The sequence below is a fragment of the Lactuca virosa genome, chromosome 2 (assembly GCF_052849685.1).
Source record: "Lactuca virosa cultivar CGN04683 chromosome 2, Lactuca_virosa_CGN04683_v6, whole genome shotgun sequence".
Lineage (NCBI taxonomy): Eukaryota > Viridiplantae > Streptophyta > Magnoliopsida > Asterales > Asteraceae > Lactuca > Lactuca virosa.
In genome coordinates this window covers 309,427,284-309,499,372 of record NC_136427.1, presented here as the reverse complement: position 1 = coordinate 309,499,372, position 72,089 = coordinate 309,427,284, and the positions used below count along the sequence as shown (strand labels likewise).

The 72,089-nt window shown below is 35.9% G+C and overlaps 2 protein-coding genes, 3 long non-coding RNA genes and 1 pseudogene across 8 annotated transcripts; 3 read left to right on the top strand and 3 right to left on the bottom strand.

The window, feature by feature from the left end:
- Positions 1 to 16,474: 16,474 nt before the first annotated feature.
- LOC145161639 (Pectinacetylesterase family protein) lies at positions 16,475 to 30,648 on the bottom strand. The gene is made up of 12 exons (XM_079081206.1): positions 30,164 to 30,648; positions 29,843 to 29,925; positions 21,196 to 21,325; positions 18,389 to 18,468; positions 18,179 to 18,265; positions 17,937 to 18,061; positions 17,711 to 17,771; positions 17,558 to 17,614; positions 17,391 to 17,468; positions 17,158 to 17,263; positions 16,930 to 17,081; positions 16,475 to 16,851 (listed from the first exon to the last, which is right to left on the bottom strand). The coding sequence occupies exons 1-12, from the start codon at positions 30,291 to 30,293 to the stop codon at positions 16,720 to 16,722; spliced, it is 1,221 nt and encodes a 406-aa protein (XP_078937332.1). The 5' UTR covers positions 30,294 to 30,648; the 3' UTR covers positions 16,475 to 16,719.
- Positions 16,953 to 17,943, top strand: LOC145161640 (uncharacterized). Of its 2 annotated transcripts, none has more exons than XR_013738577.1 (4): positions 16,953 to 17,059; positions 17,134 to 17,257; positions 17,407 to 17,599; positions 17,717 to 17,943. It is a non-coding gene; the product is annotated as an uncharacterized LOC145161640 (long non-coding RNA). The 2 variants fall into 2 exon arrangements; XR_013738578.1 differs by having other exon boundaries at positions 17,134 to 17,279.
- Positions 30,649 to 38,157: 7,509 nt separating the features above from the next.
- Positions 38,158 to 39,680, bottom strand: LOC145161638 (uncharacterized). 2 transcript variants are annotated; one of them, XR_013738576.1, is made up of 3 exons: positions 38,539 to 39,674; positions 38,342 to 38,471; positions 38,158 to 38,259 (listed from the first exon to the last, which is right to left on the bottom strand). It is a non-coding gene; the product is annotated as an uncharacterized LOC145161638 (long non-coding RNA). The 2 variants fall into 2 exon arrangements; XR_013738575.1 differs by having other exon boundaries at positions 38,342 to 39,680.
- A 7,641-nt stretch (positions 39,681 to 47,321) lies between these two features.
- CPSF100 (cleavage and polyadenylation specificity factor 100) lies at positions 47,322 to 51,827 on the top strand. Its single transcript, XM_079081204.1, has 17 exons — positions 47,322 to 47,659; positions 47,824 to 47,992; positions 48,115 to 48,211; positions 48,295 to 48,421; positions 48,495 to 48,610; positions 48,710 to 48,804; positions 48,885 to 49,036; positions 49,112 to 49,169; positions 49,267 to 49,374; positions 49,470 to 49,719; positions 49,797 to 49,969; positions 50,032 to 50,124; positions 50,220 to 50,318; positions 50,434 to 50,565; positions 50,663 to 50,707; positions 51,102 to 51,353; positions 51,472 to 51,827. The coding sequence occupies exons 1-17, from the start codon at positions 47,511 to 47,513 to the stop codon at positions 51,571 to 51,573; spliced, it is 2,217 nt and encodes a 738-aa protein (XP_078937330.1). The 5' UTR covers positions 47,322 to 47,510; the 3' UTR covers positions 51,574 to 51,827.
- Positions 51,828 to 53,410: 1,583 nt separating this feature from the next.
- On the bottom strand, positions 53,411 to 54,571 carry LOC145157188 (uncharacterized). Its single transcript, XR_013737152.1, has 3 exons — positions 54,438 to 54,571; positions 54,284 to 54,325; positions 53,411 to 53,635 (listed from the first exon to the last, which is right to left on the bottom strand). It is a non-coding gene; the product is annotated as an uncharacterized LOC145157188 (long non-coding RNA).
- Positions 54,572 to 57,303: 2,732 nt separating this feature from the next.
- On the top strand, positions 57,304 to 60,007 carry LOC145157187 (uncharacterized; annotated as a pseudogene). Its single transcript, XR_013737151.1, has 10 exons — positions 57,304 to 57,682; positions 58,036 to 58,106; positions 58,335 to 58,388; positions 58,470 to 58,548; positions 58,613 to 58,731; positions 58,800 to 58,883; positions 58,967 to 59,050; positions 59,126 to 59,278; positions 59,383 to 59,533; positions 59,628 to 60,007. The product of XR_013737151.1 is annotated as an uncharacterized LOC145157187 (transcript).
- Positions 60,008 to 72,089: the final 12,082 nt, after the last annotated feature.

The window sequence follows — 72,089 nt, the reverse complement described above, 5'->3', positions numbered from 1 at the left end:
GCATGCAGTGATCAATCATGTTGGCAACTACCTCGCTTGATCCATCAAATTTTCTAAAATCAAAATTTGCAGTTTCAAATTGACTTTTTAATGTATCAAGCTCGGTAATTAGCTCATCATTCTGTCTTTTAACATAATCATAAAGCTCACATTTTTCACTATATTCTGTTTGAATTCTCTTAAAGTCCTTTATTTTTGTCTCTAACTGGGCCTTAAGGGGTTTCTGTCCTTTCCTAAGCTGACAACCCTCATATCTAAGGTCCTCTACTTCTCTACGTAGTAATTGAATTTCATCATGAAGAAGTTTAACATATTCATTACAAGCCTGAGAGCAAGATGGTAGATTTACCTCACTTTTCCTGGGCTCGGAAGTAGAAGACACCATCAGCGCAAACAGCAGCTCCATCATTTCTGCTTCGGGATCAGCTGTATCATTCTTCAAGGAAGCATCATCAATCTGAGCTAGGTGAGCATTTTCTGGCCCTGAAATGTTCAAAGCTTGAATTTGGTCCTCCCAGTCAAAAGATTGAGCGACCATAGCAGTTTCACCATTAACCGCACCACCTGCACAGTTGTTTCCCACTGCAACCATCGTCCTGTTGTTGTTCGTCCTACGATCTGGCTTTAAACACTCACGAGCAAAATGACCCGGCTCGTGGCAGTTGAAACATCGCAGCATGCCCTTGTTGAATCCCACCTTCTTGTCAGCATTCATGCCCCAGTTGCTCTTCCCTGTCTTCTTAGCAAACTGCTTGGCCCTGAAAACAGCCATAACAATCTGCCATGTGATTTCCATCTCTTCCACGTCTTCAGGATGAATCTGATCCAGGTTAGCAAATGACAGCTGAGGTGGAAGCTCTCCAGCCACAAAGGCATTGTAGCAGTTAACAAGCCCAGTGGCTAGAGCCAGATTTTCATCAGTGTCTTTCGTGTTTGAGGAAGAGGCTACAACTGGCACATTTGGATGTGGAACAGCTTGTGGAGTGACAAATGGCTGGCTTTGAGAATGAGGAATGGATGATGCAGCAGCAAAGGTCTGAATCTGAGGTTGTTGAGCAGCAAACACTTGACCTGAGCAAGTCATGATTGATGAGAGAGCGTTGTTGGATGAGATTCCAAGATTTGCAGTAGAGTACGAGTTCACATGGTTTATTTCTCTCTGTTTGTCATCAATATCACAAGCTTTGATGATCGCCATGATTTCAGCAAGAGTGAGGCGATTTAGATCCTTGGTCTTCTTAATCACAGCAACATTCATATCCCATGATCTGGGAAGAGCATTCAGAAGCTTCTTGTTAATCTCTGACTTGGTCAAGAAAATCCCAGATATGTTCATGTCAGTGGTGAGAGTTGTGAACCGCTGCAGCTGAGCCTCAAGACTCTCTCCGGGAATGTAGTTGAACATATTGAACTTTTGTCTCAACATGTCCTGGCGACTCTCCTTCATATCTTCATTGCCCTCATATACCTCAATTAGGGCTTCCCACAAATCCTTAGCTGAAGTATACTCTCGGAAACCTTGAGCAATATCAGGAGATAATGCCATGGTTAGAGTGGCTAAAGCCCTTTCCTGCTCTTCAACTTTCTCAAACTCCTCATCAGTGCAGTTTTCAACAGCCTTGTCAATCACTTGGCCTCCGACTGTCATAGTGATTCTAACAGGGCCTCTAAGAATGCTTCTCCAGACTTTGAAATCCTTCATTTTAATGTATTTTTCAATTCTGTACTTCCACTCAGGAAAACCATCTGCAGACATTAATCTTGGAATACGTGTAGTAGTGCCCATGACAGTATCAAGTTCGTGAAAATGATTTTGACTTTGAGATTCCATTTGAAATTAAAGCAAATTAAAGTCACAAAAGTGTTTACGGTTGATGTTGATGAGATTACGACCGTAAACTGTGTTTACGGTTGAAGAGTTTACGACCGTAAACTTGGTTTACGGTTGGGCTGTTTACGACCGTAAACTGGGTTTACGGTTGAGCTGTTTACGACCGTAAACTGAGTTTACGGTTGAGCAGTTTACGGTTTGTATGTTTATGGTTTAAGCGTTTACGGTTAATGAAGCTTAGTTTACGGTTGTTGAAGATTCACAGTTTACGGTTCTTCAAGATCTTGAGTTTACAACCGTAAACAGGGTTTACGGTAGGCAGTAAACTCCCAGAAGGTCTTCAAAAACACGTTTTTGCAGAAGATTCAGTTCCTTTAACCACGAAAATACTAAAACCAATCTCAAACGATAAGAATATCAGTTTAAGTAGCCCAAATCTCGATTGAATGAAGCTTTGACACCGGTTTTTGCTCTGATACCAATTGTAAGGTCCTGAAAAGGATCTTTACCAATGATCAAGCAACAAACAATCACAATAGAAGAAGAAGAAGAAGAAAAGAAATCGAGCTTGCACACGTTTATATTCAGAAAAACGTCAGGTACAACTCGATGGAACACTCTGTAAACGCAATGGTATCAACAACCACACATAGACCAACACCTCCACTATTTATACTAGACAAGACCGCAAACTGGGTTTACGACCGCAAACTGGGTTTACGGTCACAAACACACTTTCTAACCATAAACACCTAAACAACTCACAAAATGTATTACAGACTCATACTGAACTATTACATTGAAAGCCTAGACCAAACCATTAACTGGACCCTTCAGATAATAATTATTATGCTAGTGGGAGCATAATTATTATGGTAGGTGTAGCAAGTTAGCAATGCTAATTATAGAAAACAAAAGTTTCAATTCGCAAAGTTACAGGTTTTGAAAAGTTGTTTTGCTATAATTAAGCGAGAGGAATTCATACTTCATTTCAAATCTAAAAGCTGAGAATGAGATTTTAATCGAATTTAGTCATGGACATATGTGAATGTTATGTTGAAATGATTCAACATAAGGAAATTCTATATGTGGAAATATTATAGCAAGAGACTGGTAAAGTATCACGTTTTTATGTAAGACATTATGAATCGTATCCCATATGCTTCGGGTATAGGATCGATTGCATATGCTATAATATTAATTTGTTCTAATTTTCTAAATTCCTAGGGCATTAAGAGGGAAAAGGGACTAGAACGAGATATGACTAAAATGGTTAAACAATTGTCGAGGACAATCTGAGGTTTACCAAAGATTGGTTGCTTATGGACAGTTGGATGTATAGTATAAGTTTTGGAAGGTCCATATTGACAAGTTCTGAGAAGTGGTAACTCTTGTTCAGAAGTGCTAGTCATATGGAATTATGGAAATGTTACATAAGTGGAAGTTAATCATAAAATTTGTGTAAGAAAACTTAAATGCAAGAAGGATGTTCAAAGGAATGTACTTTGAATATGAGACTTCGTTTCCATGGAATTGCTCTCCATTGGAATACTTTGTAATGTCTATTGCCAAGTCTCTATGACTTTTGTGCACAGTCATTACAAGAGGATCATTGCATATAAGTTTAGAATCTAACATATTTTAGTAAATGGCAAGAATTTGGTATTCTTACATTTACGATAAGGATTTGGCATTGTTAAATGAGCATCATTGAAATGTTGTCCATTGATCTATTTCACAAAGAGAGGACCATAGACAAACGTAGTGTGCATGCTTGGAGCATGGCATAACTATTGTTTTAATTCAAGTATTAAGTTGATTAATCGAAACATTATACAATGAATAATGTGTAATCAATATGGTGATTAAATAAAAGGTGTTTTATTTATATTCATAAGTTCTGAGACCATATTGGATTCAATTATTCTTGTGTTTCACTTTGCATGTTTTGATTTCCCGAATAACTAGGTTATTCAAACTATCCACAGTCGATCATACTTTGGAAGTAGGTATTGAGACAAGACTGTCATGAATCTGACTGTAGATTGTCTAGGTGTTTTAGACATAGCATAAGTTTGCTGCAGTGTTCATGATTACTCCTGGAATAAGATTCGAGTATTGGATTAAACCCACACTCATTTGTATCACTTCATGGATTTTATCACGAGTGATCATGAGATGATAATATCTTATATTCTTAAAATAGAGACGTGTGAGTTGTAGCTTACAAATCGGTTGCACATTGATGATGCGTAAACGCACCAGTAACTTGGTGTTATAAAACGCATTGTTGTGTGTGATTTGATGAGTAAATATAGCAAGCATATGAGTCGAAGTTTATCCATTCCTTTTACCCTTAGAGGGATAAAAGCGATATATGTGGGCCTCTCGATGATTTAGTGATGACACCCTAAGTGCTTGGCCAAGCCTGGACTGATTTGATTTGTTCAATTAGTCGGTCGTCATAAATCGAAAATCGGGAAACAACAGATGGACAGAGAGAATGATTATAATTCGTGTCTCAGTTTATATGATATCTTGTAGAATGGAGGAATATATGATCCCTTATCTAATGGACGCGTCATTGACTAGGTCAGAGTTCGACATCAGCTTTTAAGAGCTACGATTGCTAGTCGGGTTGTGGAGTCGTACTTGCAATAATAGTTATTAGACTTATCCAAGTAAGAGACTGTTGGATTAGGTGTCTAAGCCCATAACTATAATTGGTATGTACTTGACCCGAGAGTAGCATGGTCCATTTGGGTTGCCTTCACCAGAGCAATTTGATAGGATGCATTTTTTGAGAAGAGGTTATTTGTGATTTATTAATATATTATAAGTTCTAATATATTAATATGAAATCATATTATTTAATTAGTATAGATCAAGAATTAATTTGGAATTAATTTAGTGATCAAAGGAGACTAATTAAACTAATTGGGACTAATTGTGTAAATAAGTTATATATATTGTTTGGGCTTATGATACATGATGGACTAAGTTTATGAAAGAATCCATAAATAGTTAGTCCATATGGATCATGGATCATGGATAATAAGCCCAAGGGTATGGATTAGGGTTTAACCATGACTCTTAGAATCCTACTATATATATATGTCACCCTATAGCTAAAATCGGACACCACACATGTTCTAAGAGTTTATTTGAGCCGATTTTATGCAAGGATATTCTCTCTCAAGTCCTCCTTTGTTCATGGTGTTTGTAAACCATGTGAGGCATCACATTTGAGGTGCTAAGTTCTTAAAGGCCAAAACTACAAGCTACAACAAAGAGGTAATTCCATAACTCAATTCTATGTTGTTTATGTCAATTGTATGTTAGTTGTAGGCTTAATGCTTTGGAAACAATATTGCATGTATAATTAGAGAAAACATAGATCCAAAGCATATTAGGGTTGTATGTGCACCATAGGATGTTGTAGTATACTAAAACCCAACAGTTTATCACGTAAAGTCGGCAACTTTACGTGCATGCATGGCTTAATGGGGTTCTATAGCTCAAAAAAACTTAATAAAGGGGCTTAACACATGCATGAGTCCATAAACACCTCCAAGCTTGCATTTTTATAGACAAAGGGACCAAAAGGTCCTAGATCTACCATCAATCACTTCTGGAGCGAATCAAGAGGCTCAACAATCAAACCATGGACTTTAAAAGCACAAAATGACACCAAACTATATCTAACATCATGGATTAGCAAGATGGAAGCTTTTTACCTCACACGGAAAGCAAATGATGAACAAATCTCAGATCTTCAAACTCCAAGCACAACTCCAAATGGTTCACTTCTTCTTCTCCTTCACAAAGCACCAGCAATCACACTTTAAGGCTCAAACTCTCAAGATCTCACTTAGGGTTCGATTTTCTGGACAAGAGGGGATGGAGGTTGTCTAAACATGACCTAGTGAGGCTATCACAAGGTTTAAATAGGATGCAACACCATACAAATTAGGGTTTCACTTAATCAAACGTACGCCATGTGTACACAAGCATACGTCCCACGTACGTGGTCTGGAGGCGCGATCCAAACCGGGCTAGTATGCTAAGCGTACCAACTTGTCTGCCCTACGTACTAACTTAAGGACTAAAACGCAAAACTTTTAAATTAGAAGGTTAAAAACGAAACATACAAAATCCAAGTGTTACCATTCTCCCCCACTTGATTCATACTTCGTCCTTGAAGTCCGTTGCACCGAATAACTCCGGATAGTGCTTCTTCATCTCATCTTCCGACTCCCAAGTCCACTCTAAACCCTTGTAGTGCTGCCATTGCACCTTCACCAACTCCAAAACCTTGTTCCTCAAGGTTTTCGTCTTCCGATCAAGAATCTCCACCGGTCTTTCGATATAATTCAGGCGGTCATCCACCTGAATATCCTCCATCGGTACCACTGCGGAATCATCTACTAAGCACTTCCGCAGTTGAGAGACATGGAATGTGCTATGCATCTGACTGAGCTCATCTAGAAGATCCAAGCGATATGCAACCTGGCCCATCTGAGCCAAAACCCTGAAAGGACCAATATACATGGGGCCCAGCTTTCCCCTCTTCCTTAATCGGATGACACCTTTCCAAGGTGACACCTTCAGGAGAACCATATCCCCCACTTGGAACTCTAAGTCTAATCGGCGTCTATCGGCATAACTCTTATACCGACTCCGAGCTGTCTGGAGCCTACTCCGAACCTGCTGAATCACCTCAGTGGTCTTGAGTACCACCTCGGTACTCCCGATAACCCGTTGACCGACCTCGCCCCAACAAATTGGGGTCTTGCATTTCCTCTCGTAGATCATCTCAAAAGGAGGTCGATCAATGTTGGTGTGATAACTGTTGTTATACGAAAATTCTGCTAACAGAATATACGTATCCCAACTCCCACAAAAGTCCAAAACACATGCCCGCAACATATCCTCTAGGGACTGAATAGTCCACTCGCTCTGACCATCGGTCTGCGGATGGAATGTTGTGTTGAAAAGGAGACGATTACCCAACTCGTCATGGAACCTCTTCTAAAACCTGGAAGTAAACCGGACATCTCTGTCAGAAACCACCGAAACCGGCACCCCATGACTTGCCACAACCTCCCTGATATAAATCTCAGCCAATTTCTTTGCAGAGAGGACGAGTGATAGCCTATGCATCGCAGCAGTTGAAGCCGCATGATACGAGATACCCTACTCATGATCTGGAGTTGGGAGTGGAGGTATTCGCTCTCAAGATTTGGAGACATTACCTCTATGGGGTCCGCTGTACCATCTACACAGACCACAAGAGCCTAAGACACATCATGGATCAGCCGAACCTGAACATGAGACAGCGTAGATGGTTAGATGTAGTCAATGACTACGATTGTGAGATCCTTTACCACGCAGGTAAAGCGAATGTGGTTGCGGACGCTCAGAGCCGCAAGTCAGCTGGATCTTCTATTCCAGTGACATGCATGAGGATTTCAGTAGATTCTCCACTTATGGGCTTGATCAGGGAATCCCAGACTGTGGGTATGCGTCAGGAGAACTGGAAACTCGGGAGGATCAGGGGTGAGAACAACCGGTTTGTGCAGGATAGCCAGGGATTATTGACCCGTTGCGGTCGGGTCTGGGTTCCGATGTCTGGTGGGGTCAGACAGACTATATTGGAGGAGGCTCATAAGTCTCGCTTCTCTATTCACCCGGGGGCCACCAAAACGTACCGGGACTTGCGATTGAGTTACTGGTGGCCGTGCATGAAGCGAGACGGACGGCCAAAGCGAGCGGACTATACAGACTGCACTTCAGTACAGCCTATCATCCGCAGACGGACGGCCAAAGCGAGCGGACTATACAGACTCTTGAGGACATGTTGAGAGCATGTGTTATTGACTTCGGTGGGAGCTGTGACTCCTACCTACCCCTTACAGAGTTCTCCTACAACAACAGCTTTCACTCCAGCATTGGTGCTCCACCATATTAGCTGTTGTATGGGCGGAGATGTCGCACCCCATTCAGTTGGGGTGAGGTGGGTCACATGGTGATGGGTCGGACCGAGGTAGTCCTGCAGACTACCGATATGATTCAACAGATTAGACAGCGTCTGTAGACCGCACAGAGTCGGTAGAAGAGCTACGCCGACCGACGCCGATCTGCGTTGGAGTTTCAGGTCGGTGACATTGTACTCCTGAAGGTCTCGCCCTGGAATGGTGTGATCCGCTTCAGGAAGAGGGGGAAATTGGGTCCCCGATACATTGGGCCATTCAGGGTCATTGTCAGGGTTGGCAAGGTAGCTTACAGACTAGATCTTCCTGAGGAAGAGCAGTCAGATCCACAGTACCTTCCACGTTTCGCAATTGCGGAAATGCGTTCTGGACGAGGAGATGGTGGTGTCATTAGATGATATTCAGATCGATGAGCACCTAAACTACGTAGAGAGGCCAGTGGCCATTCTGGAAAGGAAGGTGAAGGTTCTGCGGAACAAGGAAGTGCCTTTGGTAAAGGTACAATGGGAACACCGGAGGGGATCTGAGTGGACTTGGGAGCCGGAGGCTGAGATGCAGGAGCATTATCCGGAGTTGTTTGCTGCAGCAGACTTCGGGGACGAAGTCTAGCTCAAGTAGGGGAGAGTTGTAACAACCCGACTCCCAGGTATATATCTTTACAGTTTTATGTCTATATCAGAAGATCTACTCGACGAGTTGGTGCCTAGACTCGCCGAGTAGGGACGCGTTTGGCCACGTGGTTTAAGTGACCAACTTGACGATTCGGTGAACCCGACTCGGCGAGTTAGAGAGCTGGAATGAGAAACCCTAATCCCCGGGGTTTTTCACCCTATTTAAAGGATCCTTTGCCCCCTTAGCCTCCCCTTACAGCCCCTTGTGAGTCCAGAAACCCTAAATCGCCGTTTTTCTCTCTTTTTGTGTGATATTAAGCCTTGTGGTGAATTGTGGAAGGAAGATCTTGAAGTACTCAAGCTTGGAACAAGAGGAAGGCTGTAGATCCGAGTTCTTTTTCATCTTAGCACCGTTTTTGAGGTAACAAGTTGTTACCTTGACCTTCTTCTATCTAGATCTATGCATGTATGAGATTAGGGCCACTTTGGCAATGTTGATATGTTATTTTGGGTATTAGGCGTGATCTGAAGTTGCAACTTCAGATCTAGGCTTATCGTGGTTTGTAAGATCATAAAGTTTCAGCCTTTAGTGAGTTAATACCTTCTTCATTCCTTAGAACCTTTCTTTAGCTTGAATTGGGCCATTATCACATTGCATGTACGTAAAGTTTGCAACTTTACGTAAGAAGTATGCCTTAAGAGCTTAGATCTGCATTATGGAGCTTTAAAGTAGCTTAAAAATCGTCTGGATGGAGAAAGGACTGAAGGGGCTCGACGAGTTGCATGGCCAACTCGGTGAGTCCGATGAAGATTGTCGTGCAAGGACTTCTGCATGGACTCGGCGAGTCAGCTAGGGTTTTCTCGACATTTGGACATGCATGAACTCGGCGAGTTACAGGGAAACTCGACGAGTCAACCGGGGATTTCACGACTTCTCGAGTTCAGGAAGGACTCGACGACTCAGTGAACTGCACTCGACGAGTCGGGTCAACATGGACTGTTGACCTTGAATTTGACCAAGTGTTGACTAGTTGACTCCTGGGGTATTTTGGTAAATTGGAAATTTATGGAAATGATTTTATGGTAAATATAGGTGGTGGAGTTCGTGGTCGTGGTTCGAGAGTTTGAGTTTATCACTTCGATTCGTCAGTTGAGAGGTGAGTTCTCCTCACTATATTCACAGGGTCTAAGGCACCAAGGCCGGCCCTTTTGGATTGTTATCGTGGTTATAGTATGTTGTTATGAGCTGTATGATATGTGCTTGTTTGTTGATTGATTATGTGTTATGAGTATGTCGGCATATGTATGTGTATGTTTGGGTTGAGGCGGTCCTGTTCTCCATCACCAACGAACATGGGATTTCCGCTTCTTCGGTCTATCGGGGCTGCGTATTGGAGATTTTCAGAGTATCTTTTCTGATAGACCTGATTCCGATTCCCATGGGGGATGTATGTGTGATTGTGGGTATGGACTGGCTTAGTCGCTTTGGAGCTATGATCGATTGCGAGGGTCAACGAGTGGTAGTTCGAACCCCAAGTGGGGGAGAACTGATTGTCTATGGCGAGGGTACCAGATTGGGATCAGGGTTTTGTTCAGCTGCCAGGGCTCGGCAGTACATTCAGCACGGGTGTGCGGTTTATCTAGCATACGTGGTAGACACGCGGGTCAGAGATCAGGTTTCAATTTCAGAGGTTCCGGTGGTCAGGGAGTTTGCTGATGTGTTCCCGGAGGAGTTACCCGGAGTGCCTCCGGAGAGGCATGTCGAGTTTAGGATCGACCTAGTGCCAGGTGTGGACCCTATCGCCAATGCGTCGTACCGTTTGGCACCACCAAAGATGCAGGAGCTGTCATCACAGCTGCAGGAACTGCTGGGAAAGCAGTTCATTCGTCCGAGCAGTTCCCCGTAGGGAGCGCCGATACTCTTCGTCAGGAAGAAGGATGGTTCACACCGGTTGTGCATTGATTACCGGGAGTTGAACAAGTTAACGGTGAAAAACCGTTATCCACTCCCGAGGATAAATGATCTTTTCGATCAGTTGCAGGGAGCATCTTGGTTCTCCAAGATAGACCTGAGGTCCGGGTACCATCAGGTCAGGGTCAGGGAGGAGGACGTGGAGAAGAAAGCGTTCCCAACTCGTTATGGACATTACGAGTTTGTGGTGATGCCGTTTGGGCTCACCAACACGCCAGCAGTATTTATGGACCTGATGAATCGGGTCTGCAGGCCGATGCTCGATCGTTCGGTCATAGTATTCATCGACGATATATTTGTGTATTCCAAGACCCGAGAGCAGCATGAGGAGCATCTGCAGGAGTTATTGGGAGTTCTGAGGCGAGAACGGCTTTATGCCAAGTTCTCGAAATGCAAGTTTTGGTTACGAGCAGTATTTATGGACCTGATGAATCGGGTCTGCAGGCCGATGCTCGATCGTTCGGTCATAGTATTCATCGACGATATATTTGTGTATTCCAAGACCCGAGAGCAGCATGAGGAGCATCTGCAGGAGTTATTGGGAGTTCTGAGGCGAGAACGGCTTTATGCCAAGTTCTCGAAATGCGAGTTTTGGCTACGAGAGGTCCAGTTCATGGGACACCTCGTTAACCAAGAGGGGATTTTGGTCGATCCGGCCAAAATCGAGGCGGTTATGCAGTGGGAGGTTCTGAAATCTCCCTCAGACATCAGGAGTTTTTTGGGATTGGCGGGGTACTACCGGAGATTCATATAGGATTTCTCCAAGATTGCAGTACCCCTCACTCGTCTGATAAGGAAGGGGGTGGATTTCTGGTGGGGCCCCGAGCAGCAGAGGGCGTTTAAGACCCTCCGACAGCGACTATGTGAGGCTCTAGTTTTGACTCTCCCGGAGGGAGTGGAGGATTTTGTGGTATTTTGTGATGCTTCCATCACGGGACTGGGAGCGGTCCTCATGCAGAGAGGACGAGTGATAGCCTATGCATCGCGGCAGTTGAAGCCGCATGATACGAGATACCCTACTCATGATCTGGAGTTGGGAGTGGTGGTATTCGCTCTCAAGATTTGGAGACATTACCTCTATGGGGTCCACTGTACCATCTACACAGACCACAAGAGCCTAAGACACATCATGGATCAGCCGAACCTGAACATGAGACAGCGCAGATGGTTAGATGTAGTCAATGACTACGATTGTGAGATCCTTTACCACGCATGTAAAGCGAATGTGGTTGCGGACGCTCTGAGCCGCAAGTCAGCTGGATATTCTATTCCAGTGACATGCATGAGGATTTCAGTAGATTCTCCACTTGTGGGCTTGATCAGGGAAGCCCAGACTGTGGGTATGCGTCAGGAGAAATGGAAACTCGAGAGGATCAGGGGTGAGAACACCCGGTTTGTGTAGGATAGCCGGGGATTATTGACCCGTTGCGGTCGGGTCTGGGTTCCGATGTCTGGTGGGGCCAGACAGACTATATTGGAAGAGGCTCATAAGTCTCGCTTCTCTATTCACCCGGGGGCCACCAAAATGTACCGGGACTTGCGATTGAGTTACTGGTGGCCGTGCATGAAGCGAGAAATCTCTTAGTATGTTGAGAAGTGCTTGACCTGCAGGATGGTCAAGGTCGAGCACCAGAGGCCGCATGGCAAGCTACAGCCTCTGTAGATTCCCATGTGGAAATGGGAACAGATCACGATGGACTTCATCACCAAGCTACCGAGAACGATGAAGGGGTTCGACACTATTTGGGTCATCGTAGATCGATTGACCAAGAGTTCTCATTTTCTGCCCATTCGGGAGAGCTCGTCGGCCGAGAAGCTGGCTGACCTGTATATACGCGTGATTGTCACTCACCATGAGGTTCCGGTCTCTATCGTCTTAAACTGTGATGTTCGGTTTACCTCCCGATTTTGGCAGAAGTTCCACGAGAACTAGGCACACGGCTGCACTGCAGTACAACCTATCATCCGCAGACGGACGGCCAAAGCGAGCGGACTATACAGACTCTTGAGGACATGTTGAGAGCATGTGTTATTGACTTCGGTGGGAGCTGTGACTCCTACCTACCCCTTACAGAGTTCTCCTACAACAACAGCTTTCACTCTAGCATTGGTGCTCCACCATATTAGCTGTTGTATGGGCGGAGATGTCGCACCCCATTCTGTTGGGGTGAGGTGGGTCACAGGGTGATGGGTCGGACCGAGGTAGTCCTGTAGACTACCGATATGATTCAGCAGATTAGACAGCGGCTGTAGACCGCACAGATTCGGTAGAAGAGCTACGCCGACCAACGCCAATCTGCGTCGAAGTTTCAGGTCGGTGACATTGTACTCCTGAAGGTCTCACCCTGGAAGGGTGTGATCCGCTTCAGGAAGAGGGGGAAATTGGGTCCCCGATACATTGGGCCATTCATGGTCATTATCAGGGTTGGCAAGGTAGCTTACATACTAGATCTTCCTGAGGAGCTCAGTCAGATCCACAGTACCTTACACGTTTCACAATTGCGGAAGTGCGTTCTGGACAAGGAGACGGTGGTGTCATTAGATGATATTCAGCTCGATGAGCACCTGAACTACGTAGAGAGGCCAGTGGCCATTCTGGAAAGGAAGGTGAAGGTTCTGCGGAACAAGGAAGTGCCTTTGGTAAAGGTACAATGGGAGCACCGGAGGGGATCTGAGTGGACTTGGGAGCCGGAGGCTGAGATGCAGGAGCATTATCCGGAGTTGTTTGCTGCAGCAGACTTCGGGGACGAAGTCTAGCTCAAGTGGGGGAGAGTTGTAACAACCCGACTCCCAGGTATATATCTTTACAGTTTTATGTCCATATCAGAAGATCTACTCGACGAGTTGGTGCTTAGACTCGACGAGTAGGGACGCGTTTGGCCACGTGGTTTAAGTGACCAACTCGACGATTCGGTGAACCCGACTCGGCGAGTTAGAGCTGGAATGAGAAACCCTAATCCCCGGGGTTTTGCACCCTATTTAAAGGATCCTTTGCCCCCTTAGCCTCCCCTTACAGCCCCTTTGTGAGTCCAGAAACCCTAAATCGCCGTTTTTCTCTCTTTTTGTGTGATATTAAGCCTTGTGGTGAATTGTGGAAGGAAGATCTTGAAGTACTCAAGCTTGGAACAAGAGGAAGGATGTAGATCCGAGTTCTTTTTCATCTTAGCACCGTTTTTGAGGTAACAAGTTGTTACCTTGACCTTATTCTATCTAGATCTATGCATGTATGAGATTAGGGCCACTTTGGCAATGTTGATATGTTATTTTGGGTATTAGGCGTGATCTGAAGTTGCAACTTCAGATCTAGGCTTATCATGGTCTGTAAGATCATAAAGTTTCAGCCTTTAGTGAGTTAATACCTTCTTCATCCCTTAGAACCTTTCTTTAGCTTGAATTGGGCCATTATCACTTTGCATGTACGTAAAGTTTGCAACTTTACGTAAGAAGTATGCCTTAAGAGCTTAGATCTGCATTATGGAGCTTTAAAGTAGCTTAAAAATCGTCTGGATGGAGAAAGAACTGAAGGGACTCAACGAGTTGCATGGCCAACTCGGCGAGTCCGATGAAGATTGTCGTGCAAGGACTTCTGCATGGACTCAGCGAGTCAGTAGGGTGACTCGGCGAGTCAGCTAGGGTTTTCCCGACATTTGGACATGCATGAACTCGGCGAGTTGTAGGAAAACTCGACGAGTCAACAGGGGATTTCACGACTTCTCGAGTTCAGGAAGGACTCGACGAATCGGTGAACTGCACTCGATGAGTAGGGTCAACATGGAATGTTGACCTTGACCGTTGACCTAGACTTTGACCAAGGGTTGACTAGTTGACTTCTGGGGTATTTTGGTAAATTGGAAATTTATGGAAATGATTTTATGGTAAATATAGGTGGTGGAGTTTGTGGCCGTGGTTCGAGGGTTTGAGTTTATCACTTCGATTCCTCAGTTGAGAGGTGAGTTATCCTCACTATATTAACAGGGTCTAAGGCACCAATGACGGCCCTTATCGGATTAGTATCCGGATTTATTGCATGATATGTTTATTGATTTACATCCTGGTAGTTAGGATGGTGATATTCTTAGTGACCTGGTTAGGTCGGTATCCCGGTATATAGGATGATGCTATGTTAGTGACCGGTTAGGTCTGTGTCCTGGTTATAGGATGTTGCTATGATTGATGATCTGTTAGATCGGTTGCCTGTTATATATGCTAGCGTATGATATTATGTGCACATGTTTGTTCGATTGGGGATTGGGTTGAGGCGGTCCTGCTTTGTGCTGAAGGCCAACATACCCAGGGCGGTCCGGATAGACTACAGGCCCATGAGGGCTTGTTAGTCAGACTGAAGGCCCGACGAGCGGTCCGGATAGGCTGTAGACCCTGCGAGGCGGTCCAGACGTGTCAAATGCTCGGAGAGCGGTCCAGATAGGCTGAAGGCCTGCGAGGCGGTCCAGTCAGGCTGAAGGCTCATTATGCATGTTGTTCGTTTATATGTTATTGATATGTTTATGGCGTTGGTATTTTGGGGGTAACTCACTAAGCTTTCGAGCTTACATTTATCGGTTATTGTTTCAGGTACTTCGGATGATCGCGGGAAGGCGAAGGCGTGACCGTACACTTCTTCGATTTATGATTATGATTTCTGGGAACTCTGATATGATACTATTTTGAAAACGAAATGTAATAATTTAATGATTTTAAATGTTTTTAAAATTTCAAATTTGACATGATTTTTATGGTTGTTACATAATCGAAGGAAGCCACCTGACCCACAATACGCTCACTCTTCTGCCGCTCTTCCTTCATAGCCTCGACCTGAGCCTCACGAATCCGCTCCAAAAGTGGATTAATCACGGTCATCCTCAAACATATATCCCTGATCGGAGTCACGACCGCCTTGCGGCTGAGAGCATCGACCACCACGTTGACCTTCCCCGTGTGATAAAGGATCTCGCAATCATAATCGTTCACCACATCGAACCATCGACGCTGCCTCATATTCAGATTTGGTTGATCCATCACGTACCGTAGGCTCTTGTGATTCATGTAAATAGTACATCAGACCCCATAAAGGTAATGTCGCCAAATCTTGAGGGCGAAAACCGCGGCCCCCGATTCCAAATCATGAGTCGGATAATTCGTCTCATGAGGCTTCAGCTGCCTCGAAGCGTAAACGATCACGCGACTCCTCTGCATCAATACTGCTCCCAAACTCATGATCGACGCATCACAATAGGAGAGGTTCTTAGTTCTCAACCACCACCGATAGTAAATTCGTAGAGATAGAACCAGATCGTACAACTTTCACATTCAAGCAAAAGGAATGAGATTAACATCCCTACTTCTTTGGTTTAAAGTATCTACTCGGGAAGTCAGGCGAAGGAAAAAGACCATTTGGCTTGAGGTGGTGAGTAGAAAGGGGTCGATTATCTATCTATGACACATCAGATGAGTCAATTGCATCTACTATTACTTGATGAAAAGAATCCACCCTCAACTGAGAATCATGAGAAGCAGTACTGGTTGAAGGATCGGCAGAAATCTGTATGTGCTGAGAAGTCTTTTTATTATTTATTAAAATAAAAAGATAACAAAGTCCTCAACACCCTCCGGCAGCGTCAAAATTTGTGTCTCGCATAACCGTTGTCTCAAGGTCTCAAGAGCTGCCTGCTGCTTAGACCCCAGCGAAATGTAACCGTCTTCTTTGTCAACCGAGTCAAAGGAACAACTATCTTGGAGAAATCTTGGATAAACCTCCGATAATAACCTGCTACACCGAGGAAACTTCTAATTTCAGATGGAGACCTCGGAACCTCCCACCGCATCACGGCCTTCGGAGTTGTGTCTATTCAAATTTCAACAACCAACTACTTCTTGACTCTATTTATTTTACTTTTTTGTTTTCTAGATTCTACGTCGATTTTAATATTTATCGAGTATTAGGTCATAAAAATGTAAATTGAAATCAATTGCAGATTCATATTTTAGCACGGAAAACATTTAACTATTTAAGATAAATGTGAAAGAGAGTTAGAGAGATATTACTTAGCTAAAAGATAAAAAAACAAGATCAAAGAACAAGCCCACTCACTTAACAGGGGCTAACTTGTGTATTGTAATTAGTAATTACAGCATATTTTGAGGTTTGAAGAATGAATGATAATATAATATGGGCTAATTTGTGTATTCTAATTGGTAATTACTGTTGTTGTCATCTGTATCTGGTGTCTTCCATTCCATTGCCAAGTTATTCCTTTTTGAAGGTATTGTATGTATAATCAATCCACTGATTTGATGGGAGGTTCGAGTATACTACTAAACATGATCGTATTGGTGTTCGTTAGCACCAATGAGATTGTGACAGGTGGTATCGCAGGGATATGGGCAATCAACTTTTATAGAAACATTTCTTCCGAAGTACCAATCACCAACTGATTCCGCAATTGTCTGGATAATGTTTGAAAATGGATTAATAATTCATTAAAAGCAGATTTATACAACAATAACAAACAACAAATAAGAAACCTGATTATGCAATTGTGGGGAGTCGGGTGCAAACCATGTGTCTTGTGATTCACTTTGGCAGTGAGCGAAACATGAATTTATAAACGTTCCTCCTCCTCTTCTTGAATAGAACACGAATGACCTCAGAGCTGTAAGCATCTCAACCCTGAAAGCTAAACAAAATGAAAACATTCTAAGTAATTTGTATTAACTTTTTAAAACTAGTCTTTGTAGAAACAAATCAAGAACCTTGCAGAACGCTTATTTGGTTAGGAAGGCATTCTTTTGGATTCAGTTTGCAATGATTCCAATGTCCACGTGGATCAGCAGATGGTGGAACTAATATGTGGTGAAACTGTCACAAAACACATGTTAATTAGAATTCTTTCTTGCTTATATCAATTTAGCACAAGTGAAATATGGTGTCAGTAAGGCTAGGGTTATTTTCGATGATAATAAGTGTAATGATATATCTATCTTACTTGGTATACATCGTAGGCGGAGTTTAAGATGAAAACTGGAGGCGTTATGTACTTCAACAGATACTGAGGGAAGATGCACTGCCAATTAACAAATGTCAAAATAATTTTCAGTTTATGAAGAAAATCGAAAGAAAAGAAGAGAGTGTAAGCTATTAATGAACAATTACTTGTTTGGGATCAGTGATAGAAGTCGTGCAATTCTCATCCAGGTTCTGTTCTATTCCCTGTCAGAAAAAATACCTTTTATTGTTTCTGTTCTGTACAAAAATATCAAAGAAATGAATTTATTTACTATATTTTAAATTAGTTTGTTGGGGTACCTGTAGAGTGACAAGATGCTGAAAGAAAGTTCTCTGGGTGTGGTTCATGGTGATATCTGGTCTGCAACCCGAAAAGGCGAAAATCAAAAAGAATATATATATATATATATATATATATATATATATATATATATATATATCAATTAATTAAAGCAAAACTTGGAATCCGGAAGTATTAATTAATATTTAATAAGTAAAAAGTAGTGTTATATATATAAGAACATACGAGTCCATGAAAAATCCAGCATCACCCAGACATTTGACAGTGGTGGTATTTGGTAGATAAGTGGTGAAGTTATTGCAATGCAAGTAGGATGCTAAACCCCCAGCTGAACACCCAGAAAGCAAAGCCTGGAAAATTTAAGTCAACATATATACAAAAAGTAATACTACTATAAATATTAAGATGATGAACTTCATTAATTATTGAGTAGATTTTGAATTGAGGTGTATTGTATTTGTATATACCTTGTTAGCAAACCTCATGCCTTTTGGCAGAAGATCTTCAATAATTGCTTTCCAAATCCGCTGCCCTCGGAAAAACAGAACTAATGTCTGTTTTTGAAGAAAATGTTAGAATGTTGGTATTATTAGCAGAAAGATTACAGTATGTATTTGTTAATGATAAGAAATAAGTGGTAAACAATGAAACTATTTAAGTCATATTTATTATTGTACCCCATTGTCAAACTTATTATCCCCAGCAAAAGATCCTCCATCGCAGTATCGAAGCTTCACACGATTCCAGTTGTAAAAATCTGCTTATCATAAATGAATTTGTCTCATGTAAGCATATGCTTATTGGTGTCTTCATAAATGTAGATAAGGAATATAATTAAAGATGATTTATGGTTTATTTTCATGTGTGAATTACTTTAGTTTGGGATATGGATAAGAATGAAAAAATTAATAGATATCTTGGTAAGCGAAAAAGTTTCACGGATTATATCTAAAAATAAAAAAATGCCACTTTTGGTTATGGAGTGGAAGATTAATATTAAAAAGTTGATGAACTACTACTATGTGTCGATGTAACTGAATCTACAGTTTGTAGCAAGTGTGTGGGTAGCACTATAAAAGGAAGATTTTGTAGGAGGCAGAAGTTGGCTGTTTGAATTTTGGCCCTAGATTTATTGTTTAATAAGTATACATTTATTATAGAATATAGTAAAAAGAAGATAGTTTGTCTGTGGTCCTTCTTGTGGTAGGTCACGCCCCATTTTGGTTATTTTTGCCTATCATTTCGCTGTACTCAAGAATGAAACATGTAATGTGTTTCAAGTGCATTCACATTAAGCCTCATGTTTATGGGACAAAAATTATAGTAATTTTAGTTGTCCAGTGTAACAAAAACGGTCTTAAAAAAACCAGTGACAATCATGTTAGGGACCTCGTTTTTCTTATTCATTAACTAATGTATGGATAAAGTGATTGAATGGGTAATGATAAAAGTGTATGCATAAGGTTTTTTTTCTACTCACAGAATAATTTACTCTTGCATTCCAATGAACAATTTTCAAAATTTTCATCAATTTTAACTTGAGAGAAGTTGAATGGAAAAAATAAGGACAACTAGGTCAAAGATTGGTGGCTTAGTACATTAAGCAAGTTTTTTGACTTAACCCATTGAGTCACTCCAGATTAAGTCAAAAAAACAATCATGTATTATCAATTACTATGTATTAGGTGTTAAAACTACAAAGCTGTGAAAAAGAACAGTGAGAAGTATAACATTGCAGTAAAAAGAACACTGATAACATTGCAGTTGACCATTGTCCATTAGATTCTGTAATGAAATATGACAGGAAGAAACAGAGTAATATAGGTAAATGACGTTGGTACCCTTCCATTTGTAACCCTACAATAGTGGAAGTTTAAGAAGGTAAGGGTAGTATTGAGTTTTCAGAGTGTCCAACCAGATAAAGGTGGGACAAAAGGCTTAGTGGAGGCAAGGTGAAAGCTGGAAGAGGAAAGGAAAAGAAATCCAGTAGCTGTCTACAATAATTAAACACGTGAATAGGACAAATAGAATTTGCGCGGGAGCACATGGTATGCTGCTTTATTTATGGTTGAATTAATTTACTTTTGGATTTCAAGAATTCTTAGAAAACTATATCAATATTGGATAAATTATTATATGATACAAAACTATATACTTTGTATTTCGTTGCTAGTTATTCTTTCTTTGAATTCTAGTTAATTACAATGTAGGAAAGAGTGAATAAACAACAGTGAGAGGCATTACCTTTTTATACTTATTTTTGAAACAAAAATGGTAAATCGGTCAAGCAATTTAAAAACAATTATACAAAATCATGATACGGTATTCAATTTAGGCATGAAACTGGCATGAGCTTTATAGGCCAGGTCCCACCATCCTTTGTGTCATTGGACATAATACATAATCCAAAAAAACATATATCTGCTATTTATATCTAAATATAATGTATATAAAAGCATATCATATCTTTTTTTTTTTTTTTCTATATCTTACCTTTTGGCATGGATGGACAAAATATTACTTTATTAAGTACTTATTTTTTAATATACTAAAAATGTGTTAGAATTTTGTTATTATAAAGCAAGTAGGAATGAAATATATCATTCTTTTTGTTAATTATTTTCTCATTCAATAGTTCAATGTGCATTAAACTTCAAATTGATTGTAGAGTAAAATACATAAAAATACAACCTATTATGCAACTATATTCGCAAAAACTCGTATATTATTATTTTTATTTAGAATAAGAAAACATTATCTTTTTACCAATCAATTTATCCAAATTTCAAGTAAAACCCTATTAATCAATATCATTTTAAATGAACTTACAATTGTGGCCAATGAGGGATGACATAGATGTTCAATGTTATTGTATTTTATCAAAAGGTAAAACTCGATAGAGATGTTATGTGGCTGGTGTGATATGGTTGGCGATCAAGTTTTACCTCATGATAAGTTATAAAATGTCAAATGGATGACAAAGACGACCCATGACATCAACCACATCACATTTAAATGCTACATCACTTAAATAAGAATGATTAATAGGTTTTTACTAAAAATTTGGATAAATTTGGTAGATAAATATAAGACGTGTCTAATGTTTTTAATAAAATAATATAAGAGTTTTTTCATATATAGATGAATAATAGGTCCTCGTTTTCAGTATTTTACCTTTATTGCATGACAATTTATCATTCCGTATGATTGAATTTAATCTATTCTAGAAAGACAAAACTTTAAACTTCCATCCATGTACCATATTGTAATGGTCCCTCACTTAATAAAGTCGGTTTTTTTGTTTTCCATAATCCTAGTAACGTCTAGAGTTTATTGGGACCATCATTTATTTTGTTTTTGTTATCAAGGAAACGAAAGTCTAGAGTTGAAGTTTACAAACATCTTAATCATATCCATTAATACAAAAGCATTGGATGATAAAAACAAGTTAAAAGTAACAAGAAAATTAGGAAAACAACATTACCAGGATTGTGAACGGGGTTATCACTGAGAATGCCAGAGAATGTCTCTAATTTGTTCATTAGTCTTGTTGATCCACGACGGGTTTTAGCTCTCTCTGCACATGTTTCGATATCATTACACCACCCACCACCCTATCATTACCATTTCAAACCACTAATTATCATTATTATAAACATATAATGGACCCCACAAACGAAACTCTTGTTCGATATGCAACGTTATATTTGTATCAATGGAACAAAAATGTAATAACTACTTAATAAAGTAGTTTCCCTTACAATAATGATGAATTCAATACGAATCATAAATTTCGGAAAAGTAATCCATACATTTATGGATTTAAAGTTAGTGCTTGGTTATTATGTTTTTGCTTAAAAACCCATCAATCTGCATAAGTCATTTCAAGAAAGAGAGAAACGTACATCTTTCCCTAACTTGGTTATATATGGGGTCATTGTATTTTTGTTCTTTACAAAATCTCAAACTAAAATACTAATCATCTATAAATTATTACTCCATAAAGACAAGATTACATAAACAGTCCCACTCGTTTCCGAATTTGTTAGGATGGTCCCTGACTTTTTTTCTTGACGGGAATAATTTGTATGGTTTCAATTTTTTGCATAGTTGGTCATTTATCCATATAAAATGACTTTTATACCCTTTTAATTATCTTTTACTTTATTTATTTAATTACAATCTATGTTGATATTAAACTACAATAGGCCCACCATACCCATCCCACCTCACCCTACCCATCTCCCTTCTTCTCCTTTTATCTTATCTCCTCCTATTCTCTTTCCCATCACCACAACCACCATCAAAATCCCATACACGCCACACAATCCCCTCAAAATTCTCTAAAAAGTTGATAAGAAGTTTTTTCGAAGTAGGTAGTCGACGTGGGGAAGATCAAGCTTCTACTGCCATATCAAGCTCCCACTAACAAAGGGGAGTGATCGACATAGCTGAGGGAGTCGGCACATTGAGCTTCCACTACTACATCAAGAACGAAATATGATAACTGAAGGAGGTGGAGGAAGGGTTCAACATCAAGCGTGGTGGCGATGGTGTTATGTTTTGATGTCGTTGAATATGGATCAATAAAGGAGATTCTGTTGTAAAATACGACGGATCCAAATTGACTTAAATAATATTAGCTCAATGCGGAATGGGATCAAAAGTTATCAAAGCGTAATAATCACAACGTAATACAAATAAAATAAATAGAATAGAGACACAGTAATTTACGTGGAAACCCAAATCGGGAAAAAACCACGGGCGGAGGAAGCCGAGAAACAATTCACTATAATTTGCAGTGTTTACAGGGATTATGAAAGAGATTACAAATAGAGTGGGAGAGCTAAAATACACGGTGGTGTATAAGTATATATATTTAATGCTTTTCTATATATACTTTGATTTTGGTTCGTGTGTTTATGATGAAAATGGCTTAGGCTATTTATAGCCAAGAATATCACACGTGAAGAGAAGAAAAATGTGCCGTCCAAAATTGTAGGCGCCTAATATTTTACCACCGTCCATTCTTCATTCAAATTCACATATATATTACTATAATATTAACCACCGTCCATTCTCATTTCCAAATTCACACTTATATTACTATTCATAGTCAAACTATGAATAGTAAATGATAAGTTACGGAAATAACCCCTGAACTATTTGCCACTTGCTAATTTTGGAGGTAACTTTTCCACAATCTCCACCTTGACATCAAAATTAAGCAAGTCATGCTTTACGATTAGTCAAAACCTATAGCTCTTCAAACTCTACAACTTCCATAAGAACCTGCAATTTTATATAGAGAAAAAATTGTTTCCGAAAAAATAAATAATACTTCCTCCACCTACGAGCCTTCAGGCTCAACTGCGATCAGAAACACCCACCATGTCCAAACATAATTTGAACTTGGCTATAGGAAGACTTTTAGTGAACATATCAGCGGGATTATAATCTGTATGAATCTTGTCCACAACACAATCGCCTTTTTCAATGATATCCCGCACAAAATGATAATGAATATCAATATGCTTTGTTCGGTCATGAAACATTTGATCTTTACTCAAGAAGATAGCACTCTGGTTGTCACAGAAAACTGTGGTCACCTTTATTCTATCATCGAGTTCTCCAAATAACCCTTTCAACCAGATATCTTCCTTAACTGCTTCTGTAATCGCCATGTACTCTGCCTCGGTAGAAGACAGGGCAACTGTAGACTGTAACTGGGCTTTCCAACTAACAGCACAACCATTTAGAGTAAACACATACCCTGTAATTGATCTTCGTTTATCCAAATCTTTGCCATAATCTAAATCAACATATCCGAACACCCCAGTGTTAGATTTATCAAAACGTAAACACATAGAAGACGTACCGCGTAAATAACGAAAAATCCATTGTACTGCTTTCCAGTGTTCTTTCCCCGGGTTCGCCATGTATCTACTAACCATGCTAACAGCATAAGCCAAATCAGGGCGCGTGCAGATCATAGCATACATCAAAGATCCAACAGCACTAGAGTATGGAACACGTGCCATGTAAGCCATATCAGTCTCATTAGTAGGACTCAAAGCGGATGATAGCTTGAAATGAGCTGCAAAAGGTGTGTTGACAGACTTTGCTTCGTGCATACTGAAGCGTCTTAGGACTTTCTCAATATAACTTTTCTGAGAAAGATGCAAGATCCTAGACTTCCTGTCACGAATAATTTCCATACCTAAAATCTTTTTGGCAGCTCCTAAGTCCTTCATTTCAAATTCAGCTTTCAACTGGTCTTTTAACTTCTGAATCTCCTTCATATCTTTTGCTGCAATCAACATGTCATCCACGTACAAGAGTAAGTAGATCTTTGAACCATTGTCACCTTTCTTAAAATAAACACAGCTATCATAGGTGCACCTGCTGAATTTGTGACTGGTCATGAAAGAATCGAACCTCTTGTACCATTGTCTAGGAGACTGCTTGAGGCCATAAAGAGATTTGTTCAACTTGCATATGTAGTTCTCCTTTCCAGGAACTACAAAACCTTCAGGTTGTTGCATAAAAATCTCTTCCTCAAGCTCACCATTTAGGAAAGTTGTAGTGACATCAAGTTGTTCTAACTCAAAATCGTTAGAAGCAACCAACCCCAACAACACACGAATGGAAGTATGTTTGACAACTGGGGAATAAATGTCAGTATAATCAATACCAGGAATCTGACTGTAGCCTTTAGCTACTAACCGAGCTTTGTATCTTGGTTTATCATTTGGGTTGACAGGTTCCTTGAGCTTGTAGACCCACTTGCATTTAACTGGTCTCTTCCCTTTCGGAATAGGAACTAAATTCCAAGTACTGTTTCGCTGCAAGGATTCCATCTCATTTTGCATAGCGAGCATCCAATCATTTGAGTCTTCAGATTTGATAGCCTCGTCATAATTTGCAGGCTCCGTTGCAGACTCAATATTATCAGCAACAATAAAAGCATAGGCAACCAAATCAGATTCAGCATACCTCTTCGGAGGAATAATCTGTCTTCTCGGTCTATCTCTTGCAATGCTTGGAGTAGTAGCTTGTGGTTGTGAAGGTGTTGAATCTTCACCAACAACATGCTCATCCGACGAAGAAAAATCTTGATGCTGATTTGTACTCTGATTAGTGGTAGGTGAAGTAGGAAGCTCCACCTCCATTTGAGCATTCTCTTTATTTGCTTCGGATGATACATCTGATGCATCTGTTCTTTTAGAAGAGTCAGCAACTGGTTGAATTATAGCAGACTCATCAAAAGTAACATCTCTTGAGATGATAATTTTCTTCAAATCAAAGCTCCATAACTTGTAACCCTTTACACCTTGATTGTACCCAAGAAAAACGCATTTGATTGCTCTTGGTTCTAGCTTCCCATTGTCAACTCGTGCATACGCTGGACATCCGAATGGTTTTAAATCTGAATAATTGGTAGGTTTACCGGACCATAACTCAAACGGAGTTTTCTTCTCGATTGCTCGTGACGGTGATCGGTTGATAACATAGCAAGCAGTCGAAGCAGCCTCCGCCCAAAAAGACTTTGGCAATTTGGAATTAGAAAGCATACACCGGACCTTCTCCATAATGGTGCGATTCATCCTTTCAGCTACACCATTTTGTTGAGGTGAATGGACTACTGTGCGATGTCGAGTAATGCCTTCCTTTTGACAATAGACATTAAACTCTTCTGAGCAAAACTCAAGTCCATTATCCGTACGAAGATACTTTACCACCAGACCTGATTGCTTTTCAACCTGAACTTTCCAATTTCTGAAGGTAGAGAAAACGTCTCCTTTATTTTTTAAGAAGAAAGACCACACCTTCCTGGAGAAATCATCAATAATAGTGAGCATATAAATAGCTCCACCTTTTGAAGGAACTCGAGCCGGTCCCCACAAATCCGAGTGAACATAATCAAGTGGTCCTTTCGTTGTATGGATACCACTTGCAAACCTCACTCGTTTTGCCTTGCCATATACACAGTTTTCACAGAAATCCAAATCAACAATCTTTTGTTGACCAAGTAAACCTCTTCGACTCAATTCTGACATGCCTTGAAAACTCATATGGCCGAGTCGAAGGTGCCAAAGACGGGACTGATCTGGATCAGAAAAAGACTTTGACACAACAGCAGCATCACTCGAAATTGTTTGCCCGTCAAGAAAGTAAAGATCTGAGGTTTTTCGTTCGGCTCTCAGTTTGTCGGAACCGTCTTTGAATACCCTGAGAACTCCACTTTTACCAGCAAACTCGTATCCCTTTTTGTCAAAGGAACTGAGAGATAACAAGTTTCTTCTGAGGTCAGGAACATATCTAACATCCCCCATGGTTCGAATAACTCCGTCAAACATACGGATCCTGACTGAACCATGTCCAAGAACTGGACATGTAGTATTGTTACCCATCAACACATAGCCCTGGTTAACCTTTTCAAATGTGTAAAACCAACTTTTGTTGTGACACATATGAAAAGTACAACCAGAGTCGAGTATCCAATCACCAGTGGAATCCAGTTTATCTGAATAAACTGTCAAAAGTTCTCCAATACCTTCGACCTCAGCTAGATCGGCTTCACCCGAAGTGCTAGCTTGTTTACCATTTGCTGCCGTCTTCTCTTTTTCTTTGTTCTTCAACTTGAAGCATTCTTCAAGCACATGTCCCTTCTTGTGACAATAGTTGCAAAACTTTCGTTTGCCTTTTGACTTAGATCTGGTTCTGTTGGAAGATTGAGAAGTTCTACTTCTCTCTGTTGTTCTTCCTCTGGCATTCAAACCTTCGGCTTTAGCATCACTTGAACCACCACCAGTAATATGCTTCATCTTCTCTTTGGAATCCAAAGCTGTATAGACTTCATCTAAAACTAGAGTGTCACGGCTATAGATAATAGTATCATGAAAATGGCTATAGGATTCTGGCAACGACGATAGTAAGAATAGAGCCAAGTCTTCATCTTCATACTGAACATCCATATTCTCTAAGTTATTTACTAACTCTTTAAATGTGGATATATGTTCAGCTAAAGAGCCTCCTTCAATCATCTTGAGATTGAACAACCGTTGCTTCAAATGCAACTTGTTTGGTAAGCTCTTGGTCATCAACAGTTGTTCCAACTTTAGCCATAAAGAAGCCGCTGACGTTTCTTTTAGAACATCTTGCAAAACATCGTTTGACAAGTGCAAACGAATCTGGGATAAAGCCTTCAGATCTTTCATCTCCTTTTCTTCTTCGGTCCATGTATCGGGCATCATATTGAAACCCAAGAGCGCCTTGTGTAAATCCATCTGAATGAGAATGTCTCTCATCTTTATTTGCCACAACGGAAATCGGGTGTTACGATCCAGTAGTGGAATATCGTATTTTACCGAAGACATGATTAATTACTTGATAAAATGATCCCAACGAGCTAATATCACAATCTGGATGCTCTGATACCAATTGTTGTAAAATACGACGGATCCAAATTGACTTAAATAATATTAGCTCAATGCGGAATGGGATCAAAAATTATCAAAGCGTAATAATCACAACGTAATACGAATAAAATAAATAGAATAGAGACACAGTAATTTACGTGGAAACCCAAATCGGGAAAAAACCACGGGCGGAGGAAGCCGAGAAACAATTCACTATAATTTGCAGTGTTTACAGAGATTATGAAAGAGATTACAAATAGAGTGGGAGAGCTAAAATACACGGTGGTGTATAAGTATATATATTTAATGCTTTTCTATATATACTTTGATTTTGGTTCGTGTGTTTATGATGAAAATGGCTTAGGCTATTTATAGCCAAGAATATCACACGTGAAGAGAAGAAAAATGTGCCGTCCAAAATTGTAGGCGCCTAATATTTGACCACCGTCCATTCTTCATTCAAATTCACATATATATTACTATAATATTAACCACCGTCCATTCTCATTTCCAAATTCACACTTATATTACTATTCATAGTCAAACTATGAATAGTAAATAATAAGTTACGGAAATAACCCCTGAACTATTTGCCACTTGCTAATTTTGGAGGTAACTTTTCCACAGATTCGTTTAAGGAGATTGTGTAAGGATTGGTTATAGGGTGTTGTGAGATTAATTAAAATTAGATATAGAATTATTTTAAAGGTATACAAATTATAAAAAATGATAATCTGTATTTAGTAAGGATATAATAGTAATTTTAAACCAAACGTGAAATAAAAAGAAGGTGTATGGACCAACTATCCAAGAACCTAAAACCATAAAGACCATCTTCATAAACATAAATATTAAAGACTAAATCTATGAATTTTTATAAAATACAAAGACCATTTATAAAAGTATGCCGATTATAAATTAGCAATGTGATTTAAATTCAATGTCTTACAAGTCATAATTTCAAAAAAAAAGTAAATAAATAAAACACTAATTTTCAATATTTTTAACATAACTTTTTCTATTTAAAAAAATGACATGAGTCACGACCAAAAAGTTTGTCAAATATTGATATTTTTTTAGAAGAAATAATTTTTTGTCTTTTTTGCTAAAAAAATTCAAATACCCAAAGATTACCAATAAAAAAAAAGAAAAAAAAACTAGTGTTTTTTATTTAAAAAGGAAAATTATTAGGTTTAACAAGGATAAATCGAAAAATATAAAATGTTTTACAATATTAACCCAAATTATTATGATACGTTCAAAAAACCAAAGACTGTAACTCTAAATGAAGGTAGGAGCAGAAGTTCTTATTTTACTGGAAAGAAACATGTATATCAAATGCAATTTACAAATTTTAAGCAACAAACACATGACTTGTTTGTTTTATAATTTTCTAGCAACAAACAAGTAACTTGGTTTATTTTTACATATCAGTAACAAACCTTTGTACATTGTATAATATGATATGAAAAAGACAAGTTTGAATTTTAAAAATTAGTGTTAAAACATTGATTTGATAATTGCCCATCAATACCATATTGTTACCAGTTGATTTATTATTTCTCAGGTACATCATGTTGTTTTATTTTGTAGAGCAAATTCATCAACAATGAGCTACAGCTACAGCCTACTAAATAATATATTAACTATATAATTGATCTTGTCATGATTAGGTACATCATGTCGTTGTGGTTGTATGAGGAAGCATCTACAAGATGGGTAGGTTGAAAGCATGTGACTAATGATATGTGAATTGATGTGTTTAATTTATTTTATTTAAACTATTACAATAAAAAATTTAAGCAATAAATTTCTTTATCTTGTCAAACATTTATTCCGTATAAAACATAAAACATTTGAATACACACAACTACATATGTAATTTAATTTAATATATTTCTAACTTAATTTAATATATTTTTCTGATCATACTTATGAGTTTTTGACTTCTTGATTTTAAGTGCAAGGAGAAAAAGGGAAGGGGGGAAATTAAAGGGACAAAAGATTTGTTTGTTTTTTCTCTCAATATTTTTTTCCAATTTATTTAGGAAAGAAAATTATAAAAAGTGGAAGATTTAGTAATTCTGTAATTATTTTTTATAACGACAAAATTGTCCCTTTATTATCTTACCATAATTACAATTATCAAATATTTATGACACATACACACACATCTGTGTTACGTCTTTCTCTCTCCTCACAAACACGCACATACACATGTGCATAACAGACATACACACGCAGAAAGCAATACGCTAAACCTTTTCTGTGTCTTAAACTCTTAATCACAATTACAAACCAGCCAACATAGCTCCGCTTGCAGCTATATATTTTTCTATAAAATACATAAAACCATTTTTATATTGAATTTGCATATACTCTTCAAAACATCATAAATGATACACATGATTGTTTTAACTTTCTTACTTCTACTTTTGACCATTTAGTGATCATCAAGTTATAGTCAATTACTGTAAAGTTAATTCTGGAAAAAGTAGAGTAACGCTAAACAACTTCAAACAAGAAAAACATAGATCGCATCGACACACAAAACAAAAAACAAAAAAAAAAAACAACACTCAAACTGAAACCTACTCATATTCGAGTTATCACGACAAAAAGTATTAAAAAAATCGAGAAATATGAGGTGGCATTTGGCAAAAGATCTGGAAAAATGCAAAAGAGCAAAAGAACAAAAAGTGGAAGTACCTCAAATTGCAAAAGCCAGTTGCGAGCTCCGGCGCCGAATCCTCTATGTATATGATAAGCTGGTAAACTACCGTCCAAGCAATCTACACACACAGGCACAGATTCATCATTCCAAAAATACGTAAAACACCTTTAAAAGTTCAAATTCAAATATAATAATAAAAAAATGATCACATGTAAACAGAGATTTCATTATAATTTTGGTATTGATATATATATATATATATATATATATATATATATATATATATATATATATATATATATATATATATATATATATATATATATATATATAAGTAAAATAACATATATACATACAAGCTCCAAGCACCGTAGTGCTGCGAACCACGGTCATGTTCACCAGAAGGCGATCATCGGAAGAAACAGACGTTCCGGCGCATGTTAGCATGGCGATGACGACTAACACAATCGTAACAACCAGCTCCATTTCAGTAAGCTTCTCGATCAACTGTTTTCGATACTAATGAAAGATTTAAAGTGAAAACAAGAAAAACGAAATCCTAACTGTATCTTATATAAATCTCATTGTCGTTTCAGCGCCAGAAAAAAAAAATCGAATTCGGCGCGTTTTTTCTGATACGAAAACAAAATCACTCTCAACAAAATTGGAATAATCGTATCTTCTATGTATTATAAAAAATTCCAAATGATTTATGAGAAAGAAAAGACAAGAAGAAAGACAATAAAGACGAAGAATCAATTTACAGAGAGAGAGAGAGAGAGAGAGAGAGAGAGAGAGAGAGAGAGAGAGAGAGAGAGAGAGAGAGAGAGAGAGAGAGAGAGAGATGAAGAATGAAGAATGAAGAGGAAGGTTTCGGTTTCGAATCTGGGAGATGGGCGGGGACTGGGAAGAGTGAGTTGACGGAAAAGAGAGGCCCCACCGAGTAGAGCGTGGGCCCCACAGTGAATGGATGGGTGAGTGGGGCGGGCCCACGGTCTAGCTTACAGCCCAGTTGATGAAAATTATGAAAGGAAAGTCAAAAATTGAGTACCTGGTTTTGTTGTTGTTATCTTGTTCCGTTTGGTGGTTTGCCTAACAAATTGACAACCAGTCCTTTTATTTTGTGCCTTCGTGGGTGTTATGTGTTTTCAAATGGAATATACCTTATTAGTTATTACTAATTATATACGATGATAAATACAATTTAATTTAATGTTCAAATATTTAGGTATTAATTTTCATTATTTAAGACCAGATATTTACTTTCTTATTCGTTACAGCGCAATTTATTATTAGGAGGTAAATAAATTAATATATTTTGCTTTCCTTTTAAACCAATTTAAGAGATTTGTATCATCTAATTCATGAAAGATTGAAGAGAAAATTCGGATAATAACCAAAAAAGAAGATTGTTTTGAAGAAAATAATCAAGAAAAATTAAATTTTGGAAAATGACCACAGGATCCGTAGAGCACCCTCTGCGGAACCATTAAATGCTCTGCGGATCCTCTGCGGAATTGCTGTTTTTTTATTTTTTTTATTTTTTTTTCGATTTTTCGTTTTTTTTGCGTTTATTTTCGTTTATTAATATTAATTTTTTTTAAATGCACTAATACCTTATGTGATTATGTAAATAATTTGACAAAAAAGGTTAAAAATAATGAACTTATGTTTGATATCGGTCCACAGAACTCTTTGCGAATCTACCCTCTGCGGATCCATTAAAGCCCATGCGGATCCAGCTACAGCTCTGCGGAATGTTGGTTTTTTAATTTTTTTTCGTTTTTTTTGCGTTCACTTTCGTTTATTAATATATTTTTTTAAAATACACTTATACCTTATGTGATTATTATGTAAAAAAATTGACAAAAAAAGGTTAAAAATAATGAAATGTTTTATTAATGGTTTTACAAACGGCGGATGGTTGCAGGTATGATTATATTTAATTTTAAATTATGTGATAAATGTCATATATAATAATATATGTTTGTTTTAACAGAAAAAAGTACAACAATACTAACGAAGTGGACTGAAGATATGGTTAAAAAAATAAAGAGGGGATTCAAGGATGGTCGGTATCCGGTATTGACAATACAACATATCAAGTGCATGACTTCAAAAACAGCGACATAGTGAATTTGAGGGAAAAGACTTGTTCTTGCAGATATTGGCAACTAACTGGTTTGCCATGTGGTCATGTGATAATGGTTTTAACGCACTTGAAAAATGATCATTGTGGGCATATGGCTATAGATGCTTATAAAATTGAAACATATCGAAGAACGTACCCGTATACCCTCTTTCAGAACTTAGTGATTGGGAGGTTCCAGATGACCTTATGGTTGTTAACCTTCCTGTGATGGAAATACGTCAATCCGGTAGACCAAAAAACACCAATCGTATTTCATCTCAAGGTGATGAACCAAAAATAAGAAGGTGTACTAGATGTCATAGCACAACTCATAATGATATGACGTGTAAGGAAATCGTTCCAAAGAACCAAAGTAAAACTAAAAAACGTATCGGGGCGTCAGGGAGCGGGACAAAAGCGACAGAAGAGGAACCGACGCAAGCGACCGAAAACCAATGGCAGCATGAGCCAGAGAACCAATGGACGCAACATACCGAACAACAATGGCAGCAGCAGCCAAACAACCAATGGACACAACAGATCGAACATCAATGACAGTAGCATCCAGACAACCAATGGACACAACAGACCGAACATCAATGGCAGCAGCATCCAGGCAACCAATGGACACAACAGACCGAACATCAATGGCAGCAGGAGCCACATAACCAATGGGCGCAAGAGACCGTATACCAACCGCAGGAAGAGCCACATAACCAATGGCAGGGTTGCATCGAGTACCAATGGCAGCAAGAGCCAGATAACCAATGGACGCAAGAGACAGTAAACCTAGGGACACAAGCAACAGATAACCCATGGACGGAATACGAAAACATATCAAAGTTTCTGTGGTTCGATTTGAATGAATGAAGTTTATTTCAAAGTATGTTTATTATGAAGGTTGTATGTTTATGTTTTCTATGAAGGTTGTATGTTTATGTTTTCTATGAATGTTGTATGTTTATGTTTTCTAAGGTATGTTTTGTAACCTATAAAAAACATGAAATATTTATATAATTTTAATTAGGTTATTTATATGCACTGGTTTGTATTACGTTATTTATAAGTACAAATACATGAAAACATACATAAGTAGCAAACGTATTACATAAAACATTTCATTATTTTTAACCTTTTTTGTCAAATTTTTTACATAATAATCACATAAGGTATAAGTGTATTTAAAAAAAAATATATTAATAAACGAAAATGAACGCAAAAAAAACAAAAAAAAATTAAAAAACCAACATTCCGCAGAGCTGTAGCTGGATCCGCAGGGGCTTTAATGGATCCGCAGAGGGTAGATTCCCAAAGAATTATGTGGACTGATATCAAACATAAGTTCATTATTTTAAACTTTTTTTGTCAAATTATTTACATAATCACATAAGGTATTAGTGTATTTAAAAAAATTAATATTAATAAACGAAAATGAACACAAAAAAAAAACGAAAAAACGAAAAAAAAAAAATTAAAAAAATCAAAAAACAGCAATTCCGCAGAGCTATAGAGGATCCGCAGAGCATTTAATGGTTCCGCAGAGGGTGCTCTGCGGATCCTGTGGTCATTTTCCAAAATTTGATTTTCCTTGGTTATTTTCTTCAAACCAATCTCATTTTTTGGTTATTGTCCGAATTTTCTCAAGATTGAAATGTATCTTCTTTTTCAAAAGAATGTCATGTTATTTTTCTTATTCATTATATCTGGATGCTAATAAATTATAAATACACTAACAATCGATATTTGATAGGGTGTTATTCGTCTATACCAATCTTAACAATAAAATTTATAATCTCAACATACAACTATCATGTATTAGATCATCTATAACCCAACTTTATTTTTTATATTTAAAAAAGTATTAAAAAAAATAATGCAAATAATGTTTCATTTGCAATCTTACATCATTTTTTTGCACCAAAAATATCCTAGAGGCCAGATGGATTGTCAAAAACACTTATTAGTCTTTTTATATATTTATTTATTTTTATTTGTCATAAAAACTTTATAAAATATTATTACAAAAAAAGTTATTATATTTATATTATACCTAATCATGTTTAATAAAATGAAAATAAATTATTTAATAAATATAAAACTTAGAATATTATACTCATGATTAATAAAGTAAAATAATAAACATAATTTATGATAGAATAAAAGTAACACATGAAACAATTGACATCATTTTGGTGCATATTTCTAGGAGTGTTCACTATTTGGATAAAACTAAATTGTCCAATTGGACAATTTTGATCAGACTATTTGGTTCGGATATTTGAATTTTTGGATTGGTTTTAAGCAAAACCGAATTATTATTTTGGATTTCGGATTGGTTTTGATTTATAAAATAAAAATCGAATAGTCCAAAAAAACCGAATTGCAATTTATTATTTTGTTCTTTTTAATATATATCTATAATATTTTATAAATTTACTAAATAATTATCTTAGTATATTAAATTTTTTCATCTATTATAATACTTTAATATGTACTTCTTATAAAAAAAATTGTCTATAAAGTAGTAAACTATAATATATTTTTCTTGATAGTTATTTATAAGTTTTAATTCACAACTAATTAAACAATATTTTTTAGTTTACATTATAGAGTATGTTAATACTAAAGTTATATATTTGTTGAAATGTCTTAATTCTTGAAAACCGAATTGTAAAAAACCGATCCAACCGAATTATAATTTGGTTGGATCGGATCAGATTTGAATTTAGTTTGGACTATTTGGATCTACGTTTTGAAAACCGAAATTAATTTGGATTCACTTGATCGGATCGGATTAAACCGATCCATCCAAACGAACACCCCTACATATTTCCAAAATCTAGTATTAGTACCATCCCTCACCCTTTTTTACTCCTAACAAGTGTTAACATTGTTAACAAAGGTATTGATATTACTAACTACTATTCTGTAAGATCTACGATATGCAAGTTGAAGATTTGTCTCATATTTTTATTAAATGTGAGATATCCACGACTATTTGGAGTTTCATTAAGAAATGATGTGATGTTTTACATTCCTTTGTTTGTTGAGGTGGTTGATGTAATTCATTGGATTGATATGGTCCAATTGTCTGCCTCTAAAAGCAATCTTATTGAGACTATTATTATTATTAGGCGTGAGCATAGACAGATATCTGCCTAAATTAAGAGGAATCGGAACCGACGGTTCCTACAATGTTGGAACCGGAACCGGAACCGAAACCAGTTGTATCGGTTCCTAAAGATTTGGAACCACTCCCGAAACTGCCGGAACCGGTTTCAGTTCCGAATACCCGACGTCTTATTTTTAAGAAAATAGAAAATAATTACATTACGAAAAAAGTTATAACTTCATGGCTTACCTTTTAATTTATAAATATTATAAAAGGATGTTTAAAAGGAAAAAAAATCGTTGTGTATATCCTAAATTGTAGTAGGTTGTTTTTTTAGTTTATAATGACGTGTTTGGCACAGAGCATTTGGGAACGTTTGAGAGCTTCTAGCGTTTGATAAAACAATCTGTTTTGAATAGAAATTCTCGTTTAACACTACAAGCTTCTAGCGTTTAGTTTAAACAAAACGCTTCAAATCTAAATTTTACTTCACATAGCGTTTAACAAAATGCTACCATCTAGAAGCTACACGTAGCCCGCTACCAGTTATTTTTACCGAACACGCCCTTAGTTTTAGTTTTTATATTAAAATGAATTCCAAAACTAAATAGTTAACCGTAAACAACCATATTATATGTAGGATATTAAGAGCCATTAACTTAGTTTTAGTTTTATATATTAAAATGTAAAAAGAATCATTTCAAATGCCTACCGTAACCAGGATAGTAATCAACATTAAAGGTATTCGAACATCACACAAATATATATATATATATATATATATATATATATATATATATATATATATATATATATATATATATATATACTAGTTTATAACCCGTGAGAACCACCGGTTATAAAATTAATTAAACTTTTATAATAAAAATTTATAATTATTAATCAATTATTTTAAATAAATTATTTTAAATAAATTATTAATTAAGAGATATATCAAAATTTTAAAGTTATTACAACTTCAAATTTAACATATAATTAGAAAATGTAAATTTGAATTTTGAAATGAGTTGCCTAATATATCTACATGCACATGACATAATATTAATGAGGAGTTGTATTAGAGTGACACTTGGCAAAATGAGATTAAAACTATTCATTTATTAGAATAGGGATATATATATATATATATATATATATATATATATATATATATATATATATATATATATATATATATATATATATACTAGCAGTTGACCCGCGCAAAGCGGCGGTTACGATTATTGTTTTCTTCCAAAACATTTCTAAACAACACATAATGCATTGGTTGATTGAAGGTTAATTCTGAAAGAGTTTTTTTGTGTTTAATGGACGTTTTTTTGTGTGTATTATGTATGTATTTTTTCCGCTGAATTTATTTTTACCTAAAATATATCCTTTATAGCTACATTTTTGGTACCGATGGAAAATGACGACGGTAAATATTTTTTTAAAGTCATGTCATATTCCAAAAAAATACATGGCAATAAATTTTTATTGGTTGATTTTACGTTAGGTGGATATGTATTTTTAGGGATATCTACAGTAAAGTCCTAATATTTTGGGAAAAGTTTTTAAAAAGTCCTAATTTTTTTTTTAAAATAAAAAAGCCCATAAAACCGGGAAAAATTCATTCAGTTTAGTCATCTTTATTCAGCAGGTAACCATGCCATGTTGCATGCCATCTAGAAGCATGAGATGATATGGGCGATGACGTGGGCATGCCACGTCAGCTTCTTGCTTAGTAATGAAAAAATTAAACCGAATGAATTTCCTGGTTTTCTGGGTTTTTTTATTCAAAAAAAAAATTATGATTTTTTTAAAACTTTTTTCAAAATATTGGGACTTTACTGTATTTTTAATATATTGTTAGAATGCGAAGAAATTGACAAAAAGAATGTTTGTTTTTAATATATATATTAATTGTTTTTTCATTTGTTATATGCATTTGGTTTGTTTTTTTATTGATTTAGAAATGATTAAATATCATTTAATGAATGTTTGAATGACTTTTGAACGATTTTACCCATCTAGTATGGAAAATAGTTTTTTTATAATTATTTTTCTGCTGATGCTAATTGGTTTTTTTTCCGGGAATGGTTTGTGGTAGACGATTAGTTATATATAGATGGTTGGTTATGATTAAAATTAAAAGTTCATTTATATTTTAGTTTAAAAATATAAATAGATTGTTTTAGATTAATATTAAAAATTTAAAATTATGGCGGTATTTTGGTTCATGATAATTAGATTTACGTTTTCTATTATTAGTTATGAAACATTTTTTCGTTATTTGCTTTTAATAAGATTGTATTAGTTTATGCAAAACTTTATCTTTTATCCTTTCTTTGCTTTTGTATCAATTTTATATATTAAAAAAAAAAAAACACTCACAAATCAGTGATAATAAACCAAGTAAAAAATGAAAACAATGTACTATTCAAATTAAACTTTATCCCCTTGCAACTTGCAAGAACAATGAGTATTCCTTTTCTAAAAAGTTCCCACAAACAGAAAACATAGATTAATATATGATTGCAGCATCGCCTCCAAATATCTATTACATTAGCATTTCCACAAACAGCAAACAATTCCATTTGCACCATGGGCATTTTTTATTCATTGTTTCCACCCCAATCTTTTATAAACTACATTATCAGGCCATACGATCCACATATTTTGCAGATTAGTCGGTTTTCATCATTCTCACAATCAATGTTAATGAGGCAACCTTTTTTCTTAATAACATTCAGTTTTTCACACGTTATAGACAAGGTTAAAACATATGAATGAAAGTTCATTGTCATTTCCTACATTAACCTAAGAATATGCACAAACAAATGTTTGCATGAAAGTACATATCCATTTCATTGTATGATGTTTTTTCATTTGGATTTTCTTGTATTATTAACTATTAAATTAAAATAATTTTATGTTTTTCGTTCATAATTTTTTTTCTCCCTTGAATTCTAAGATAGATGAACATGAGAACTGTTACCAGGTACATTTCTTGACTATTCTGATGCATATTTGTTATTTCCTTAAGTGACGCGTACTTGATATTAGTATTACCATTCTTTTCTCATCAAATAAACTAAAATCGAAAATATATAATATATATTTATATTAATTAAGCATGTAGAAATACAAACTTGCTAAAATGACCAAAGCCTTCAACATCAATAGTGATTAGTGAAATCCATAATAAACTGCAAAATATCATCAACCCGTTGCACATATAAGAGTTAAAAACATGAATAAATTAGTTAATGTAAATTGAATATATTTTACCTCCTTCTTTCTATGTTACTTGTTTCTAGTGTGGATACATAATCACAGACTGACTTTATATATGATGGGAATAACTCTTCCAGGATTGAACCAAAAACTCTTGATGGTGCTTTCCAGTAGTATGATATGCCTATAAATGAAGACATTTACAAAAGAAAAGATGGTAAAACACTATAAACTAATTAAATGTACATTACCGATTCAGTGGTGCTGCCATGACCAGCAAAATATATCCCAATAAGCACTTGTAGATAAGAAGATGCTCTCTAACTTGGTTATCCTTACCAATAACATGCTTTATACAAATAAACCATTAAACCAAATATAAATATAAAATTTCAATACAAAATGTAGCCCACAATTGAAGCATATGATTACTTCTCCTCTTAGCTTGTAGAGGCATCAGGCTTCTGAAATAAAGAAAAAGGGGTTAGGGTATCTGTCAAACCCTAGATTTACATGAAAACATCAAATTATCAATTGAATAGGCTCAAAAATGGAAATAAAAGCCAAAGAATAAATTAAATAATGATAATAACTTTTATCACACTAAGTAACGGTTCTCATAAACAGGTTGTTTGCCGTGAACTCGAGTACAATAATCAAAGCTAAGGTGGAATAAAGCATTTAGACCCATGATTTTCAAATACGGATAAGAGGCTGAAGCTATATCCCTGCCAAAGAAATAACTTTCACATACTTAATTATCCAAACAACGCATGAAGGGAAAAAAAGAAGAAAAGGAATTAAGTAATTAATTAAGGAAATCTAGAAAACGTAAAAACAGGGGGGATCAGGTAGCAATCACCATACAATTGTTTGGATTCTTAGGAATAGAGAGAAGACATGTGAAGGTGTGGATGATACTGGAATCGAACTTGATAGATCAGTTTTCTGGTTTGTCTATTCACATAGAAGCTTCGTTTATGTGTTTTTGTCGGACATGTCATTCCCTGAAACCCATTTTCAAGAACAGAAGCATACATATATATATAAATACATTTAACCTATTAGTAAAATACAATAAACAAAAACAAAATATGGAGGTGCCACAAAAAAACCTAATTGTAGTGGGTGTGTAGAGAGAGAATCGATAGCAAAAAACAGTGGTGGTGAAGGATGTGCGGGGATTTAGTGAAGGCCAGTGTTTCTGGAGAGCGCCGACATATTATATGTTGTGGCGGTGGTGCGATGATGGCCTGAAGGGCACATCATTTTGAGTGACAGTTGCTGGTGATGAAAGCGCATACAACATAATTGGTGTTAATGGATGCTTCTTTAATTTTTGTGTTTATATATTTGAAGCCAAATATCAACCTGTATAGGGTTTAGGAGATTGTGAGTTTTATGGGTGCAATAAACAAACTCAAATGCTAGATTAAAAATCACAAGACATGGGAGTAGCGGTTCTGAGACGGTTACGACGGGTATCCAGCGAGTAGCGGTTCTGAGACGGTTTTGGTTTCTAAATTTTAAGAACCAGAACCGAAACCGACAGTTATGAAACGGTTCTGATTCCGAAAACGGATACTCGGTTTTATGATGCTCATCCCTAATTATTATGACGGCTTGGTGGATCATATAGAAATTTCGTAGTGGTATTAGCTTTAGTAGCCAAACAGTTAGAAGAGATAATTTAGTAGACAAAATCATTGATTATTGTTCCTTATGTCAATAGGAATACAAAGTCAAATGTTTATTGGATGGATTGGTTGAAAAATCCTCTTTTGATTAATACTTTGTATTTTTTGTCAGTTTTATTCTAACTTTTTAATATATAACCATTCAATTTTTTAATATATAACCATTCAACTGTTAAAAAAAGGCTAATTATTTATTTAGTTAAATTACTTGATTAATAAATCAGGAATTTTAAAGTTACAAAACTTAAAATGTAACGATTTTAGTTTAAATTGTAGCCTAAAACACATATTTTGTCTACAAAAACCTGGTATAATTAGAACCAACAAGTTCCAATAAAAATAATTTATACTAGCAAATTCCAATAAAAATTTCATTAACAAGACAAAAATGCTAATACAACATGAATTAACAAATACAATATAAACTAGGTGTGAGACTCGTATACTATACGAGTTTATTAAAAATAAAAATTTAATATCAATATATAAACATTAAATATTTTATGAAGTAATACTTTTACATAACAGAATTTGGAACATTTATAAAAATTTATTATCAAATTAATAGAATGATTCTCTTTCCTTATAGAACTCGTTAAAAGTTTATGTAATTTTATTTTAAGAAAATGGAAATTCCTAAAAATGACAAAAGGAAAATAAAATTTTTAAAACTCCCATAAAATAACATATGTCAAAATAAATGAAAGAAGGACATGTGGCAATATTAGGTTATATTTGTTTCTCATTATGTGTAAGACTCATGTACTACATGGGTTAATTAAAAAAAATATAAATGTCTAAATATTTAAGAACCTTTGGATTTATAAGAAAATAAGAAAAATAATGAATTATTAAAATTGATTTTTTTATCTTTTAAATTTAAATAAATAAACAAAATAAACTGATAAGCTTTAATTTGGAAATTTTGAAATAAGAAGGTAAACCCATTAATGAAATTGATATTCATCTATTAGTACATTTATTGTAATTATTACATTAAAGTATTATGTGAAATTTATTAAAATAGAAAAACTCATAAAATATGATGTGGAAAAAAATTAATTCAAAATAACCACAAAATGACATTTGGCAAATTGAATGAGAGTGTGACATGTAGTAAAAAACTCTTTATTTATTAGAGTAGATTATAAAAAAATTAAAATATATTATAAAACAAAAACAAATATTTTTTAATATATTTTCGTATTAAAATGTTCAATATCACTGCTTTTAAAATTATCTCTTTCAGTCTTTTGTTGGGTTGATTTTCTATAAATGTCAATATTGTTTTAAATTGCAAAAATAATCTTATAATTTGTTACACCTAGAGATTGATGTTATGATAAAATATTAATATTATTAATAAAATGTCATCAATTTGTATTCCAATATGACCATTATTACAATATAAATAAAATGTAAATACATTATTATTCCAATATGAATACAATGATAAAATATTATATATAAATATTATTATGATATAAATAATATTTTAATATGAATAACATAAAAAATATATACAAATATTACTCACATATATAAATTATGATTTTAGATTGACTTTAAATTCTAAGATTCTAATAAAAATACATAATAAGTTCATATAATGTTAATTTTTATGATTTATTCGAAAGTCAATTATTATATAGTAATAGTTTATTCGCATGATCGCATCTTTCTTTATGCGACTTCAAACGTTAACAAAAGCCAATATCCAAGTTTTTTGGAACCGGTAAATAACTATATTAAAAGAATAGAGACCCACACCTAGCAAGTAACTAGACGAGGATGCAGGGTCGGCTCAACAAGTTTGGGGATCTAAACGAACCAAAAATTTGGGGCCCTGATTGCTTGTGATAGAATGATCCTAATGCTTACTGTTAAAAACATAAAGAATTAAAATTGTCTTAGTCATGAATTCATTTTAGTGTTTTTGATAGACCAATTACTAAGAGTCGTTTGCCAATGAGGTCCAAGTTCAGTTCGGTTGGAAATCATGTTCATTAATCTTAGATACAAACAGATAGATATTAATATTTCACAAAGAATTGTGACAGTTGTTTTTTTGACAGAAACTATAAAAAAGTACATTACTATTTTATGGCTATCGGTATGACCATTTTTGTATTTTTAGTTGTTTCTACCAAATATTTGCTTTTTAAAAAATACCTTTTAATAATGTATTTCGTTATAAGTTTTCATAAATATTTATTATAACTTTTTAATATGAGAACTTCACTTTTATTTTTGTGTCGAGAAGCATGGGAAGCTATATTTATGTACAGGGAGTAGAACTATTAACTTTATGGATGATTTCAACATTTTATTAGTGACTATTTGCTCTACTTATGCATCAGTGTATCTATTTATACAATAACAAATTGTTAATTAGTCACATGCTCACAGTGACACTGGTCTGAATGGTTAATGGTTTCAGCTAATTGGTTATTAATCCCCAATTACATAATCAGACAATAGGAAAATCAAAACTTATAAGGGAAAATACAAGCATTGAAGCACAATACAGTTTCAAATTCAATGACAACAGATGAACAAAATAGCTGATTGCCTGATTACCTGTAACCTGACTTTGATTTTAGACTTTAGAGTTTTAACTTTGAGGCTTGATCACTGGAGAAACACGAGAGACTAGAAGCCGAGAACAGCAGCCAACAGGTTAGCAGCGAGCCAACGATTCAATCGACTGTGGAAGAAACGATCGGAGAAGAAGGGCAGAAGGCCTAGAATTGAGTCCGACTATGGAGATAAGAAGGGAAGTTTAATCGTTTGTGGCGTGATTGTAGTAGAAAGAATTGTAGGCCTTGAAACTAAATGGGCCCCTTACAATTTGGGGCCCTAAGTCCTACCTTTACACAATCAAACATAAGGCCGACCCTGCGAGGATGAATAATAATAATAAAATTGATTTATCCTAATAAATAAAGATAATTTTTGTCAAATGTTAACTTTCCATTGAATTTGACACATATCATTTTCTATGAATTTAAAATTTTTTTCCACTTGTTATTTTTGTATTTTTTATTATTATTCAAATTTCATCTATTAATTGTCATCTCATATTAATTAATTAATGTATATGTATATTAATATAATTAATAACCTTCAATTTCTAAATTCCTATTTCTATTAATATATTAATTAATATATATTAATATAGATAATAATATTCCATTTCTGAATTCATATTAATTAATTTTATTAGTATAGATTAATTTAGAAAAATTGCATAAATGGTCCTTGTGACTTACCAAAATTCACGAACTCAGTCATTGCTATTTTTTTTTGCCGAATATGGTCTTTGTGATTTCTAAAACTTGAATGAATGGTCATTTTTATTCATACAGTTACTTTTGGTCTTTTTAGGTAGGAAAGACCGAATTTGTGACCATGGGTAACCATAAGGACCATTTATGTAATTTTTATCGATATTTTATGTTTATGAGTTTATGGTTTTCCACCCTTTACTTTTAAAATTTTCATTTTGATCCTTTCACTTTGAACTTTATAAAATATTACTTTCATCTTCCATTTTCTAAACTTCTGTGTTTATCCTCTGTAGTATATATATAATTTAATTTTCTTTAATAACTTTCGTCCATTAACAAAAAAAAACTATTTTTTACGTGCTTATATATATATATATATATATATATATATATATATATATATATATATATATATATATATATATATATATATATATATATATATATATATGTCGGTATACATTCAAGGTAATCAACGTTTCAATGTGAATTTAGAAGTGGTGTTCATTAATTTTACAAAATAAACTTACTTGTTTTTGCTTTATGCACGTGTTGGTTGAAATTCGAAATTGTCTACGTTTTGAAGTAATTTTTTTTACGTTTCCATGCTCACTTTTATATATATTTTCTACGTATGATTCAGGTCACATGTAATAACTTTTGTTTGTTAACTTAAAAATATGAGAATTTAATCTACATTATTGTAAATTTTTATAATTAGGTCTATATCCTTCTAAAACTTCAAATTATATGTATATCCTTATAAAACCTATAAGCTCACATATATACACAAATAGTTAATTTAATCATATTTAATATATTAACAAAATGAAAACAATATCTTTAAATTGATTTTTTATTATTAAGAAAATAATTTACTTGTAACATTACAATATCATTTTTCTCTCACATTGTTATTCTCGACCTATTTGTTTTATGAATCTTTACAAAATATTGACACGCATATTGAAATTAGTTTATCCGTTATTTTACATGTAACTAAAGAACCACAGGAAAAATAAAATTGTTTAGAAAAGAATAATCGCATGTGTCCTAAATCAATTGTAGGAGATGGAAAATATTATTTAGCAATCAATTAGGAATATGCAATAATTGGGTTTGCTAATTAATTATGCAAAATATGAAGCGACAAAAAATCAATTCGTGAATAACCATATCGTGAATAAGGAGATCGATTATGGGAGGGATTGCAAATGAGTATTTTAGTGATTTAGTTATAATATAGCTTAAATATAATGTTTTTTTTATTTATATATATATTAATTATCATTAAATTAAGTATTTGGATATATATATATATATATATATATATATATATATATATATATATATATATATGTGAGTTTATAGGTTTTATACGGATATAGATGTAATTTGAAGTTTTACAAGGATATAGACGTAACTATGCAAGTTTATAAGGATATAGGTGAAATTTTCCCTAAAAAATGTATTATATTTGAGTTTATCTACTTTCGACGTAATTTTTTCTACATTTTTGTACTTAATTTTATATATGTTTCCTACGTATGAGTCGAATCACATATAATAATTTTCGTTCGTTAACTTAAAAAAAAACTAATTTTTATGTGATTATTTTTATGTATGTGTCGGTATAAATTTAAGCTGGTCAACGTTTTGATGTAAATTTAGAACTTTCATTCATTTATTTTACAAAAAATTACTTGCTTTTTTTATGTACGTGTCGATATAAATTTGAGTTCGTCTACATTTCGACGTAATTTTTTTTATATTTTAATGCTTATTTTTATGAACGTGCTTATTTTTTTCGTTCGTGCTTATTTATATTACATTTCGACATGTTGAGGATTGTATTGGTAAAAGTTACGTCGAAACGTAAAAAAATAAGTACAAACAAAAAATAACGAGGCTAAGAATCATAACATCGGTTAAGCGTGTTATAGAATCAAAGATGAATTCTGAAATTAATATAGAAAAATGTATGTTTATTCCAAGAATGTCAATAACGTTTTCGGATGAAATGATTATTTTCACATTTTAAAGAATACAATATCCATTGGTTGTATGTGAGGATTGTTTTTGAGACAATCAATTTTCAGTGATAAGTAATTGTATAATGTATTGTCCAAAGTTAAAAACAAATAAAATTAAAAAAAGTTAACTTTAGACAATAACGGTAAACTTAACAATATAACATCTAATGTTGTATTTAAAGAAGTTTCTGGCAATTTGTTATTCATAACAATTATTTACGATATATCAATAGTTTTCTTATTAGTATAGATTCAATTATCCACTTGTTCATGTTTTTATTGTATTTATTTTGAAAACTTACTTTAAATAATATTTAATTTTCACATTTTGATATTCAACACAATTATTCAAAACATGTCAATAGTTTTTTATTAGTATAAGATTAAATTACTTATTTATTCATCATTTCATTTGTATTTATTTCAAAATTTTACATTAAAAATATTTAATATATATACCTTATATTTAAATTTTTTTAATCAACTCGTATAATATACAAATCTCACACCTAATATGCAAGTAATACTTATACAAATCTACGGACGGCGGCGATTACTTAGATTATTGAATATAAAACTTCCACACTTCTAAAGGCATCTCATAAGTTATGAATTGTATATTTAACAGAATTTAAATTTTAAAATATTAATATAGATGTCTATATCATAAATGAAATATATCAAATAAAGTTAGAGTGTGCTTTCATTGGTCATTTTCTTTTTCCAAGCGTATACACTTTCTCTTATCTTAATCTCTAACATATAAAAAAGTCTTTACAACTAAACAAATAATATAGGAAATTGAATAATCTTAACCAATTTTGTAAGTGATTTTTTAAACCAAATAATAAATTTTATAATTTTTTGGCAAAATAACCACATAATCCATAATGTTGGATTATGGACCCGTTTTAAATCGGGTTACTCATATTATTCATCTGGTTCGTTACTATGGTCCATATATATATATATATATATATATATATATATATATATATATATATATATATATATATATATATATATATATATATATGGACCATAGTAACGAACCAGATGAATAATATATATATATATATATATATATGCTCACTTTAGAACGAGCTTTTCGAGCTACGCCTTCCGGTTGATATTTTGGATTTGCAAAATACACTCATTTTGGACTAAAAGATTATCAAACGATGTCGTCTGACAGTGAATAGCTTGAACATGCATGGGTATATATTGTTTATAAGAAACTAGAGAGAAAATAGAGAGGGAGAAGGAAAGTCATGGAAATAATCAAGTGAGAAAGAAGGGATCATAACTAGTTTATAAGTCTTTTTCTTTATTTCTTTATGCGATGACTCTTAGCCTTTAAGATCCATGCTTTATGATTATGACCTGCCCTATCTTTAAAAACATGTTCTTTGCAATATGATAATCAAAACCTAACCTTTCTTATCCATCTCCATGTTACAATTTAGAGTATAAAAAGATGGAAGGATTTTATAAAAAATCTTCCAATCTTTTTATAACCTATAATTTCTTATCCATTTAGCTAAAAGACAAAAGTCTTTTTAGTAAAAAAAATATAAATAACATAATAAATCATATCTTATGATATGTTTTGATATTTAACATTGAAAATTGATATTTCTATGATATAAATAATTTCCAATTACAAGAGTTATATTTATTTATCAATGATCAAATTCTATAAATAATATATTTGTATTAAGTTATTGTTAGTATGACCGTTTATGATCATATATTAATTAACAATATCATTTTAGGATGACTATAGATCATATAAATATTTTAATAATGTGGAGGGGTCGGTGGAGAGGGGTGAGACGTTATTATTATTATTATTATTTTTAATTATTTAAATTCTAAATTAAATAAAAAAATAATAAGAATAAAATAGTCCTTTCAAATTTAATTGGCTAAAATTCACTGAAAATTTATAATTTTAAACGTTTAGACCCCCTAAATTTTGCAGTTTTTTCTAACTACTATGAAAAAAAAAAAAAAACTTCAAAGTAAAATTTCGTGTGGCCTAAAACCTAAAGCGCGGCGTACTGAGTTGTTCGTAGTCGGTTTCTAAAACCCTCTTCTCTGTACAACGATTCAAACGTTCCTTTGTTCCGGCTCCGGCTAGTGACTGGTAGACGGAAAACAGGTCCCCGGGAGAAAGCTAGGAAAGAAAGCAGAGAGATAGATGGGGACATCGGTGCAGGTGACGCCACTGTGTGGAGTGTACAATGAAAACCCATTATCATATCTGGTCTCCATCGATGGCTTCAACTTTCTTATCGATTGTGGTTGGAACGATCACTTCGACCCCTCCCTCCTTCAACCTCTATCCAGGTTTTTGAATTGTTAATTTAGTCGAGAATTATTAAGGGGAAATGAAAAGCTGCTAATTTGTATAAGTTGTCAGAACAATGTGATTTACAGTAGAATTAGCAGCTGCCTATATGAATTCGCGAACAAGAAGGGTTACCCCTAAATTTTGTTAATCTCTGTTGCAGGATTGCTTCGACGGTAGATGCCGTGTTGTTGTCACATTCAGATACACTACATCTTGGTGCTTTACCCTATGCCATGAAACAATTCGGACTTTCTGCTCCAGTTTATGCAACAGAACCTGTCTTCAGATTAGGGCTATTAACTATGTATGATCACTACCTCTCCCGCAAGGTAAAACATTGATCAATGGATTATTTGTAATGCAGTATGTCATATTATGTGGTTACTTGTAGTGCTGTTTTCATATTCAAAGACTGTTATTACACATCTCAGATATGTTCCTCTCTCTGCAGCAAGTATCAGAGTTTGATTTGTTCACACTGGATGATATTGATTCTGCCTTCCAAAATGTGACAAGATTAACCTACTCTCAGAATTGTCATTTATCTGGTGCGCATTTTCCTAGCTAATCTCACCACTTTCAGGGTTATAAAATTTGTTTCTTACTTGTTTATTCAATGAACCAATGTCAGGAAAAGGGGAGGGTATAGTGATTGCACCTCATGTTGCTGGTCACCTCTTGGGAGGTACTGTTTGGAAAATAACTAAAGATGGAGAAGATGTGATATATGCTGTTGACTTCAATCATCGAAAAGAAAGGTCAACTGCATCCGTATCTCATTGAGTATTTTTTCAAGTCAGAATGTTCTAACTTGCTATGGTGATCTTTCAGGCATTTAAATGGAACAGTTTTAGAATCTTTTGTTCGACCAGCTGTTCTTATAACAGATGCATATAACGCTTTGAGTAATCAGCCTTCTAGACGTCAAAGAGATCAAGAATTTATAGGTAAATAAGTATTCACTATAGCTGTTTAAGTAGCATGTGTGTGTATATATCATTTCTACGTTTTTTTTAATGGATTTGTTATTTGGTTGGGAATTTTAGATGCTATATTGAACACTCTAAGAGGCAATGGAAATGTGTTGTTGCCTGTGGACACTGCTGGTCGAATACTGGAGCTGCTTTTGATACTCGAACAGGTTAGTCTGCAAAAAATCTGTGATTTTTATCTTTCTCTAGATTTTTTTATATCATAATGATTTTTTTGCTGATGTTGCAGTATTGGGAACAACATCATTTGACCTATCCTATCTTCTTTCTCACGTATGTGTCATCAAGCACAGTTGATTATGTCAAGAGTTTCCTTGAGTGGATGAGTGATTCAATAGCAAAGTCTTTCGAGCACACTCGTGATAATGCCTTTCTTTTGAAGTAAGAGTTTTTCATCTGATATATAATTTCTTGATTGCTGTTCATATCACCTGGAATTTATACATTTATTTGCAGGCATGTTACTCTTCTGATCAACAAGACTGAACTAGAAAACATCCGAGAGGGCCCAAAAGTAAGCCAAACTTTCTAATTTGGAGGCTAAAAACTTTAGTGCACTTGTTATTGTACAAGTATATTTATGATGGCATTGACTGCATTTATTATTATAGATTGTCCTGGCTTCTATGGCCAGTTTAGAAGTGGGGTTTTCACATGATATATTTGTAGAATGGGCTGCTGATTCAAGAAATCTTGTTCTTTTTACCGAAAGGGGACAGGTATATTGCTTAAAAAAGCAACTATAGTATAAATGATGAAGATAGGCAAATATATATGTATTGATTGTGACAAGTTAGAGTGTTTGTATATGTAGTTTGGTAGTCGTGCACGAATCCTTCAGTCAGATCCACCTCCTAAAGCTGTTAAAGTTACCCTTTCAAAGAGAGTTCCATTAGTTGGTGAGGAGTTAGCTGCATATGAAGAAGAGCAAGAAAAGATTAAAAAGGAAGAGGCTTTGAAAGCCAGTCTTGTAAAGGAAGAGGAATCAAATTCAAAAGCTGTGGTTGGAACTGATGTTTCCAAATCTGACCCAATGATCATTGATGGCCATGCTCAATCTGATGGTATTTCTTCCTTTACTAGTTAGTTACTCTTTTATTTTTTTTATTATGTTAAAAGATGATTTGATGGAAAATGGCAGTTGTTGGGGAAGCATATCGTGATGTATTGATTGATGGATTTATTCCACCTTCGAGTGTTGCCCCGATGTTCCCTTTTTATGATGACACGTCTGAATGGGATGATTTTGGAGAAGTCATTAATCCAGATGATTATGTGATCAAGGATGAAGATATGGACATGGGATCTATGGCTGTAAGTTCATTTTGAATTTTGAATTTTGAGTTTTGAGTTTTGAGTGAGAGTGTGTGTTTTAGGTGGGTGGAGATCTTGATGGAAAACTTGATGAAGGCACTGCTAGTTTGATGCTTGACACAACCCCATCAAAAGTTGTATCTTCTGAACTTACTGTAAGTTTGTGTTTAATCTAAATGTAAAAAAATGTTGATGATTTTATTTACTATTTGTTGAGTTGTTATATTGTAATTGTGACTGTGTGTTTCAGGTCCAAGTGAAATGTTGTTTGGTTTACATGGATTTTGAAGGACGTTCTGATGGTCGCTCCATCAAATCAATTCTTGCACATGTTGCTCCCTTGAAACTTGTATGGGTTTTCTTTTGGGAAATGGAAGAAAAAAAATTATTAAGTCCATTAAGTGAAAAAGAAAGAATGAGAAGCTGTTTTTAATGGTAAAATGGTTGTTGTTTGTTTATATTAGGTTTTGGTACATGGATCAGCTGAGGCAACCGAGCATTTGAAGCAACACTGTCTGAAACATGTTTGTCCCCATGTATATGCTCCACAAATTGAAGAAACAATTGATGTCACATCAGATTTATGTGCTTACAAGGTACACAACAAGTTCAATTGTTTATCTTACAATATCCACATCTGATTCAGTTTTTTTTTTTTTTTTTTTTTTTGTTTTTCCTTGGTGTGAAAACTAGGTGCAACTCTCTGAGAAACTGATGAGCAATGTTCTGTTTAAGAAGGTGAGCATTTCTGTATAATGTATATCTTCAATACAAAAATAAAAAATGGTGGTTTTGGTTTTCACAAATTTATGTTTGACCATCATCGACTTTTTGCTTATCCTTTTCAATAATTACTTAAATCTCCCCTGACAAAAAAGAGTCCACTTATGTATTCTTTCAAAGTACTAGTACTCTTCATATTCACATGGTGGATTCTTTCGACGTTTTTTTTTTTTTTTTTAGAAAAAATATTGATTCTTTTTGGTACTATATGGTTAATTTTTTTTGGTGAAAGTGAAACTTGATGTTAAAACATAACTTAACTATAGATTAATATGACTGACAATGACATTCAAAAAGTGAAATTTTGTTTAATCAAGTATTTGGTGAATCTGTCTGTACATAAATAAAGCTAGGAGATTATGAAATAGCGTGGATTGATTCAGAGGTAGAAAAGACAGAGAATGGCAGCATCTCTTCACTACTCCCCCTTTCAACAACACTTCCTCCTCCTCCTCACAAGTCTGTGCTTGTTGGAGATCTAAAAATGGCAGATTTTAAGCAGTTCCTTGCTGGAAAGGGTGTCCAGGTGGAATTTGCTGGTGGGGCTCTGCGTTGTGGGGAGTATGTTACATTGAGGAAAGTTGGTGATGCTAGTCAGAAGGTGTGTTATGTTGTGTTAACCAATCTAATCTAAGGAATAAATAAACAAGGCCAAATTTGTAAAAATCTATTAAACTCATTAATTACTTTTTTCTTAATCTTTAAGCTTAATTGTGTAGGGTGGTGCTGCTGCTATCCAACAAATAGTTATTGAAGGTCCACTGTGCGACGAGTATTACAAGATTCGGGAATACCTTTATTCCCAGTTTTATTCACTTTAGTTTTCATTTTTTATTTTTAAATTATCAAGGGTTCATGTTCATGTTCATGTAATTTTATATTCAAAATATTTGTAATCAGCTCCTGAAGCCTTGTATTGTATTTGTAGCAATTAGAAACAGACCTCAAGGTACCACCCAACCAAGACAGATTTTTATAGATTAGAGTTACCATACCCACGCCTGTTGTTGCAGAGTATTTATGTAAGATTACACTAGAATTGAGTTTAATTATACACAGTTAAACACTTTTGGTTTGTGAAGACGAATAGGTAAAACAATGTTTTTTTTAACATCTTTTACAGCCTTATATGCATGAAAATGAGTATTTAAAGAAACTAATCTATAAAAATGAAAAAATCTTAAGAAGTACACGAATATATACAAAGAAGTAAAAATCTTTGAAAAACATGCACAAAAATGAGGATGTAAAAATTGTAAGAAAACATTTATATTAAAGAAAACTAATTTTGTAAACACAATTTCGTATAAAACAAAGATGTAAAAAAGTTGTAAATGATTCTTTGTTTTTTTTTTCCTTATATAAATAAAGAAAAACAAAATGGAAAAGAAGGGGATCAAACTGCGAATTCTCCAAACCCTTTGATGTTGTTGACCCCAAGGTGGAGGGAACGATGTTCCCGACGAGGAGAGGATTGGCTGTCGATTATGAATTGTGTGAAGATGAGAGGATGCCAAAAAAAAAATGAGAAGATAATGTGATGTTAGACTTGAAGGAACTAGTTCTTTCCGAGGCCAAAATCTGAGATAAAATAATATAAAGACATACAATCAAGACAGTGAAGTAGTATAAGAGTAGTCATTTGAGTATGACATTTATATGTATATGTTTTCATTCTTTATTGTCTACTTACACCTGTTAGTTTTGACTATATATTTTACGCTAATGCATCAAACATGATTTATTACTAATATTTGCTCGTATCATTTGTGTTTTTGTACATTGTGCACATGTTTTATGTTTACTTCAAAGTTTGAACCCTCTTTTTATTTCCATTTTGATTGTTTATAGATAGATATTTCTATTTGGTCACTACCCATAATTATTGTGTATTTAATTAATTAATTTTTTTTTCTTTACGGTGGATTCACATATTAATATACATATTAAAGACATAACATCCTTATGAACAGTAGCTTATGTGAGAGTGAGAGCTGATGAACACCTGCCTACCCGGCTGAACTGGTACTGTTCATCGTAAGGATATTCACGGGGCGGTTCCGCTCGGATAATAATAAAATTGTGAACCGTGATTGTGGGACGGGTACCTCAGACGCACTACCCGAAGTCGAACCGAATTGGCAAAAAACCGAACCGCGTAAAGATGGGTAACCACGGTTCAGTTCACGGGTACCCGCTAAATATAAACTTCAAATTTAATCATAACTACAAACTCTATTTCAATCCTTTCTTTAAAAAATAAGCCTTTCTTTAAAAAATAAGCAAGCTTGAGACTCAAAAAAATATGATGACGTTCAAGTAACATTAATTATAAATTAATTATAATTTGTATAATAACTATAATAATGAAAATAAACCGAATGTAGAAATGCAAAGTGGATATTGTCCATGGCCATTGGACCGGATGATCTTGAAATTTGTCAACCACCCTAGCTATGCAAAAAGATTAATTAGGTTAAGGGGAGTGGTACCACTCTTAGCCCCTTGCCACATCAGCTTTTTGGATGCCACCTCATTTTTTTTCATTTAACACCTAAGGTTAGCATTTGGTAAGGAGTGGTAACACTCCTAACACTTCATTTTTTTTATTTTCTTTTTTCTAATTTAATTAAATTACTTTATTTTAATACACAAACATTTTATCTAACATCACATTCAACTACATTTATCTAACATCACATTCAAGTACATTTAGAATCCTAAACTAACTCAAAACCTTAAATTAGGAAAGTTTTCCCAAAATACCCCTGGGACCAAATTCAACTACATTTATCTAACATCACATGTTCCACGACCATTTAAGATGCAACCTTCCAAAAAATGGCAATACCCTCATGACTTGGTAGACTGATGGCACACTTTCTGCAAGCAATGACATTTTGAACTTTGTTAGATCATGGAATTTGAGTAATTTAAATCCATATTCCAGATTCCTCACGATCAAAATCCACAATATTTATATGAAAAATGAAACCACTACAATTTAGGACACAATATTTATAACCTCTTGAAGTTCATTTGGCCTCTTACCATGCCAGGAGCATCAACAAGTGTCGATTAATCAAATCAAAATAGAGGTAATTAAGACATGAACATCTATAGCAGATTAAATGTTTCTTTGAATCCATATAACAGAAGCCACCAGACATGATCACATGGAGCATCTCTAATTCCTAATCTTAGTATTTTGTTACAACCAATTTCAGGCATTTTTAATAGCTTTCATTTGAATTACACGGTGGTATTCTCACAAAGGCAAATAATCGAACACCTGGTGTGCACAGGAAAATAACAGCAGATAGCCATAGCTATGGAAACAAATCTAAAGCTTAATGATCTGAACAGTTTTTTTTAAAACTGAAAACAGAAGAGTCTATGAACAAGACTGAAAAACATAATAAAACTTTAAAGATTGAGAATGGGTTCTCAAGATCAAAACCAGAAAGATCTTTAAGATTAACAAAGGTGAAAGAAAACAAAGGTGATAGAAAACAAAGGTGAAAGACTTACTCCCAACACATTATCCAAATTCTGGGAAATTTGAATTCGTTCCTGCACATCCAATCAAATTCGATTAATTCCGGACGCTAGGGCTTTTTCAAAACGAAACTATAAAATTGAATTCAGTCAAACCCCACTCCCACCAATCAAATTTGTTCCTCACCGTCTCTCTCTTCGCGCCAAAGGTTTAGCACGTCTCCTGTGGCGACCCCCCTAGCGAGGGCTAGGGGCGGTGTTCTAGTGAGGTTGGCGACGCTGGCGAGGCAACGGCGAGTGCCACTCCGCTTAGTCTTATAGTGAATCTAAAAAGATTACAGTAGAATCTTTAATATTTTTAATTCTATGTTACTAATATTTATCATTATTTATTTGTTTATTTATTGCGTGCCAATCTTTATGTATTAGAAATAATGCTTCATGAACATGAACAATGAGATTAATGTTTGAATAATATATGACGGTTCGGTTCCGCGGATACCTAAATATCCAAACCGAAACCGACCCGTAGATAGTCGCTTTTTTTGGTTTCGGATTGACCAGATCGGCTCGGTTTTTCGGTTTTGCGGATTTTTTGCACACCCCTAGTTCATCGGCTTAGTTTTTATTTTATACATAAATGGTCCGTGGATTTTATTGAGCTTGACAGTTTTTGTATACTTTTGATTTTTTTTTTTTTTTGGTTTTTGTTGGTTTAGCTCCACTTTTCATTTTTTTTTTTTGGTTTTTGTCGTTTTAAAAGCACCGATTGATCAACCACTAGTAGATCAAGTAATGATGAACATGCAGTTTATCTCTTTATTTTCATTTTACTTTTTGTATATGTCATATGTTTTTTTTGAAATAGCTTCGGCTCTGGTCACCTATTATCTTTTCATTACCGGTTCTCACGCACTCAAAGTTTTATCAATTTTATTGTTTGTTACAATATATTTGGCGTCGAATAATTCTTAACTATTTTAAAAATATTTGTCTGCACTTTTTGGACTTCAAAAATAACCTTTTTACTAAGGCCCTGTTTGGTAGCATCTTAATGCCTCTTAATAAGAGACAGATCTGAATCTTTTTGGTTCAGACCGTTTGGTTACTTCTTATATTTGCATCTGAATCTGAAAATATAATCTTATTCGGTCAGACATAAAGGCACATCTGAAAGGAAAAAAAAGAATGTGTTTCCTTTTTGCCCTAACTCTACCCTCGTCTCTCTTCTTCCGCCCATCGAACACCAACCTCCCATCTCTTCTGTCTCTGCATCTTTGAAGTCACAGAGCACCGGCGACGCCCTCGCACCGCCAGAGCCGACGTCGCACACCATCCCATTGCTGAAATCAAACCTTAGCCAAGCTCTGAATCGAATCCCCCACTGAGATAATGGGTCTTCATGGTGTGAAATCGAAAATTGTTGTGAGTTTATTGTATCAAATATGAATGCGATTTTCTGAGATGTGAAAACGGAAATCAATTTAAAGTGTAGAAGATGCTCCCTGTTGTCTAAAATATGATCAGAAGAAAACGAAGGGAAAGGGGTCTCCGGTCTTTGGCCGGTCGCGAAGGGCAAACGAAGGCAGACCAAAAAGAAGTCTTTGATTGGGCAAGGTAAGTAGCGACTAGCTTCATTTTTTTGTTTGTTTTGACAGAAATCAAAGGAGGGCATGGAATGTTTGGTTTTGATGTGTTCATCGTGAACAGGTGGAGAAGTGGGGTCGACTGGAAACATTGTGCGAATAGGGGGTATTTGGGTTGTGGTCTTCGATGGAAGGAGGGGTGTTTGTGGGTTTTCTGTCGACTGTCAAAGGAGAAGGATGAGGCTGGTACGGTGGTCATGGGCTGTTCCAACAGCCTCTAGATGTGAAAGAAGAAGAACAAATGGTGTTTTGTTTGGGCTGTTACCTCTTGTGAATAAATGAGTTCCAATGGCTGATTTTTGCTGTTTATGACTTTATGTGCTATTTTTTTATGTTATGTGTTAATTCTTGATGTTATGTGCTAATTTTTTTATTTATGTTTAATTTGGATTCTGTATGGTTTATATATATATATATATATATATATATATATATATATATATATATTTTTATTCTTCACAAGAAGTTCATTTATTTTATAAATAAAAACATTGGATTCAACACAAAGATAATATATAAGGGTAAAATGAGATCTGTAATTTATAGGATCCAACCAAACAGCTTTTAAAAATTCAGATCTTAAGTATTCGGACCCTCTTAAAAATTCAGACCTCTTAATTTTTCAGATCTTAAGAATTCAGATCTTACCAAACAGTCCCTAAGCCCATGTTTTTGTACAATGAAACAAATTTAAACCTAGATTTATTCACTCGGCCCAATTTTATGCTAATATTCTAGCTCCTGTTTTTCCTCTCTCTTCCTACTTCACACGATACCTCCTTATCCCTCCGACTGCATCTCCGATCTGCAAAACTCCTCCAGCCCCTTCGCCACCAGCCGGCCACCGCCTCCTCCAAGAGACGCGGCCGGAAGCGCCGTCCTCTAGCTTCCTCAAAGTCGTCGACAACAGCTCTCGGTAAGGATTTTTGTCCTTTTGTTACCAAACGTAACGTGTTAACAAAATCACATATTGTGTAGAAATCCCATAAAGAACAAACTGGGTTTGTGATTTACCAACGTAATAATTTGTTAGCTAATTGTTGTATTATTTTGCCAGATAAAATGGAACCTAGTTCTATGGTCTCGATCTGCAGAACCTCATTCTCGTTTTGCCATATACAACACTCTATTTATCTCATTGAAATGGGTGGCCTGGAAGATTCCTTTAAGGTTGGTTAACTATACTAATGTCCGTAATAAAAATCTGGTTCTATTTTGCTATAGAATTTACAGTTAAGCTTATATACCTTCTTTGGGCTTGGGCTTTCTATTGGGCTGGTAGTAGTGTTTAACTGTTTATGTCTTAACGTAAAAGTGACAGGAAATTTATTTAAAGTATAGGGGTGAAAGTGTAAATAGTTCATTTTAAATTATTATTTTCACACAATGTAACAGCTCGATGAAATGATGCTCAGAACAACAATGGCCGCTCTGTTTCACCCCACCACCAAGCTTTACTCTTAACCGCTCAAGGCTTTCGCCTCACACTCGCTTCACAAACCCCTGCGGTTAATAATTCGACAAAGCTACACTCGAGCTGTTAGAACGATCTTATCCATCGACACACCTCGTTCTCTATCATCTACAACAGTTCCCCAAATTTCGAACGACACGACTTCTGATTTGGACAACAGTTACTTGTCTTGCTTAATGCCCAATAGCAAGCGCCCTCTCAAAATTGCAGTTCTTCTCAGTGGTGGCGTTGATAGCAGTGTCGCACTTCGCCTCCTCCACACAGTCGGACACTCCTGCACCGCATTCTACCTTAAAATCTGGTTCCAAGGGCGTATGCTTTTCTTTTGACTGCACATTACATTGCATATACGAATAAACCCATTCAGGTTTATGCCCGCAATCTACAATGTCTGGTTTCAAATATAAACCTAATTTTGTTGGTTATCTAAAAATTCAAAGTGTAAGTGTTTGCAATTTTGCTCATCTCTTGTCGGATGATCAAGAATTTAACATCGATTTGTGGTGGATGATATGATTGAAATGAACAAAAAATCTCCTCTCTTATCGGTTTCTTATTTTCGTGTTTCCATTTTACTTTTACTTTTCTGTTTGTGTTTGAGCATTTTGAAGTTTGAAACCTATAATTCCTTAGCTAGTTCTGGTACTGAATTCGTTGGTAGGAAGATTTTGAGAACTTTTGGTCTGAATGTCCATGGGAAGAGGATTTGAAGTACGCAAAAGCTGTTTGCAATCAGGTTGCTTTCTTCACCTTCATATTATCCATCTCATTTTATCTTCAGATCTTCGTTAGTGCTTAACTGGATTTCAAGGCTCAAAAACACTTCCCTGCTTTGCTTTAACAAATGAAGTTGTCGATTCTATCACTCAAATCCCTGATTATGTGATCTTTTTCTTTGTATCTCCAAAGTTTGATTAGTATTGAAGGAAATATATCAACATTTTTTTTTACAAATCTGCTTCAGGTTGATGTAGCACTGGAAGTTGTACATCTGACAGATGAATATTGGGACAGAGTGGTTAGTCACAAACTCACAATGCATTTTCTCACATTCATCATCATCAATGGAACTTATTGCTTACAAGTTACAATGTTGCAGGTATCTTACCTTATTGATGAGTATAAATATGGGCGTACGCCTAACCCTGATGTTCTTTGCAATACAAGAATCAAATTCAGTTTGTAATCATATTGCTTGCTTTCATCTTTTATTGTTCCCATTTGTGACTTTTATATCTGTAGGTGCGTTCATGGATGCCATCAGTAACATGGATTTTGACTTTGTTGCTTCTGGACATTATGCAAAAGTTGTTACAGATGAAACCAATGAGCTTTCATTTCTTCAGCTCTCAAAAGATATGGTAAAGATATGCTACTTATTTTCATTACCAACTTACACTGAGGGATACATAACATGTTGGAATTTCAGGTGAAGGATCAGACCTACTTTCTTTCATATCTCTCACAAGCTCAGCTTAAAAGACTAGTGCTTCCTCTTGGATGTATTCCAAAAGTAAGTAAGTTTGCTTTATGAAGAAAAAAAAACAGAATTTATGAATTTACTGTTTATTTAAATATCGACTATGAAATTATCAGGATGAAGTCCGAAGGCTTGCCCGGAAATTTGATTTGCCTAACCAAGAAAGAAGGGATTCACTGGGAATATGCTTTCTTGGGAAGGTATGTAACAAAAATCCCAACTTTGGAGATGATATACATATATTTGAAGTGGAAATTTATGTAATTATTATACAGATTAAGTTCAGTGAATTTGTTGGAAGACATATTGGTGAAAAAGAAGGTATACTACTGGAAGCTGAAACCGGTGATTTTTTAGGAGTCCACAGGGGCTTCTGGTTTCACACAATTTGGTCAACGCCAAGGTTTGGGTCTTGCAGGAGGACCATGGTAATTTACTATAAATCTTTCACTTTTTATTATTATTATTATTATTATTATTCAAATCTTTAAAGATTTATTTATAAAAATACATGTCATGTTTCCATGCGCAGGTATGTTGTTTCGAAAGATGTAAAAAATAATGTGGTTTTTGTATCAAGAAACTATTATTCCGTTGATAAAAAAAGGCGATCATTTCGTGTTGGATCCTTTAGATGGATCAGCGGATCTCCTCCTCACAACTTAAACCACTTAAGATGCAAGGTAAACATAAACATATTACATGATTTTAAATTTTCACTTAATACATAAAGAACAGACTTAATAGAAAAAGTCAACATTTACACATTTTTGATAGGTTCGGCATGGCCCGGTTTTCTATGATTGCAGTTTGGATATAGAAAAAGATGGTATTGGCACTGTCCAATTACCTGAAGATGATCAGGGTTTGGCGGCTGGCCAATTTGCAGCTTTTTATATACAAGAGGTTTGTGTGGGGTCAGGGGTAATTTTGGAATCATGGGATGATAAAGGGTTTCCTGTTTGTGACAAGGCCCGTGATATTGCAAAAATGAAAGATAAATCTAAGCTTGGTAAACCCATCACAATCAAACCAAAACCTCAAGATTGTTTGAGGGATTAGTTTAGGTCTTATAAATTAATTGTATGTTAATTAGGAACAAATTAATTTACAAAAGGGCACCGTTTTTATTTTATTAGATGATTCATACATCTTCAAGGCAGAGGTTTTGTTGTATATGGTATAAGCTGTACATGTATTTGTCAGTGAGTAACCATATAATGTTTGTTTGGTGAAGATGAATAGATTCCTCTTGTAATAGTTTGACTGTATATTTATGTTCAAATATACTTTTTTAATATTACAGAAAACTTGAGTATCAATTAATTGTTAAAAACTAACAACCTTACTTCGGATTGAGTAAACAATAGTTTTTACATGGTTTGATTAAAGCAATAATGAAATTTTTTTTAAAGAAAAATTAAACTACAAGTCCAAAGTAGGAGAATAGCCCTTGTTGCTATTCTCTTTTTCTGCCCACCCAATAATTGATTCTTATTTTATTTTATTTTTAATTTTTTTTGAAACGGTACACTAGCCTTTAAAGAAAAACAAGGCAAAAGGCAAAAGAGAAAGAAAACAAATTATAAAATGTCAAAAGGATTACAACCCCAAACACCAATTACAATCACCAAACTTGTCCCTATATTTTACACACACCAAAGTGATTATGTTATCCTCCAAATTTAACGACGAAGTCCTAGCATTATCGAAGACTTTTGCATCACTAGCTTTCCATCCGCACCATAAAAATCCGTAAATGATAGCAATGAAAATCTCTCTTCTTTGGACACCTCCCCCATTGGGCAGCAAAGCCCACTAGCTCAGCCACCACATTCATCGCTATTCGTAAATGATAACGATGCAAATCTTTCTCTTCTTTGCATTCCTAGCTTTCCATCCACATTTTCATCTACCATTGTAAGCCTTTGACAAAAACACCATTAATGATGATGTTACTGCTTTTAGTAAAATGATTATAATGAAATTAAATAGACATTTTACTTGCTCGAGGCAACTTATTGATGAAGTCCAAAGCATGATATTAGTAGATCTCGCAATGGGGCGGGTTTGGAACGAATCGACCTTGATCCAAACACGTTTAACAAATTTCAAAATCCAATCCAAACCCGCTCCGTAACCCGCAGGGTTTTGAATGTGGTGATAGAGAATAGCAATTGCAAACTTTTTTCGGTTGATAATGACTTTATTGATTTATAAATGAAATTAATGATTGCTTTGTAACATCCCAAATTTCGAGTCCAAAAATTTCATTTTTAATTAATTGATTTGTAAAACTTCCATAAGAAAAACATCGTAAGGACATATCATTTCGTAAAACCAATATCTCATGTCTGAAAATCAAACCATAAACATAATAATGTCAGAGTACAATACCAAGAATCTCGTAATGCGGAAACCCAACGTGTGTGTGTGTGTATGGTGTGCAGCTACCGCGCCGGCTCCTTCCCCTTTGCTGAAGAGATACCTGAAACAAAACTGAAAACTGTAAGCACGAAGCTTAGTGAGTTCCCCCATAGTACTGCATACCATACAATCACATAACATACATATACTGTCAGACATATCTGGGTGCTCGACCTACCCCTTCGGTCCTCTCGACCGGATATTGCCTAGCATATCTGGGTGCTGGCCTCCCCTTCGGTCCTCTCGACCGGATACTGCCTAGCATATCTGGGTGTTGGTCTCCCCTTCGGTCCTCTCGACCGGATACTGGGGACTATTTCACCCCTCTACTACTACCACATAACATATAACACATAATCATATTCTATCTAGCATGACTGGGTATCACTACCCCCTTCGGCCCTATCGACCGGAAATCTTGGGGACTATCTCCCCTACTGCTACCAGCATATAACATCATATCATACTAGCACATAACACATCAGGTAGTAGCAAACCTAGATGAATATCACAAAGACAGTCATCTAACATACAACTCTTACTGGTGGGCCGACATTGTGGCCGTAGACCCACCGCTACTGGAAGGTAACTCACCTCGCAAGGCTGACTGCTGAACAGCTGATCGGCAGATGTCTGACTACTGCTCCGGTGATCCTCCGGCCATAATTCCATAAACCACATAGTCAGACACTGATAACTACTCTTAGGGTAAAAATGACTGTTTTACCCCTGACCAAGTCAAAGTCAAAATCAACTTCCAGTTGACCTGACTCGTCGAGTTGGGCCGCCAACTCGTCGAGTACCTATCCTTCTGTCTGCCCCTCTTCACACCCCTACTCGTTGAGTTTAGCAAAGACTCAACGAGTTCTCCTTCTAAAACATCCTCGAACGGACCTTCATCCGACTTGCCGAGTTGTATGAACAACTCGTCGAGTTCATCCTCATCCTATGAACAAGTCTGTCCTTGACTCGCCGAGTTGTATGAACAACTCGTCGAGTTCATCTTCGAACGTTGGGAGATTGCCTTGGACTCGCCGAGTCTGTTCATACACTCGTCGAGTCCTATAATTCCCAGGTTTATGGCTAAGTCCAATGTGTTGGGTTATTCCCCCGGACCCCTCTAAGACCACTCTAACACTCACTGGGTTCCTTCGAACCATAACAGAAAGGGAAGTCAAACCATGGACTCGCCGAGTCCCAAGAACGACTCGCCGAGTCGAGAATGACCAAGTCTTATTTCTCGATTTCTGACATACAACACTTGACCAAAAGATAGATCTAGGCTTCTAGGATCGATCTAGCACGTAAAGTTACAAACTTTACGTGCATGCATGGGACAATGAGCTCAAATGGCCCTAAATGAGGCTCTTATGGTGCATGGGGCTCTCCAAGGCTCCAAAATCAGTCCCTTTCTGCCTTGTAACCCCCCAAAGACCCTGGATCTGAAGTCTTAGCCCCCAACCATGCTTGCATTCATGGTTGGTCACCAAGAATGGCTCCTAAAAGCCCTAAATCACCCCAAAAGAGTTCTAAAACATGAAAGAGCAAGGTATCAACTTTATACCTCTAAAGAACTGTAGAGGGTCCACAAACTCGAACACCTCTGGCCTCCTTTTGATTCCTCAAGCCTTTCTCCTCCTTCTTGTGTTCCAAAATCACCAAAAACCACCACAAAGGCCTTAGATCTTTACACAAACGATTAGGGTTTGATATGGAGAGTTCTGAGAGCAATAGGGACGAAGGGAGGCTGAATGAGATGCTTAAATACGGTGCAAACCCTCAAATTTAGGGTTTCTCCCAAACAGCACCTACTCGTTGAGTCGGTTCGCCGACTCGTCGAGTAGGTCACTAAACTCTCGCATCCAAAGTCGATTCTACTCGACGAGTTGGGCCTTCAACTCGCCGAGTCCCAGGCCAAAATGTTATAAATACTTGAATGAAAATACGTACCAGGAACCGGGTGCTACATACTTGATGAAATATTAATGAAATGATACCATGATTCTTGTTAATAGACCATCTAGAAGTTGACTCCTCGAGTCCTATGTAAAAATAGTTTGGCCTTTGGGTTTTTCCCTTTGGACTTTCGATTATAATTAAAATTAAACTTTAGACATGATAAAATATAAACGTATATTTCTAAAATTTATACGGGGCCGGTTATAAACGGATCGGATTTGTGATGATCCATACCCGACCCTTTTAATAAAAGGGTTAGCGGGTACGGGTCGTTAACAGGTAAACGAATAAAAAACTATGCTCCAAACCCATATAATTCTTAAGGGTTTGGATCGGATCAGGGTCAAAACCCGCTCCATTGCCAGACATAGATATTAGCCACTTCAATCTCCTTATTTGTAGCATTTTCTTCTATGCAATTGTTTGAAGTTTACAACCATCTATATGCCGATGTGATAGCTTATTTTATTTCCTTATTTTTATTAGTTTATTTTAGATTTTTAGATCTTTTTATCATTATTGCATTGTATTTTATTTATTTTCTTTAGTATGGATCGTGTCGGGTGCTTTTTATGTTGCATGAGGTATTTTACAGGGTTTTGGAGCTTATCGCGATTATGGATTAAAGCGAAGACGGACTTGTGGGCTCTCGAGGCGCTATTGGGCTTGGCGGATCCACCAAAGAAGATTTGGGCTTAAAAAGATAAAGGCTTGGATGAAGTGGGCTTGTGAAAAATGGATCATGGATAATTAATTTGGGTTTGGAGCATCCACATTTGAAGATAAAAGATGATTGGCTGATTTGAATCACATGGATATTGAGGGGACTAAAGGAATCTTTGGTAGTGGAAGGGTGGAGTGGTGGAATGAAGGACCAATAGCATTACAGCAACATTTGCGCGGGTGAAATTTTCGTCGCGCGGGTACCCGCGCAACTGCCCAGTTTGGGCATTTTGGTCATTTGGCTTGCCATTACCTTGGGGGATCAGACCTAGCAGCCATAACTTCGATTTGACACCATTGGAGACCTGGAAGAGGCGATTTTGGAGCTAGAAACCCATTTCCTTTCATCTTTCCAAGTCTTAGGTAGTTTCTTTATGCAATTAGACTTTTGTGATTGTTGTTCTATTGCCATGAGTGGCTAAACTCTTTATATTGGTTAACTTTGGTTAAAACCTTTGAATGTTTGTGGGTTTTTGAAGGATTCATGCTAGATTATCAATTATCTTATGTTTATGGTTCTAGATCATATTTCTTATGCTTGTTTAATGCTTTGATCATGAGCTTGGCACTTGAATGAGCTATTGTTAGTTTATTTCTTTGGTTTTGCATTGAATCATTGAATTAACTTAGAACAAGGGCTTTATGATGGTAAAAATCATCTCTAGTTTATGAATCATAGCTCCTTTATGGATGTGTAAGCATTGACATCCTCTAGGAATTGGGGATTCCTTCTCTCTTAAGGCTAATTAACTTCTTGGGTTCAATTGCTTCAATTAAACCCTTGATCTTGATTAAGAAGGTGTGTTGTGGGCTTCCCCAACTTCCATAATACCTAAGAGGAATCTTGGCATATCATGCTTCATAATTGCTATAACCAATTTGGGATGAATGATAAGCTTCATGTTGGATCCTAATGATAAACACACAAATGTTCATTGTGTTGAATTGCCTTGGTTAACCAATTGTTCCCAACATTTGAGCATCTCACTATCTTGCTTAATTGCAAGTTTTTAGTTATTCAAGTCTTTTAGTTTTCAAGCAATCATAACACCCCCCCTTTTAGTTTAATTGTAGTTAGTTAGTTTATTTACAATAGTTCTTTTAGATTGCATTGGTCATTGAATACAACCATTTCCCCGAGGATCGATACCCCTTTTTACCATTATATTACGTTTTATTTGCAAACAAAGGGTGTAATTTGCTTGGTGGACTTGACATCCCACCAAGTTTTGTTTATATTTATTACAACAAATTAATTATCAAATAATTATTACAATTTATTACAATTGACTTTCCACTTCCACTTGGAACAAAATGTTAACGGGTTTATATTTATTTTGTATTGTAATGTATAGATTAGCCCATATTCACTTTTTGGCCTGGTATTGCTGGCCCTTTTTTCTTGTATTGCTGTATATATTCGTTTGATCTAATGAATGACTTTTTCATGGGAAATATACAAGATAATATGGTATCAAAGCTTTAACTCAACCCTAGTCGTCGACCAACTCTCTGCCTCCTAATTCTTTTCTTTTTCGCCGTCCTCAATGACTGGCACCATCAAACCAGTTGAAAAACCATCATCCGCCATCAACATCAAACATGCTGCCCCTTTGGTTATAGACCTTGATCGTATGAATTATGATATCTGGCGCGAACTTTTTGAAACCCAATGTATTGGGTTTGGTGTTTCTGGTCATCTCGACCTTCCACAAGAAAAAGCTCCTGCCACTTCTGACAAGAAAGAATGGAATTGCATGGACTCTATTGTGAAGTCATGGCTATACACACTCTTTCACAGCCTCTTCTTCATATGATTCTGAAAAGAAAATCCACTCCATACGAGATTTGGGAAAGTTTGGAAAAATTGTTCCGAGACAACAAAGAGTCGAAGGCAATTCAACTTGATGATGAACTCAAAAACATTGTCATCGATGATTCTTCTATCACCGATTACTGTACACACATCAAGACCATTGCTGATTTGCTCGAAAATATTGATTCTCCTATTCCTGAAAAGAATCTGGTCTCATACACGCTAAATGGTCTCTCCCTAAAATTCCACTACATCGCCACCACCATAAGACATCGTTCTCCATTGCCTTTGTTCATGGAAACCCGGTCAATGTTGCTTCTCGAAGCATCAAGACCATCGTTGATTTGCTCAAAAATATTGATTCTCCAGTTCATGAAAAGAATCTGGTCTCATACACGCTAAATGGTCTCTCCCCAAAATTCCACCACATCGCCACCACTATAAGACATCGTTCTCCATTGCCTTCGTTCATGGAAACCCGGTCAATGTTGCTTCTTGAAGCATCAAGAACATCGTTGATTTGCTCGAAAATATTGATTCTCCTGTTCCTGAAAAGAATCTGGTCTCATACACGCTAAATGGTCTCTCCCTAAAATTCCACTACATTGCCACCACCATAAGACATCATTCTCCATTGCCTTCGTTCATGGAAACCCGGTCAGTGTTGCTTCTCGAAGAACAACAGATGATGCAAGATCAGCAAAGACAAACTTCAATGATGCACTCGAATCATTCGTCCTCTCCTACTGCTCTTACTACTGACAGAGTCTCTCATCAATCTAACAACCGTGGTGGCAGATTCCGCAGCGGGAGAGGTGGCTGGAACTGTCGAGGTGGCAAAGATGGTAGAACGGATGGTTAGATTGGTGGTGGACAGCCACAACGTCAACAACAGCAGCAAAGTTCGGCGCCTGCTGGGTGGGGTTTTTGATGGTTCCAACTGTCGGCTAATCAGCAACAACAAGCGAGCCATCTGCCCAGTCCGCCACCATCTATTCGGCTACCTTCAGCCCCTCACTTTTGTTAGGAATTGAGACAGGGTACACGCAGCGGAAACACTATCACACACACAAACACACGAAGGAAATAAAGCAAGAAGGAACACAAGGATTTTACGTGGTTCGGATTCGGTGTAAATCCTACGTCCACGGGCGCAACTAGATTTTATATTAACTCACTATAAGATTACAAATGGTAATATCACTCGGCACTTTTGTTGTTCTGTGCTACGCTGCTGCACACTTTCTTCTTGCAATACATATATATATATATATATATATATATATATATATATATATATATATATATATATATATATATATATATATATATGTTTGTGAGCCGCAATTTGCACATGAAATTGAGCCGCCATATTTGAATTGAAATATATGCCGTCCAAAACTATTCCACCTAAAATGTGGGTCCATTCAATATTAAATAATTGAACCACCGTCCATTTTTCCATTAAACAATACAATTAAATTGTTTAATTTGCTAAGTTACATTTATGGCCCTTGAACTTTTAGGAACTTGTCAATTTGTTCATGACTCCATAAATCTTAACAATCTCCCACTTGGAGGCTTGAACAAATTAGTCTTTCTCCGCCATCCAACTCTTAATTACTCCAGTAATCTTAAAAAACAACCAAGTCCTTCAAGCTTCCAGTTCCAAAGAACAAGCTAAAACTTAGTCTGATTTTTCTAGTTGCAGCCGCCCCTCATCATCAATTACTAGAAGGGCCAGTTGAAGCTCCCACTAGCTCCAACTCAGCCGTGGCTAATCCCACCACCAACTCATCCTCTGTCTCAACCGGTTTGGACACTCCACCAGATCCAGAGATACACCGAGGACCACTAACACTCTCCAAACATAGCAAACATCCAACAGGAGAGAAATTTTCAGTCTTAGTCTTCAAAACCCAACGGCTCTTTGTAACTGTACCCGGAACACGCCCCGTGCTCCCACTGTCACAGAATCTCCTGACTGGTTTAGACTTTCCGACTCGTTCAGCTAACATCCCCTTGGCTCCAGAATTCATGTTTGCAAAATGAACTCTCTTAGCCGTAGATTTAGCGAACCAGATTTTGTCTTGCTTAACAGGGACGGTCATACTTCCCTCAGCAGGTACCTCAACCATATACAATGACCCACACTTCATACCACGAGCAATCACCAGATCACCATTGACCACCCTCCATTTACCACTACCAAACCTTACTTCCAGTCCTTGTTTATCCAGCTGACCAACATAAATCAATTTCTTCTTCAGCTCCGGAATCACCCTGACATCCTTCAGGCTCCATGTAGTTCCTAATGAAGTAACCAAATCAATATCTCCCATGCCCGTTACCTGAAGCATCTCGTCATTTGCCAAACGTACCTTTCCAAAATCTCCTTCTTTCAAATTCACCATCGTTTCCCCGTTGTCCATGGCGTGAAACGAAGCCCCTGAATCCATGACCCAAGAGTCTACAGAACTTTCCATACTGAGTATCAATGCATCATCCTCAGACACACTCTCAGCACCGGTAATGTTCAATTCTTTCTTTGGACATTGACTCTTAACATGTCCCACCTCCTGGCAGTTCCAGCACTTCACATTCTTCTTAGTTCTAGATGAACTTCTTCCCCGACTCCCACTGCTTCCACTATTCCTGCTATTCCCTCTACCTCTTCCGACATTTAATAAATCAGAAGAGGAAGATCCACCTTGATTCTTGCGTCTGATATCCTCGCCTAGAACCAAATCTCTAACCCCTTCAAAAGTCATACCACTGGTCCCCACGAAACTTGTAACAGCAGTAACTGTTCCGCACCAGCTATCAGGTAGAGAAGCTAGTAGCAGCGAAGCTTGAGTCTCATTATCAAATTTAATTCCCACAGATGATAATCTGGACATAATTGAATTTAGATTGTTAATGTGAACCGTAACTAAGCCTTCCTCATTCATCCTTGTAGTGAACAGCTCCTTCATCAAGAACACCTTGTTAGCCGCCGATGGTTTCTCATACATATTTGACAGAGCCTCCATCATACCACGTGCCATGGTTTCATTCATGATGTTGAAAGCAACGCTCTTCGTCAACGGCAATGTAATAACCGCCTTGGCTTTCTTGTCCTTTGAGTTCCACGCATCTTCAGCAGCTTTTTCCATTTTCTCCGGTTTGTCTCCGAGTACCATGTCCAAGTCTTTCTGACATAGCAATGCTTCTAATTGCATTTTCCACCAGCTAAAATCAGAACCATTGAACCTTTCGATTATAATCTTGTCTTCAGCCATTACGACAAACAAGATACAAATCAGGTACACTCGTGCGTGATAAAAAAAACGATCGTACCCTCCAAAACCTCGTTAACCAGGCTCTGATACCAATTGTTAGGAATTGAGACAGGGTACATGCAGCGGAAACACTATCACACACACAAACACACGAAGGAAATAAAGCAAGAAGGAACACAAGGATTTTACGTGGTTCGGATTCGGTGTAAATCCTACGTCCACGGGCGCAACTAGATTTTATATTAATTCACTATAAGATTACAAATGGTAATATCACTCGGCACTTTTGTTGTTCTGCGCTACGCTGCTGCACACTTTCTTCTTGCAATACATACATATATATATATATATATATATATATATATATATATATATATATATATATATATATATATATATATATATATATATATATATATATATGTTTGTGAGCCGCAATTTGCACATGAAATTGAGCCGCCATATTTGAATTGAAATATATGCCGTCCAAAACTATTCCACCTAAAATGTGGGTCCATTCAATATTAAATAATTGAACCACCGTCTATTTTTCCATTAAACAATACAATTAAATTGTTTAATTTGCTAAGTTACATTTATGGCCCTTGAACTTTTAGGAACTTGTCAATTTGTTCATGACTCCATAAATCTTAACAACTTTCCCTACAACCCAAGACCTTTGGCCCAACATCAGCAACAATTTTTTAGTCCAACCCACTCTCAGCAACCTTCTTTCCAACACCTAATAACGACCGACTGACCTCTCTCCCCCATATGTTTAACGTAATAACATTTAATGATCCGGGCACCGGGGGATGGTTTATGGATATCGGAGCTACCTCTCATCTCCATGCAGATTCACATATACTAAAATCTATATCTGACAATAATGTTTTTCCTTCATCTGTTTTAGTTGGGGACGGATCTTCAATACTTGTAATTAAAATTGGTGACACCTCTTTTCCCATATCGTACTCTCTCATTGAAAAATGTTTTAGTCACTCCCCAAATCATTAAAAATCTTATATATGTTCATTGTTTTACTCGTGACAATAAATGCACTATTGAATTTGACCAATTTGGTTTTTCCGTGAAGGATCTTCGGACCCGTCAAACTCTAATAATAGAATAATTTGATTTAAGACATTTTTTGTCCAATTTTAAAATGATTTTAGTCTTTAAAGTACAAGCAATAATATTTGAAGAGTAGAGGACCGGTCTAGGATTATGACTGACTGTGAATGGGACATCAAAGGAAAACGATTGGTTCGAATCAATTTAACCGTTTTTTAGATCAGTTTCAGTACGATCAACGACCGGTTTTAGTTTTAGATTGTTTATTCCATCTCTAATTAACATGATGCTAAGAATATATTGACCAACTCCAACCTCCTAAGTATTCTAAAGTCTTGTGTTTATAAGACGTTTTGAGAGAGTTTTCCCTGGTTGGAAGATGGAAAAATGAGATGGAAGTCCATCTTTTATGCACAGTCCGTGCATTTGTACATTCGTAGATGGACTTTGTAACACTTGGTTTAAGTTGGAAAGGATTTATGCATGGACTCGGTGAGTTGGGAGGTCAACTCGTCGAGTAGGGTCGTGAGATCATGAAACGCGGAACGGGACCGACTCGGCGAGTCGACGTCCGACTCGACGAGTCCGAGTTGTTTAAAGAAAACCCTAAATTTTGGGTTTGCCCCCTATATAAACGTCATTATACGCCCCAGTAGCCTGGATTTGATACCGCAAACACGTTTTATAACTCGTGTCGTGTTCGTGTTTAACAAATTTGTGTCGTGTAAATTCGTGTCTGGCACGAATACACGACACGCAGACACGGATTGCCAGGTCTAGTTGTCGGTATAGCTTAAATGAAAAAAAAAGTTCACTACTTTTCCCGACAACATGTCGTCTCAGTAGGTCAATGTGTCCTGACGACATGTCGTCGGTATAAATTGCCTCTATACCGACGATAAGTCGTCTGTAAAAGTAAATAAAGCTTTTTTTCCTCGAATATCACTTCCAATGAACCTTTGTTGGTAACTTGTCGTCGGTATAGGGGGACTCTATCCTGACGACTTTTTCCCCTTCCATCGACGAGGTTGTACCGATGACCCTTTATCGACGACTTGTTGTCGGTATAGGCTTTCCCGAGAACATGTCGTCGGCATAAGGGGAGTAAATGTCGTCGACATAGGGTTGGATTCTTGTAGTGTATGTTTATACATATGTGTGTATGTCAGTACGTGTATGTATGTATTTATATGTTACTGTATACATAAACACATACATATAAATATATAATGATAAAACCAAGATTTGACTAATGGTTCTGATAGTGCACACGTAGGTACGTATGTGTATAATACAAGGTTCTAAATAACGTAAAACGTAACTTGGCGGCAATGTCAAGCCTCAAACTTTTTCAAGCATTGGCGAGCCATGTCGTTTGTAAGGCGTGACTTAAGCCGAAAAATTTGTATATAATTAATATTTTTATATGTACTTTCAACTATTATTCTATTTTATACACATATATGAGTTAAGATGACGTTTTGGTAAAGCTCGGCGGCATTAAAAGCCTTGAAGCCATAACGCGCCATGGCGGAACCATGTCGTGCTTTTTAGAACCTTGATATAATATGTATTATTTGGTTAAATAAAGATATTACATTACATGCATAATAAAGTTACACAAAAAGAACAACCGGAGAAGTATAGGGAGGTTGAAACTTGAAACTCATCATTTGGGGGGTGATGTTGACTTGTGGGTCCTTACGAAACAGTGACACATATACAAAAAGAAGAGTTGTATATTTGGGAATTGGGAATAAAAAAGTCTTGCAAAATTTTATTATTATTATTATTTTTTTTTCTATTTTAACAGGTTAGCAATCTTTCGATTTTAGACAATTTTTTTTGGAAAAACACTTATCATTTTTATCTGAAAAAACCTTCACATCTAACAAACTTTTTATTTTGAACTATTTTTTTTTTCATTTTGACTCATATTTCCTATGTTTTTTGCTGCTG

Bases quoted from the DNA above. Each gene is read 5' to 3' on its own strand.
- LOC145161639 (XM_079081206.1), bottom strand. From the start codon at position 30,293: ATGGAGCTGGTTGTTACGATTGTGTTAGTCGTCATCGCCATGCTAACA. The intron at 17,772-17,936 runs GTATGTTCTTAT...TTCGGGTTGCAG, and splicing joins GCTGGATTTTTCATGGACTC to ACCAGATATCACCATGAACC. The intron at 16,852-16,929 runs GTTTCTTATTTG...AACATTATCCAG, and splicing joins CCCCACAATTGCATAATCAG to ACAATTGCGGAATCAGTTGG.
- CPSF100 (XM_079081204.1), top strand. From the start codon at position 47,511: ATGGGGACATCGGTGCAGGTGACGCCACTGTGTGGAGTGTACAATGAA. The intron at 48,422-48,494 runs GTCAACTGCATC...GTGATCTTTCAG, and splicing joins TTCAATCATCGAAAAGAAAG to GCATTTAAATGGAACAGTTT. The intron at 49,170-49,266 runs GTAAGCCAAACT...TTATTATTATAG, and splicing joins ACATCCGAGAGGGCCCAAAA to ATTGTCCTGGCTTCTATGGC.